Source organism: Oncorhynchus clarkii, chromosome 26, assembly GCF_045791955.1.
Source record: "Oncorhynchus clarkii lewisi isolate Uvic-CL-2024 chromosome 26, UVic_Ocla_1.0, whole genome shotgun sequence".
Classification (NCBI taxonomy): domain Eukaryota; kingdom Metazoa; phylum Chordata; class Actinopteri; order Salmoniformes; family Salmonidae; genus Oncorhynchus; species Oncorhynchus clarkii.
Genome location: NC_092172.1, coordinates 43,599,297 through 43,671,385, shown reverse-complemented (window position 1 = coordinate 43,671,385; position 72,089 = coordinate 43,599,297). Strand labels below are relative to the sequence as shown.

General features: G+C 46.7%; 2 protein-coding genes and 1 long non-coding RNA gene across 5 annotated transcripts in view; all 3 read right to left on the bottom strand.

Annotated features, from left to right (window-relative positions):
• LOC139384444 (aminopeptidase N-like) overlaps window positions 1-30,300 on the bottom strand; it is a 77,708-nt gene extending 47,408 nt beyond the window's left edge. Inside the window, exons 1-5 of one of the 3 annotated variants that reach the window (XM_071129210.1) lie at window positions 29,952-30,176; window positions 7,170-7,367; window positions 3,477-4,211; window positions 1,013-1,155; window positions 117-259 (exon numbers count right to left, since the gene is read on the bottom strand). In XM_071129210.1, coding sequence (XP_070985311.1) covers window positions 117-259; window positions 1,013-1,155; window positions 3,477-4,087 — 897 coding nt within the window. In that variant the 5' untranslated portion in view covers window positions 4,088-4,211; window positions 7,170-7,367; window positions 29,952-30,176. Of the gene's footprint in view, window positions 1-116; window positions 260-1,012; window positions 1,156-3,476; window positions 4,212-7,169; window positions 7,368-29,951 lie in introns of all 3 variants that reach the window. The other 2 variants (XM_071129209.1, XM_071129208.1) reach the window with 2 other exon arrangements.
• Window positions 30,301-30,559: 259 nt separating this feature from the next.
• LOC139384443 (uncharacterized) lies at window positions 30,560-31,358 on the bottom strand. Its single transcript, XR_011628859.1, has 2 exons — window positions 31,041-31,358; window positions 30,560-30,809 (listed from the first exon to the last, which is right to left on the bottom strand). It is a non-coding gene; the product is annotated as an uncharacterized lncRNA (long non-coding RNA).
• A 4,311-nt stretch (window positions 31,359-35,669) lies between these two features.
• Window positions 35,670-60,578, bottom strand: LOC139384703 (adaptor related protein complex 3 subunit sigma 2). The gene is made up of 6 exons (XM_071129533.1): window positions 60,445-60,578; window positions 59,822-59,913; window positions 59,313-59,424; window positions 55,812-55,883; window positions 38,676-38,783; window positions 35,670-36,582 (listed from the first exon to the last, which is right to left on the bottom strand). Exons 1-6 carry the CDS (start codon window positions 60,511-60,513, stop codon window positions 36,457-36,459), a joined length of 579 nt encoding a protein of 192 aa, XP_070985634.1. The 5' UTR covers window positions 60,514-60,578; the 3' UTR covers window positions 35,670-36,456.
• Window positions 60,579-72,089: the final 11,511 nt, after the last annotated feature.

Sequence of the window (72,089 nt, the reverse complement as noted above, 5' to 3'; positions counted from 1 at the left end):
TACTATATAGGGAATAACCAGAGTCCTCTGTGGTGTACTATATAGGGAATAACCAGAGTCCTCTGTGGTGTACTTTATAGGGAATAACCAGGGCACTCTGTGGTGGATTGAATTACCAAAACATTGTTGTTCTCTATCGATCCAGTGATATGATCAAAGTCACTGACGATAAATGCCAGGAGGTATGTTGACATTCTTTTAGTGGGCTCAAATCTGGTCATGGTGACTTCAGTGCCGTCTATGGTGCTGTTGACGGTCTCTAAAACATTGGAGAGAGAGAAGAGAAGGAAGGAAAAGAGAGAGGGAGAGGGAAGAGCAGAGACAGAGAAAGAGAGAGAGAGGGAGAGGGAGAGAGAGAGAGAGAGAGAGAGAGAGAGAGATAAAGAGAGAGGGAAGAGCAGAGACAGAGAGAGAGAGAGAGAGAGAGAGAGAGAGAGCGAGAGAGAGAGAGAGAGAGAGAGGGAGAGTGTTATGTTACCAGACATGAACCATTAACAGCATTCTGTAGTTGATTTTCTCATTACATGTTGTCAAGCGTACTCATTCCTTCTGAGATGTCTTCAACTCCACAGTCCATGTATAGTAGGGCTGTACATATCAATAACAAGGCTACAGCCATGTTCTCCACCCTTCTGCCAAAGCCTGCACTTGCAAGTCCAGGACTGAAAAGCTTTGAGATTGAAATAAGCATTGGCTGGAGGTATTTCCACCATTGGCTGGAGGTATTCCCACTATTGGCTGGAGGTATTCCCACCATTGGCTGGAGGTATTTCCACCATTGGCTGGAGGTATTTCCACCATTGGCTGGAGGTATTTCCACCATTGGCTGGAGGTATTTCCACCATTGGCTGGAGGTATTCCCACCATTGGGTGGAGGTATTCCCACCATTGGCTGGAGGTATTCCCACCATTGTTAAATCCAAGATAGGAAGCGTATCAGTGAACACTTTTGGGAAAGGGTGGAGAACGGTGAGGTAGCCCAAAGAGGGTAGTGTATAGGCTGTGAACTAACCAACGTCCCGGCCGTTGGACAGAGCTACAGTTCCTCGTTGGTGGATGAGCGTTATGTGGAAGACGGCCTTCATGGCAGGTTCATCAAAACAGGGGAAGGCTTTCCTGGCGAACGTAGCCTGCATCTGAGACGTGGCTACAACTCTGGAAACAGATCAGATTCAATATCATGTTACAGGATGAAAATAACTGTTCAGGCTGTCTACTGAGAGGATTCATACAAACCAGGGGTCTACTGTATGTATCAAATCAAATGTATTTAAATAGCCCGTCTTACATCAGCTGATATCTCAAAGTGCTGTACAGAAACCCAGCCTAAAACCCCAAACAGCAAGCAATGCAGGTGTAGAAGCACGGTGGCTAGGAAAAACTCCCTAGAAAGGTCAGAACCTAGGAAGAAACCTAGAGAGGAACCAGGCTATGAGGGGTGTGCCGTGCAGAGATTATAACAGAACATGGCCAAGATGTTCAAATGTTCATAAATGACCAGCAGGGTCAAATAATAAAAATCACAGTAGTTGTCGAGGGTGCAACAAGTCAGCACCTCAGCAGTAAATGTCAGTTGGCTTTTCATAGCCGATCATTAAGAGTATCTCTACCGCTAATGCTGTCTCTAGAGAGTTGAAAACAGCAGGTCTGGGACAGGTAGCACATTCGGGGAACAGGTCAGGATTCCATAGCCACAGGCAGAAGTATTGAAACTGGAGCAGCAGCACGGCCAGGTGAACTGGGGACAGCAAGGAGTCATCACCTGGTCATGCTGCTGCTCCAGTTTCAACTGTTCTGCCTGCGGCTATAGAACCCTGACCTGTTCACCGGACGTGCTACCTGTCCCAGACCTGCTGTTTGTAGTCTGGAGTCTGGGGGGATCAGACTAGTATCAGAGAGGTAGGGCTGAGAGGATTCATACCGTCCAGAGGTCTACTGTATCTAGTATCATCCAGGGGTCTACTGTATCTAGTATCATCCAGGGGTCTACTGTATCTAGTATCATCCAGGGTCTACTGAATCTAGTATCATCCAGGGGTCTACTGTATCTAGTATCATCCAGGGGTCTACTGTATCTAGTATCAGAGAGGAAGGACCAGGGGTCTACTGTATCTAGTATCAGAGAGGGGTCTACTGTATCTAGTATCATCCAGGGGTCTACTGTATCTAGTATCATCCAGGGGTCTACTGCATCTAGTATCAGAGAGGAAGGGCTGAGAGGAGTCATACCGTCCAGAGGTCTACTGTATCTAGTATCATCCAGGGGTCTACTGTATCTAGTATCATCCAGGGGTCTACTGTATCTAGTATCATCCAGGGTCTACTGAATCTAGTATCATCCAGGGGTCTACTGTATCTAGTATCATCCAGGGGTCTACTGTATCTAGTATCAGAGAGGAAGGACCAGGGGTCTACTGTATCTAGTATCAGAGAGGGGTCTACTGTATCTAGTATCATCCAGGGGTCTACTATATCTAGTATCATCCAGGGGTCTACTGTATCTAGTATCATCCAGGGGTCTACTGTATCTAGTATCATCCAGAGGTCTACTGTATCTAGTATCAGAGAGGAAGGACCAGGGGTCTACTGTATCTAGTATCATCCAGGGGTCTACTGTATCTAATATCATCCAGGGGTCTACTGTATCTAGTATCATCCAGAGGTCTACTGTATCTAGTATCAGAGAGGAAGGACCAGGGGTCTACTGTATCTAGTATCACCCAGGGGTCTACTGTATCTAGTATCAGAGAGGAAGGACCAGGGGTCTACTGTATCTAGTATCAGAGAGGAAGGACCAGGGGTCTACTGTATCTAGTATCAGAGAGGAAGGACCAGGGGTCTACTGTATCTAGTATCATCCAGAGGTCTACTGTATCTAGTACCATCCAGGGGTCTACTGTATCTAGTATCATCCAGGGGTCTACTGTATCTAGTATCATCCAAGGGTCTACTGTATCTAGTATCATCCATGAGTCTACTGTATCTAGTATCATCCAGGGGTCTACTGTATCTAGTATCATCCATGGGTCTACTGTATCTAGTATCATCCAGGAGTCTACTGTATCTAGTATCATCCAAGGGTCTACTGTATCTAGTATCATCCATGGTTCTACTGTATCTAGTATCAGTTGGTACTTACTTTTTACCACCATCAGACTAGTATCAGAGAGGTAGGGCTGAGAGGATTCATACCGTCCAGAGGTCTACTGTATCTAGTATCATCCAGGGGTCTACTGTATCTAGTATCATCCATGGGTCTACTGTATCTAGTATTATCCAGGGGTCTACTGTATCTAGTATCATCCAGGGGTCTACTGTATCTAGTATCATCCAGGGGTCTACTGTATCTAGTATCATCCAGGGGTCTACTGTATCTAGTACCATCCAGGGGTCTACTGTATCTAGTATCATCCAGGGGTCTACTGTATCTAGTATCATCCAGGGGTCTACTGTATCTAGTATCAGTTGGTACTTACTTTTTACCACCATCTTCTGTATATTCACTCCTATAGAATCCTTTCAGGTCATCAGCCAGCTCTCCCTGGAAGTCTGTGGAAAGTCTATAGGACTTCCCAGCAGTTAGCTTCCCATTCAGCTGAATGACCAGGTACTCCGTCTTCACCTGCAGCCAGCTAGTCTTTACGGTGGGAGCAGTCGCTCCATCCAGGCCAGTCAGTCTAGCATGGTGGCCGTTGAGCAGAGTCAGGTTCAGCTTGTTACAGTGGATGACGATCAGATCTGTGTCCTTCTTACACTGGAACACCACAGCTGACTGTCCTGTGAAGATGTAGAGGCCAGTAGAGGCATTGACAACCAGTCGAGGCCAGAGGGTGATGTTGTAGGAGACAGGAGACAGGGAGTCAGGCAGTCTGTAGTGTTCCCAGGGGTCTTTAGGAGTGGAGAGGGTGGAGGAGGTGGTTGGAGAGGCAGTGGTCAACATGGCCACACCATCCACAGGTTTATTCTGGTTCTTGGTCTTTTCTTTATCGTAGACTGCTGCCAGGGCTATGATGATGACCACTGCTACAGTCCCCATCAGAAGACCTGCTAGCCCCATGTTCTTACTGATGTAGAAGCCTTTAGCCATGGATGATGCCTTGCTGGAGGTGGTAACAGGGAGATGGCAGAGCAACCTGTGGTCTCCGGGACTCGGCTACGCTCTGTCTTTTCACTCCTCAGTTAAAGGATCAACTATTAGCCTGTCTGTGGACCTGTGGTGTTAGTTTAGAGAGACAGAGAGAGAGAGAGAGAGACAGAGAGAGAGAGAGACAGGGAGAGAGAGAGAAAGAGAGGGAGAGAGGAAGATGATCAAATACAAATCTTAAAATTAACTATTAAAGACTACCAGAACCCACTGGATTCTCCTATTACATTGAATGAACTACAGGACAAAATACAAAGTCTCCATCTCAAAACGGCCTGTGGTGTTGATGGTATCCTAAATGAAATGATAAAACAACAGATCACAAATTCCACTTAAACTGTTTAACATCATCCTCAGCTCTGGCCTCTTCCCTAATATTTGGAAGTAAGGACTGATCACCCCAATCCACAAAAGTGGAGACAAACTTGACCCCATTAACTACTGTGGGATATGCGTCAACAGCAACCTTGGGAAAATCCTCTGCGTAATCATTAACAGCAGACTCATACATTTCCTCAGCGAAAAAGTGAAAACAATGTACTGAGCAAATGTAAAATTGGCTTTTTACCAAATTACCAAATGACAGACCACGTATTCACCCTGCACACCCTAAGTAACAAACAAATTAAAACAAAGGCAAAGACTTATCATGCTTTGTTGATTTCAATAAAGCTTTTGACTCAATTTGGAATAAGGTCCTGCCATACAATTTGATGGAAAGTGTTGTTGGGGGAAAAACATACAACATTATAAAATGAATGTACACAACAACAAGTGTTCGGTTAAAATTGGCAAAAAAAACACATTTCTTTCCACAGGGCCGTGGGGTGAGACAGGGATGCAGCTTGAGCCCCACCCTCTTCAACAAATATATCAATGAATTGGCGCGGGCACTAGAAAAGTCGGCAGCACCCGGCCTCACCCTACTAGAATCTCAAGTCAAATGTCTACTGTTTGCTGATGATCTGGTGCTTCAGTCACCAACCAAGGAGGGCCTACAGCAGCACCTAGATCTTCTGCACAGATTCTGTCAGACCTGGGCCCTGACAGTAAATCTCAGTAAGATAACAAATAATTGTGTTCCAAAAAAGGTCCAGTCGCCAGGAACACAAATACAAATTCCATCTAGACACCATTGCCCTAGAGCACACAAAAAAACAATATATACCCTGGCCTAAACAGCGCCACAGGTAACTTCCAAAAAGCTGTGAGCGATCTGAGACACAAAGCAAGAAGGGTCTTCAATGCCATTAAAAGGAACATTAAATGTGACATACCAATTAGGATCTGGCTAAAAATAATTGAATGAGTTAAATAACTGTCCTTTATGAGGTGTGGGGTCTGGGGTCCGCTCACCAACCAAGAATTCACTAAATGTGACAAACACCAAATTGAGAGACTGCATGCAGAATTCTACAAAAATATCCTGTATTATAAATGTACAACATAAAACATCAAATAATGCATGCTGAGCAGAATTAGGCCGATACCCGCTAATTATGAAAATCCAGAAAAAAGCTGTTAATTCTACAACCACCTAAAAGGAAACGATTCCCAAACCTTCCGTAACAAAGCCATCACCTACAGAGAGATGAACCTGGAGAAGAGTCCCCTAAGCAAGCTGGTTCTGGGGCTCAGTTCACAAACACAAACAGACCCCACAGAGCCCCAGGACAGCAACACAATTAGACCCAACCAAATCATGAGAAAACAAAAAGATTATTACTTGACACATTACAAAGAATTTACAAAACAAACAGAGCAAACAAGAATGCTATTTGGCCCTAAACAGAGTACACAGACCCACAAACACTGGCATTTGAAATGTCTTTATTCTTTTGGAACTTTTGTGAGTATAATGTTCACTGATAATTTTGTATTGTTTATTTAACTTGTTGTTTATCTATTTCACTTGCTTTGGCAATGTTAACATATGATTCCCATGTTAATAAAGCCCCTTGAATTGAAATTGAATTGAGAGAGAGAACAGAGAGAGATCACACCAATCAATAAAAATGTAGACAAATTTGACCCAAATAATTAGAGGGATTTGCGTTAACAGCAACTTGGGGAAAATTCTCTGCAATATCATAAATAGCAGACTACATAATTGTCTTAATGAACACAACGTCCTACGCAGACGCCAGATTGGATTTGTAAAATCCGATGGTACAACAGACCACATTTCCACCCTCCACACTAACTGAACCAGATTGGATTTGTAAAAACCGATGGTACAACAGACCACATTTCCACCCTCCACACTAACTGAACCAGATTGGATTTGTAAAAACCGATGGTAAAACAGACCACATTTCCACCCTCCACACTAACTGAACCAGATTGGATTTGTAAAAACCGATGGTACAACAGACCACATTTCCACCCTCCACACTAACTGAACCAGATTGGATTTGTAAAAACCGATGGTACAACAGACCACATTTCCACCCTTCACACTAACTGAACCAGATTGGATTTGTAAAAACCGATGGTACAACAGACCACATTTCCACCCTCCACACTAACTGACAAACAAGCAAACCAAAACAAAGGCACAATCTACACGTGTTCTGTAGACTTTGAATCCTTTGACTTTGAAGAATTTGATTCAATTTGGCACAAGGCTCTTTTTATAAACTAACAGAGAGTGGTATTGGACGGAAAACATATGTTATTAAATCAATGTACACTAAAAACACATGTGTGGTTCAAATTGGCAACAAGCAAACAGACTTCTTCCCTCAGGGACGTGGAGTGAAACAGGGCTGCGCAATATGTCCAACACTATTTAAGATCGACATTTTGAGGCGGCAGGGTAGTTTAGTGATTATAGTGTTGGGCCAGTAACCAAAAGGTTGCTAGATCAAATCCCCGAGCTGACAAAGTAAAAATCTGTCGTTCTGCCCCTGAAAAAGGCAGTTAACTGTTCCTAGGCCGTCATTGAAAATAATCATTTGATCTTAAAACCTAGTTAAATAAAGGTTAAAAATAAAATAAAAATTGCGAAACAGAAGACTGTCACCTGGTATCACCCTACACAACCCTGAAATCAAGTGTCCGCTGTAGACAGATGACCTGGTGCTGCTGTCTCCCACTAAGGAGGAGGGTCTGTCAGACCTGGTGCTGCTGTCTCCCACTAAGGAGGAGGGTCTGTCAGACCTGGTGCTGCTGTCTCCCACTAAGGAGGAGGGTCTGTCAGACCTGGTGCTGCTGTCTCCCACTAAGGAGGAGGGTCTGTCAGACCTGGGCTCTGACCGTTAATCTAAAAAAAAAAAAAAAGGTCCAGAAATCAGGATTAGAAATATAAATTATATTTGGACACAGTTCTATCAGAACACACCAAAAACGACACGTATCTAGGACTAAATATCAGCAACACAGGTAGCTTTCACATGGCTGTGAACGAGCTGAGAGACAGCAAGAAGAGCATAATCTGTCTGTGTCTGCATGGAGAGTCTCCTCAATGAACGGGGAACAGCTGCATTTTCCTATTAAGGAAAACAAGAGCAAAGAGAGAGAATTCGGCAGACAGAGTGGGAGGGGCGTCACAGAGTGGGAGGGGCGTCACAGAGTGGGAGGGTCGTCACAGAGTGGGAGGGGCGTCACAGAGTGGGAGGGTCATCACAGAGTGGGAGGGTCGTCACAGAGTGGGAGGGTCGTCACAGAGTGGGAGGATCGTCACAGAGTGGGAGGGGCGTCACAGAGTGGGAGGATCTTCACAGAGTGGGAGGGTCGTCACAGAGTGGGAGGGGCGTCACAGAGTGGGAGGATCTTCACAGAGTGGGAGGATCGTCACAGAGTGGGAGGATCTTCACAGAGTGGGAGGGGCGTCACAAAGTGGGAGGGGCGTCACAGAGTGGGAGGGGCGTCACATAGTGGGAGGATCGTCACAGAGTGGGAGGATCGTCACAGAGTGGGAGGGGCGTCACAGAGTGGGAGGATCGTCACAGAGTGGGAGGATCGTCACAGAGTGGGAGGATCGTCACAGAGTGGGAGGATCTTCACAGAGTGGGAGGATCGTCACAGAGTGGGAGGATCTTCACAGAGTGGGAGGGGCGTCACAGAGTGGGAGGGTCATCACAGAGTGGGAGGGTCATCACAGAGTGGGAGGGTCGTCACAGAGTGGGAGGATCTTCACAGAGTGGGAGGGGCATCACATAACGAATTTACCAAATGGGACAAACATCCAATCGAAATACTGCATGCAGAGTTTTGCAAGACTGAATTGCATGTGCAAAGAAAAACTCAACATTACTCATGTAGAGCAGAACTGGGCCCTCCTCATTCAAATAGAAAAAAGAGACATTAATTTGTAGAACCATCTAAAAACAAGTGACCCCAAAACATCCATCACACAGCTCTACAATGTCAAGAGATGAAACCAGAGAAGAGTCCCCTCAGCCAGCTGGCTCTGAGGCTCAGTTCACAAACCCAAACCAACCCCATAGAGCCTCAGGACAGAACTCAGCCAGCTGGTTCTGAGGCCCAGTTCACAAACCCAAACCAACCCCATAGAGCAAAATGAAAAATATATAATTTTGGAAAGACACCACAAAAAATCGAAGTAAACTTCAATGCTATTTGTCTCTAAACAGACGGTACATGGTGTCAGGCTATCTGACCACTGTGACTGATAGAAAACACTGACTAGGTACAGACTCAGTGAGCACAGTCTGACTATAGAGACCAGTCGTCACAGACAAACCTGGCTGCCCGGAGAGGACAGTCTGGCTATAGAGACCAGTCGTCACAGACAAACCTGGCTGCCCAGAGAGGACAGTCTGCCTATAGAGACCGGTCGTCACAGACAAACCTGGCTGCCCGGAGAGGACAGTCTGGCTATAGAGACCAGTCGTCACAGACAAACCTGGCTGCCCAGAGAGGACAGTCTGGCTATAGAGACCGGTCATCACAGGCAAACCTGGCTGCCCAGAGAGGACAGTCTGCCTATAGAGACCGGTCGTCACAGACAAACCTGGCTGCCCAGAGAGGACAGTCTGGCTATAGAGACCGGTCATCACAGGCAAACCTGGCTGCCCAGAGAGGACAGGCTGTGCTCACTCTGCTCCAGGGGAGAGGTTGAGACAGAGCTGCATTTCCTATTACACTATGACAAATACTCAGACCTAAGATAATATTTCTTTCCCAAATTCTTTCCCAGAATTTGAAACTAAAATCCAATATTTATTGGGTGAAAAACCAAAATGTGCAGTTTTGACAGCCAAATATATGTCCTCCTGCCACAACCTGAGGGACAGCCAGTGAAAAGTGCCAATGTCAATCATTTTTCCCATTTAGTTTTGTTTTGTCTTTCATACCATGTCATGTGTCTTCTCAGTCATGTTGACACTGATCTACTACCAGGTCATGTGTCTTCTCAGTCATGTTGTCACTGGTCCACTACCAGGTCATGTGTCTTCTCAGTCATGTTGACACTGGTCTACTACCATGTCATGTGTCTTCTCAGTCATGTTGACACTGGTCTACTACCAGGTCATGTGTCTTCTCAGTCATGTTGACACTGGTCTACTACCATGTCATGTGTCTTCTCAGTCATGTTGACACTGGTCTACTACCAGGTCATGTGTCTTCTCAGTCATGTTGACACTGGTCTACTACCAGGTCATGTGTCTTCTCAGTCATGTTGACACTGGTCTACTACCAGGTCATGTGTCTTCTCAGTCATGTTGACACTGGTCTACTACCAGGTCATGTGTCTTCTCAGTCATGTTGACACTGGTCTACTACCAGGTCATGTGTCTTCTCAGTCATGTTGACACTGGTCTACTACCAGGTCATGTGCCTTCTCAGTCATGTTGACACTGGTCTACTACCAGGTCATGTGTCTTCTCAGTCATGTTGACACTGGTGTACTACCAGGTCATGTGCCTTCTCAGTCATGTTGACACTGGTCCACTACCAGGTCATGTGTCTTCTCAGTCATGTTGACACTGGTCTACTACCAGGTCATGTGTCTTCTCAGTCATGTTGACACTGGTCTACTACCAGGTCATGTGTCTTCTCAGTCATGTTGACACTGGTCTACTACCATGTCATGTGTCTTCTCAGTCATGTTGACACTGGTCTACTACCAGGTCATGTGTCTTCTCAGTCATGTTGACACTGGTATAATACCAGGTCATGTGTCTTCTCAGTCATGTTGACACTGGTCTACTACCATTGCTTTAATGTAATGTTGTTCTCATTAATATTGTTGTTGTTGTTGTTAATGGTAATCACATCTCCACTACTACTATTGTTATTGCTGTTGGTCCCACCATTGCTGTTATATGTATACTTTGACAATGTAAGTCATTTAACTTGCCATGTCAATAAAGTCTACTGAATTGAATTGAAATGGAGAGAGAAAGCAGAGTCAGTATAGAGGAAAGGTATTTTGTGCATCTCAACTAGAAGAAAACAGTGTGCTAGAAATTGAGACAGAGACAGACAGAGAGAGAGAGAGAGACAGAGAGAGAAATACAGAGAGAGAGAGGAGGAGAAAGAAACAGAGACAGAGAGAGACAGAAAGACAGAGAGAGAGAGGAGAGGAGAGAGAAACAGACAGAGAGAGACAGAAAGACAGAGAGAGAGAGAGAGAGAGAGAGAGAGAGAGAGAGAGAGAGAGAGAGAGAGAGAGAGAGAGAGACAGAAAGACAGAGAGAGAGAGGAGAGGAGAGAGAAACAGAGACAGAGAGAGACAGAAAGACAGAGAGAGAGAGGAGAGGAGAGAGAAACAGAGACAGAGAAAGACAGAAAGACAGAGAGAGACAGAGAGAGAGAGAGAGAGAGAGGAGAGAGAAACAGAGAGAGAGAAAGACAGAGAGAGAGAGACAGACAGACAGAGAGAGAGGCAAGAGAGAGAAACAGAGAGAGAAACAGAGCTCTTATTGGTAGACAGAGTAATATCAGCCTCTTATTGGTAGACAGCGTAATATCAGCCTCTTATTGGTAGACAGCGTAATATCAGGCTCTTATTGGTAGACAGAGTAAAATCAGCCTCTTATTGGTAGACAGAGTAATATCAGCCTCTTATTGGTAGACAGCGTAATATCAGGCTCTTATTGGTAGACAGCGTAATATCAGGCTCTTATTGGTAGACAGAGTAATATCAGGCTCTTATTAGTAGACAGGGTAATATCAGCCTCTTATTGGTGGACAGAGTAATATCAGGGTCTTATTGGTAGACAGAGTAATATCAGGCCACATTACCTTGTTGATACACCTGGCAACAGCGTAGCAGCTTGATGGGTCTCTGATTGAAGACTAAACAGCTCTGCTGATAGTTGTCTGTCTGCTAGCTGATCTGAGCCACAGCCAGTCTTTCATTACATGAGACAAACACACAACACAAGGTAATGACAAACACACTGCATCCAAACCAAGCAGCAGGTCATGTCTACGTCCCAAATGGCACCCTATAAAGTGCACTACTTCACGATTGGCCCTGGTCAGAAATAGTGCACTACTTAGGGAATAGGGCTTCATTTGGGACAGACAACATGGACTACTGGTTTGGATACAGTGTGTTGCTCATTAACTTGTGTTGTGAACGTATCTAACGTAGTGTCATTTAGGATGCTCCCCATGGGCCGGTAGGTTCTGTCTTTACGATCATTAACTTGTGGTGTGAACGTATCTAACGTAGTGTCATTTAGGATGCTTCCCATGGGCCGATAGATTCTGTCTTTACGATCATTAACTTGTGGTGTGAACGTCTCTAACGTAGTGTCATTTAGGATGCTTCCCATGGACCCGTCGTCTGGTCGTCGTCCAGACTGGAAGATCTGGGCAGTAACTTAGGCAGATGTTAACAACGCACGCACACTCATGAAATATATATACAGTGCCTTGCGAAAGTATTCGGCCCCCTTGCACTTTGCGACCTTTTGCCACATTTCAGGCTTCAAACATAAAGATATAAAACTGTATTTTTTTGTGAAGAATCAACAACAAGTGGGACACAATCATGAAGTGGAACGACATTTCTTGGATATTTCAAACTTTTTTAACAAATCAAAAACTGAAAAATTGGGCGTGCAAAATTATTCAGCCCCTTTACTTTCAGTGCAGCAAACTCTCTCCAGAAGTTCAGTGAGGATCTCTGAATGATCCAATGTTGACCTAAATGACTAATGATGATAAATACAATCCACCTGTGTGTAATCAAGTCTCCGTATAAATGCACCTGCACTGTGATAGTCTCAGAGGTCCGTTAAAAGCGCAGAGAGCATCATGAAGAACAAGGAACACACCAGGCAGGTCCGAGATACTGTTGTGAAGAAGTTTAAAGCCGGATTTGGATACAAAAAGATTTCCCAAGCTTTAAACATCCCACGGAGCACTGTGCAAGCGATAATATTGAAATGGAAGGAGTATCAGACCACTGCAAATCTACCAAGACCTGGCCGTCCCTCTAAACTTTCAGCTCATACAAGGAGAAGACTGATCAGAGATGCAGCCAAGAGGCCCATGATCACTCTGGATGAACTGCAGAGATCTACAGCTGAGGTGGGAGACTCTGTCCATAGGACAACAATCAGTCGTATATTGCACAAATCTGGCCTTTATGGAAGAGTGGCAAGAAGAAAGCCATTTCTTAAAGATATCCATAAAAAGTGTTGTTTAAAGTTTGCCACAAGCCACCTGGGAGACACACCAAACATGTGGAAGAAGGTGCTCTGGTCAGATGAAACCAAATTGAACTTGAAATATCCAATAAATGTCGTTCCACTTCATGATTGTGTCCCACTTGTTGTGGATTCTTCACAAAAAAATACAGTTTTATATCTTTATGTTTGAAGCCTGAAATGTGGCAAAAGGTCGCAAAGTTCAAGGGGGCCGAATACTTTCGCAAGGCACTGTAATTACATTCCTTCCCCAATGAGCGGCGTTGTGGCACTAAGTGATGGTTGTATGGGGACTTTGTTTATGGCTCTATCACTTCCTAAGTGTCAAAGGAACTGAACCGAAAAGGAATGAAAGCATAAACAAAAGATATACAAAATATAGTTCTCACACAAAAATCATCTCACTGGACTGTATTCTATATACTGTACGTCCAATGTTCTGGCAAAATGACATTGTCTCTCATATCTGGGGTTTTCCTACTTGGTGTGTTGCTTAGGCACTAACCTAAGTTGATAACTATATGATACGTTTACAGCTGTAAGGCACTAGTTCTGGGCAGTCTACAGGGATGACCTATGGACTTCTGGGAAGAAAACTGGTGAGTGCTGTAGAGTCAAAGGCCTAGAAGTAAATGTTCAACTTTATTTACTAAGGCTGGTATTTTGCTTGGACCCTTCAGTGATCCTAGCATAAATCCTAATTGGATGTTCCGTTGCGCATGTGTGTTTATGCTTACACAAGCGCGCATGTCAAGGGAAGAAAACCAAGTATCCTGGCAGATTACAACTTCTCCAGAATGAGTCTGATGTAGTCAGGTAATTTTCAGGTCAATGTCTGGAGGTCAGTCAGAATTGGTGTCGAGGGAGTCTGTAGTGGTTTTACTAGCAGTCACTGTCTTCCACTATCGTAGTGGCGGGAGGTATGAAGAAGTATACTTCATAGCTATGTTATCCACGGAGGAGCTAACCTCACGACGGAAGTACTCTAAGTATTAGACCAGTCGTACGTGGTGTGATCGTGGTTAATGATTCTAATAATTTTCCTCCTGAATGGAGGATTCTATTTATTAGTGACGTGTGTTAACCATTGGAAGAGTGCACTGGAGATTCCCTTCCATGTGTTGCACTCTGAGTGACTCCTATGTCGCTGTCGTCAAGGGTAATTTGATTGGTTAGGTCTCTAACCTTCTTTCTGATTGTAGCTAGACTGACTGTCGCTGGTATTGGTACTGGTGCTCAAAGGGACCAGTTATCCTACTGATTGTAGCTAGACTGACTGACTGTCGCTGGTATTGGTACTGGTGCTCAAAGGGACCAGTTATCCTACTGATTGTAGCTAGACTGACTGACTGTCGCTGGTATTGGTACTGGTGCTCAAAGGGACCAGTTATCCTACTGATTGTAGCTGGACTGACTGTCGCTGGTATTGGTACTGGTGCTCAAAGGGACCAGTTATCCTACTGATTGTAGCTGGACTGACTGTCGCTGGTATTGGTACTGGTGCTCAAAGGGACCAGTTATCCTACTGATTGTAGCTGGACTGACTGACTGTCGCTGGTATTGGTACTGGTGCTCAAAGGGACCAGTTATCCTACCGATTTATTCTGAAATATTATACTACCGGAACACACGATTGGAGCATTTTACTAGTTGTATTGTAGTTGAACCTACACATGGCAAGGAATGATTATTGTTGCCATTTGTTTGAAGGTGTACAAGTCCACTAGACTTCCTTTACGACCAGTGTGGTCCACCTCAGTACTATCTTAGATGTGTTCTAAGATAATCCCCATCTAGGGGCCTGTCTGCTCCTCACTGTTCTCATAGGGGAGTTTACAACTAGATTTAATTTATGCTCTGGCGGCCTCGTACGGTGTTTTCCGTAGCTTCAACCCCCCCACCGGCCTCGATGAGGCTCATCATGAGTATGGGCTACTATTCCCCCCCTTTATGTCTCCGGACCCCTCCACCAGCGGGTGGTGTTGGTGTTTGAGGTACAAACGAAAAGGTCGGACTCTATGTACGAGTTGTCAGCGGCCACGTTATGAGAATGGCTGTAACCTTCCAACCAAATCTCCTGGTGTTTGTGCTTCAACACCCTCAGTGGCTGTAGAGGCATGTCAGTCACCACCGCGTCCGCGTGTGGCAACCTCTTCAGTACCTGCCAACTGAGACGAGGATATCGCTCTGTGATATCGCAAAGTGTTTCACCAGTGGGAGTCATCGGGTCAGTTGCTGGACTGACGCCATTAGTGTCATTGTAAGGGGTGACAAGGGGTCCCCAACAACGCGGAAGGTGTATCATCGGAAGCAGAGTATACTCTGCGCATCAATGTTTTTCTTGCTGAGACGGCTGCAGTGCTTGCGGAAGTGTCCGAAGGGCAAGAGGAGTTCATCTCAACTACCTTATTGCATTACTGCAAGGAGGAGGGAAGTTGCTTGTTCACAGAGACAGCTGAATCGAAATCATGAAAAGAATGGTCAATCAGGCTGGCTGATGGAATGTGACGAGATATCGTAATATCTCCTTGGATCGGATTCTGCCCCAAGAGGTTTCTAAACGTCTTTTTCCCAGGGGGTTCTTTCAACAGATACCCCTCGTGAATGACTGCGTTGCAGCTAGCGTTAGGGGAAGACAGTATGGTCAGTGGAGAAGGCACGGTGGCCTGTGACCATACCTGGTTGGTTTTCCAATCCATCAATGGGAGTAACTGATCCATCAAGTGCTCCAAGTAGCAGGGTTACAGTTTCGAGACTGGTAACATACACAGGGTAGACGAGCGATACGTCCTTGAAGTGTAGTTTCAGCATGACTCTCAATGTGAGAGGCGAGGTAGTCTGAGTGACCTCTCGAAGTGTAGTGTCGCATCGTACCATTTTTAACCAACGTTTAGTTGGCTTCAAAGCCCTTTTAAGATCATCAAACAATGTTTGAGAGATAAGGGATATTGTCGAACCCGAATCAATTAGCGCATCACAAGTTAAGCAGTCTTCCAGGACTGTTTCCAGGAATGGCCGTTTAGATTCGTGGTAAGTGGACATATTCCCCACAAAGTGGAGTGGTCGCTCGCAACGACGTGATGTGTCAATTCTGTTCAAGGTGGAAGCAGATTGACTTTTCCGATGTTGAGTGGGCGTGGCTTTAACGAAGCGTTTGACCTTTTTCTTCCCAACCTTTGTATCAGAGTCTATAGACAAAGCCTGTGGTCTATATGTATCAGTCTATAGAGTCTATAGTCTATAGACAACGCCCGGGGGCTTGTTTCTTGATCAAGCGGACCCTGGATAGGGTCTCGAGTGAGAGCGGGAGAGATTTGAATTTTAACGTCCCTGTGATGGGTGTTAATTCCTGCTCATTAAAATACTTCACATTTCTCATTTCTCTTAGGTTTGTCTTAATCTTAGTATTTCTAACAGCAACAACAGCAAACAATGGTCACTTAAATCATTACAGAAAACACCAACAACAGAATACTTATGTGGAATATTTGTCAATATGATATCAATCAGGGTAGATTTATCTGGGCGAGTGGGTGAGTTAATCAACTGGGTAAGATTCATAGATTCATATATTTTACCTTTATTTTACTAGGCAAGTCAGTTAAGAACAAATTCTTATTTTCAATGATGGCCTAGGAACAGAAGGTTCCTGTTCAGGGGCAGAACGACAGATTTTGTACCTTGTCAGCTCGGGGATTTGAACTTGCAACCTTTCGGTTACTAGTCCAACTAGTCCAATCCTCTAACCACTAGGCTACCCTGCCGCCCCCGCTCATCTGACAACGGCTTTAACCAACACCAGTTCAGATGTTGACCAATCAAGATCATTTCACTGTAAAGAAGTTTAGACATAAGGTGCATCAGAGAAGAAAATGAGCAGAGGGGGGTCTATAACAGCCAATCACAGATACAGAGAGCAGAAGGGGATCTATAACAGCCAATCACAGATAGAGAGCAGAAGGGGATCTATAACAGCCAATCACAGATACAGAGAGCAGAGGGGGGTCTGTAACAGCCAATCACGGATACAGAGAGCAGAGGGGGGTCTATCACAGCCAATCACAGATACAGAGCGCAGAAGGGGATCTATAACAGCCAATCACAGATACAGAGAGCAGAGGGGGGTCTATAACAGCCAATCACAGATACAGAGAGCAGAGGGGGGTCTATAACAGCCAATCACACATACAGAGAGCAGAGGGGGGTCTATAACAGCCAATCACAGATACAGAGAGCAGAGGGGGGTCTATAACAGCCAATCACAGATACAGAGATGTGACGACCCTTCCACTGTCTGCCAAAATATTTCTCCTTACTCTTGTTTTCCTTAATAGGATATCGGTGGGTGGAGCCGTGAGGGTCGTCAGGGAAATGGGACACACGTGGGCTCGGTGTTCCTGACAGAGAGCAGAGGCGGGTCTATAACAGCCAATCACAGATACAGAACGGTCTATAACAGCCAATCACAGTTAGAGACCCTTTGAAACCTCAAGATTCAAAGCAAGAAATTCCAACTGTTTCCAAATAGTTTCAGACTTACAGGGAATCTAGTCTTGACATATATAGCCACGCCCCCACCTTAACTCAATCAGTGTGATACATATTGTAACCATTTAAACAAATACCCTTATCAATAACAGACTTGCTGAGCCTAGTTTTAGAAAACACAATTACATCAGCATTAGTTGACTTAGCCCAAATCCTAACCAATCAATTTTGGACAACAGGCTGCATATATTTAAATGAAAAATACCAAAACTAGATCTTGATTTAAAATCAAAGGGGGTATGGAGACATATCAGGGTTAGGTTGCAGGGGGTATGGAGACATATCAGGGTTAGGTTGCAGGGGGTTTGGAGACATATCAGGGTTAGGTTGCAGGGGGTATGGAGACATATCAGGGTTAGGTTGTAGGGGGTATGGAGACATATCAGGGTTAGGTTGCAGGGGGTTTGGAGACATATCAGGGTTAGGTTGCAGGGGGTTTGGAGACATATCAGGGTTAGGTTGCAGGGGGTATGGAGACATATCAGGGTTAGGTTGCAGGGGGTTTGGAGACATATCAGGGTTAGGTTGCAGGGGGTATGGAGATATATCAGGGTTAGGTTGCAGGGGGTATGGAGACATATCAGGGTTAGGTTGTAGGGGGTATGGAGACATAGGGTTAGGTTGCAGGGGGTATGGAGACATATCAGGGTTAGGTTGTAGGGGGTTTGGAGACATATCAGGGTTAGGTTGTAGGGGGTATGGAGACATATCAGGGTTAGGTTGCAGGGGGTTTGGAGACATATCAGGGTTAGGTTGCAGGGGGTATGGAGACATATCAGGGTTAGGTTGTAGGGGGTATGGAGACATAGGGTTAGGTTGCAGGGGGTATGGAGACATATCAGGGTTAGGTTGTAGGGGGTTTGGAGACATATCAGGGTTAGGTTGTAGGGGGTATGGAGACATATCAGGGTTAGGTTGCAGGGGGTTTGGAGACATATCAGGGTTAGGTTGCAGGGGGTTTGGAGACATATCAGGGTTAGGTTGCAGGGGGTATGGAGACATATCAGGGTTAGGTTGCAGGGGTTTGGAGACATATCAGGGTTAGGTTGCAGGGGGTTTGGAGACATATCAGGGTTAGGTTGCAGGGGGTTTGGAGACATATCAGGGTTAGGTTGCAGGGGGTATGGAGACATATCAGGGTTAGGTTGTAGGGGGTATGGAGACATATCAGGGTTAGGTTGCAGGGGGTTTGGAGACATATCAGGGTTAGGTTGCAGGGGGTTTGGAGACATATCAGGGTTAGGTTGCAGGGGGTATGGAGACATATCAGGGTTAGGTTGCAGGGGGTTTGGAGACATATCAGGGTTAGGTTGCAGGGGGTTTGGAGACATTTCAGGGTTAGGTTGCAGGGGGTATGGAGACATATCAGGGTTAGGTTGTAGGGGGTATGGAGACATATCAGGGTTAGGTTGCAGGGGGTTTGGAGACATATCAGGGTTAGGTTGCAGGGGGTTTGGAGACATAGGGTTAGGTTGCAGGGGGTATGGAGACATATCAGGGTTAGGTTGCAGGGGGTTTGGAGACATATCAGGGTTAGGTTGCAGGGGGTTTGGAGACATATCAGGGTTAGGTTGCAGGGGGTATGGAGACATATCAGGGTTAGGTTGCAGGGGGTTTGGAGACATAGGGTTAGGTTGCAGGGGGTATGGAGATATATCAGGGTTAGGTTGCAGGGGGTTTGGAGACATAGGGTTAGGTTGCAGGGGGTTTGGAGACATATCAGGGTTAGGTTGCAGGGGGTATGGAGACATATCAGGGTTAGGTTGCAGGGGGTATGGAGACATATCAGGGTTAGGTTGCAGGGGGTTTGGAGACATATCAGGGTTAGGTTGCAGGGGGTTTGGAGACATATCAGGGTTAGGTTGCAGGGGGTATGGAGACATATCAGGGTTAGGTTGCAGGGGGTATGGAGACATATCAGGGTTAGGTTGCAGGGGGTTTGGAGACATATCAGGGTTAGGTTGCAGGGGGTATGGAGATATATCAGGGTTAGGTTGCAGGGGGTTTGGAGACATATCAGGGTTAGGTTGCAGGGGGTTTGGAGACATATCAGGGTTAGGTTGCAGGGGGTTTGGAGACATATCAGGGTTAGGTTGCAGGGGGTTTGGAGACATATCAGGGTTAGGTTGCAGGGGGTATGGAGACATATCAGGGTTAGGTTGCAGGGGGTTTGGAGATATAGGGTTAGGTTGTAGGGGGTATGGAGACATATCAGGGTTAGGTTGCAGGGGGTATGGAGATATATCAGGGTTAGGTTGCAGGGGGTATGGAGACATATCAGGGTTAGGTTGTAGGGGGTTTGGAGACATAGGGTTAGGTTGCAGGGGGTATGGAGACATATCAGGGTTAGGTTGCAAGGGGTTTGGAGACATATCAGGGTTAGGTTGCAGGGGGTTTGGAGACATATCAGGGTTAGGTTGCAGGGGGTATGGAGACATATCAGGGTTAGGTTGCAGGGGGTATGGAGATATATCAGGGTTAGGTTGCAGGGGGTTTGGAGACATATCAGGGTTAGGTTGCAGGGGGTTTGGAGATATATCAGGGTTAGGTTGCAGGGGGTATGGAGACATATCAGGGTTAGGTTGCAGGGGGTTTGGAGACATAGGGTTAGGTTGCAGGGGGTATGGAGACATATCAGGGTTAGGTTGCAGGGGGTTTGGAGACATAGGGTTAGGTTGCAGGGGGTATGGAGATATATCAGGGTTAGGTTGCAGGGGGTTTGGAGACATATCAGGGTTAGGTTGCAGGGGGTTTGGAGACATATCAGGGTTAGGTTGCAGGGGGTTTGGAGACATATCAGGGTTAGGTTGCAAGGGGTTTGGAGACATATCAGGGTTAGGTTGCAGGGGGTTTGGAGAAATATCAGGGTTAGGTTGCAGGGGGTTTGGAGACATATCAGGGTTAGGTTGCAGGGGGTTTGGAGACATTTCAGGGTTAGGTTGCAGGGGGTATGGAGACATATCAGGGTTAGGTTGTAGGGGGTATGGAGACATATCAGGGTTAGGTTGCAGGGGGTTTGGAGACATATCAGGGTTAGGTTGCAGGGGGTTTGGAGACATAGGGTTAGGTTGCAGGGAGTATGGAGACATATCAGGGTTAGGTTGCAGGGGGTTTGGAGACATATCAGGGTTAGGTTGCAGGGTGTTTGGAGACATATCAGGGTTAGGTTGCAGGGGGTATGGAGACATATCAGGGTTAGGTTGTAGGGGGTATGGAGACATATCAGGGTTAGGTTGCAGGGGGTTTGGAGATATATCATGGTTAGGTTGCAGGGGGTTTGGAGACATATCAGGGTTAGGTTGCAGGGGGTTTGGAGACATATCAGGGTTAGGTTGCAGGGGGTTTGGAGACATATCAGGGTTAGGTTGCAGGGGGTTTGGAGACATATCAGGGTTAGGTTGCAGGGGGTATGGAGACATATCAGGGTTAGGTTGCAGGGGGTTTGGAGACATATCAGGGTTAGGTTGCAGGGGGTATGGAGACATATCAGGGTTAGGTTGCAGGGGGTTTGGAGACATATCAGGGTTAGGTTGCAGGGGGTATGGAGACATATCAGGGTTAGGTTGCAGGGGGTATGGAGACATATCAGGGTTAGGTTGCAGGGGGTTTGGAGACATATCAGGGTTAGGTTGCAGGGGGTTTGGAGACATATCAGGGTTAGGTTGCAGGGGGTATGGAGACATATCAGGGTTAGGTTGCAGGGGGTATGGAGACATATCAGGGTTAGGTTGCAGGGGGTTTGGAGACATATCAGGGTTAGGTTGCAGGGGGTATGGAGATATATCAGGGTTAAGTTGCAGGGGGTTTGGAGACATATCAGGGTTAGGTTGCAGGGGGTTTGGAGACATATCAGGGTTAGGTTGCAGGGGGTTTGGAGACATATCAGGGTTAGGTTACAGGGGGTTTGGAGACATATCAGGGTTAGGTTGCAGGGGGTATGGAGACATATCAGGGTTAGGTTGCAGGGGGTTTGGAGACATATCAGGGTTAGGTTGCAGGGGGTTTGGAGATATAGGGTTAGGTTGTAGGGGGTATGGAGACATATCAGGGTTTGGTTGCAGGGGGTATGGAGATATATCAGGGTTAGGTTGCAGGGGGTATGGAGACATATCAGGGTTAGGTTGTAGGGGGTTTGGAGACATAGGGTTAGGTTGCAGGGGGTATGGAGACATATCAGGGTTAGGTTGCAAGGGGTTTGGAGACATATCAGGGTTAGGTTGCAGGGGGTTTGGAGACATATCAGGGTTAGGTTGCAGGGGGTATGGAGACATATCAGGGTTAGGTTGCAGGGGGTATGGAGATATATCAGGGTTAGGTTGCAGGGGGTTTGGAGACATATCAGGGTTAGGTTGCAGGGGGTTTGGAGATATATCAGGGTTAGGTTGCAGGGGGTATGGAGACATATCAGGGTTAGGTTGCAGGGGGTTTGGAGACATAGGGTTAGGTTGCAGGGGGTATGGATACATATCAGGGTTAGGTTGCAGGGGGTTTGGAGACATAGGGTTAGGTTGCAGGGGGTATGGAGATATATCAGGGTTAGGTTGCAGGGGGTTTGGAGACATATCAGGGTTAGGTTGCAGGGGGTTTGGAGACATATCAGGGTTAGGTTGCAGGGGGTTTGGAGACATATCAGGGTTAGGTTGCAGGGGGTTTGGAGACATATCAGGGTTAGGTTGCAGGGGGTTTGGAGACATATCAGGGTTAGGTTGTAGGGGGTATGGAGACATATCAGGGTTAGGTTGCAGGGGGTTTGGAGACATATCAGGGTTAGGTTGCAGGGGGTTTGGAGACATATCAGGGCCAGGTTGCACATTACCTGATATCAACAACAGAAGAATAACTAGGCACCTCTGTTTAATAACCTTGAACGGCTTCTCTTTTTTAAGAGACCTACTGCAAGCGAATTTCATTGTCTAATGGAGGGGAGAGCACATTGTCTAATGGAGGGGAGAGCACATTGTCTAATGGAGGGGAGAGCACATTGTCAGATGTACGGGATAGCACATTGTCAGATGGAGGGGAGAGCACATTGTCAGATGGAGAGGAGAGCACATTGTCAGATGTACGGGAGAGCACATCGTCAGATGTACGGGAGAGCACATCGTCATATGTACAGGAGAGCACATTGTCAGACGTACGGGAGAGCACATTGTCAGACGTACAGGAGAGCACATTGTCAGATGTACAGGAGAGCACATTGTCAGATGTACAGGAGAGCACATTGTCAGACGTACAGGAGAGCACATTGTCAGACGTACAGGAGAGCACATTGTCAGACGTACAGGAGAGCACATTGTCAGACGTACAGGAGAGCACATTGTCAGACGTACGTTTGGAGACATATCAGGGTTAGGTTGTAGGGGGTATGGAGACATATCAGGGTTAGGTTGCAGGGGGTTTGGAGACATATCAGGGTTAGGTTGCAGGGGGTTTGGAGACATATCAGGGCCAGGTTGCACATTACCTGATATCAACAACAGAAGAATAACTAGGCACCTCTGTTTAATAACCTTGAACGGCTTCTCTTTTTTAAGAGACCTACTGCAAGCGAATTTCATTGTCTAATGGAGGGGAGAGCACATTGTCTAATGGAGGGGAGAGCACATTGTCTAATGGAGGGGAGAGCACATTGTCAGATGTACGGGATAGCACATTGTCAGATGGAGGGGAGAGCACATTGTCAGATGGAGAGGAGAGCACATTGTCAGATGTACGGGAGAGCACATCGTCAGTTGTACGGGAGAGCACATCGTCATATGTACAGGAGAGCACATTGTCAGACGTACGGGAGAGCACATTGTCAGACGTACAGGAGAGCACATTGTCAGACGTACAGGAGAGCACATTGTCAGATGTACAGGAGAGCACATTGTCAGACGTACAGGAGAGCACATTGTCAGACGTACAGGAGAGCACATTGTCAGACGTACAGGAGAGCACATTGTCAGACGTACAGGAGAGCACATTGTCAGACGTACAGGAGAGCACATTGTCAGACGTACAGGAGAGCACATTGTCAGACGTACAGGAGAGCACATTGTCAGACGTACAGGAGAGCACATTGTCAGATGTACAGGAGAGCACATTGTCAGATGTACAGGAGAGCACATTGTCAGACGTACAGGAGAGCACATTGTCAGACGTACAGGAGAGCACATTGTCAGACGTACAGGAGAGCACATTGTCAGACGTACAGGAGAGCACATTGTCAGATGTACTCAACCAGCGGCAATGTTCGTTTTCTCCAGAGTTCAGTAAAGTCAGTGCATAAAGAAATACCACGAGAATTGTCATTTTCTCTGAGAGATGTAGGAAATAGAGGCCACGGTAAGGGGAGAGAGGAACTGTGTGTCTGTATGTGAGTGTGTGAGTAGATCAGGTGTGGGGGTGGATTCAGAGAACGGGTTGGGGAGCTGCCGCTGACAGCCAGGCGGGAGAGGGTAGAGGAGCAGCTTGGACGAGACACTCTGCAGAGGGAAAGCTGAGGACAGAACTCAGGTCAGAGGTCAGCCAGAGAGACGGTTACTTTGGTCAAGTTCAAGTAAAAGAAGTGCCAATAGCAAGAAAACTACACAACAAGGAAGTAGATGTTTGGATCATTGAGGGAGAAAACTACACAACAAGGAAGTAGATGTTTGGATCATTGAGGGAGAAAACTACACAACAAGGAAGTAGATGTTTGGATCATTGAGGGAGAAAACTACACAACAAGGAAGTAGATGTTTGGATCATTGAGGGAGAAAACTACACAACAAGGAAGTAGATGTTTGGATCATTGAGGGAGAAAACTACACAACAAGGAAGTAGATGTTTGGATCATTGAGGGAGAAAACTACACAACAAGGAAGTAGATGTTTGGATCGTTGAGGGAGAAAACTACACAACAAGGAAGTAGATGTTTGGATCATTGAGGGAGAAAACTACACAACAAGGAAGTAGATGTTTGGATCATTGAGGGAGAAAACTACACAACAAGGAAGTAGATGTTTGGATCATTGAGGGAGAAAACTACACAACAAGGAAGTAGATGTTTGGATCATTGAGGGAGAAAACTACACAACAAGGAAGTAGATGTTTGGATCATTGAGGGAGAAAACTACACAACAAGGAAGTAGATGTTTGGATCATTGAGGGAGAAAACTACACAACAAGGAAGTAGATGTTTGGATCATTGAGGGAGAAAACTACACAACAAGGAAGTAGATGTTTGGATCGTTGAGGGAGAAAACTACACAACAAGGAAGTAGATGTTTGGATCATTGAGGGAGAAAACTACACAACAAGGAAGTAGATGTTTGGATCATTGAGGGAGAAAACTACACAACAAGGAAGTAGATGTTTGGATCATTGAGGGAGAAAACTACACAACAAGGAAGTAGATGTTTGGATCATTGAGGGAGAAAACTACACAACAAGGAAGTAGATGTTTGGATCATTGAGGGAGAAAACTACACAACAAGGAAGTAGATGTTTGGATCATTGAGGGAGAAAACTACACAACAAGGAAGTAGATGTTTGGATCATTGAGGGAGAAAACTACACAACAAGGAAGTAGATGTTTGGATCATTGAGGGAGAAAACTACACAACAAGGAAGTAGATGTTTGGATCATTGAGGGAGAAAACTACACAACAAGGAAGTAGATGTTTGGATCATTGAGGGAGAAAACTACACAACAAGGAAGTAGATGTTTGGATCATTGAGGGAGAAAACTACAGGGAATAGGGTGATACTATAGGTCAACCCCATACCCTTGACTGACCATAAATGACCCCCTGTTGACCTGTGACCCTGGTAGTGTACTATACAGGGAATAGGGTGATACTATAGGTCAACCCCCTACCACTGTGATTAGGTATCAACACTTTACCACTACACTGTGATTAGGTATCAACACTTTACCATTACACTGTGATTAGGTATCAACACTTTACCATTACACTGTGATTAGGTATCAACACTTTACCACTACACTGTGATTAGGTATCAACACTTTACCATTACACTGTGATTAGGTATCAACACTTTACCATTACACTGTGATTAGGTATCAACACTTTACCATTACACTGTGATTAGGTATCAACACTTTACCATTACACTGTGATTAGGTATCAATACTTTACCACTACACTGTGATTTAGTAACATCTGTTATGGGCTACAGACAATGAGGTCCTTAGCCTGTTTGTGCTATCATGCCAACTCTAACCTACTGATGTGAAGCAACATACCGGTAGAACCATAATATGAATGTATATGACAGCTGTTTAACATACCATAATATTAATGTATATGACATGTGTGTAACATACCGGTAGTACCCTGGGTTGGTAACTGTCATGGTCAAAACATTGATACAACAGTAGTTAAGACGGGGTGAAGTCTGTCCATAATAAATCGCTGCTCTGCCTTCTAAACAACACTATCAACAAGGCAGGTCCTACAGGCCCTAGTTTCTACCTTCTTAACAACACTATCAACAAGGCAGGTCCTACAGGCCCTAGTTTCTACCTTCTTAACAACACTATCAACAAGGCAGGTCCTACAGGCCCTAGTTTCTACCTTCTTAACAACACTATCAACAAGGCAGGTCCTACAGGCCCTAGTTTCTACCTTCTTAACAACACTATCAACAAGGCAGGTCCTACAGGCCCTAGTTTCTACCTTCTTAACAACACTATCAACAAGGCAGGTCCTACAGGCCCTAGTTTCTACCTTCTTAACAACACTATCAACAAGGCAGGTCCTACAGGCCCTAGTTTCTACCTTCTTAACAACACTATCAACAAGGCAGGTCCTAAAGGCCCTAGTTTCTACCTTCTTAACAACACTATCAACAAGGCAGGTCCTACAGGCCCTAGTTTCTACCTTCTTAACAACACTATCAACAAGGCAGGCACTACAGGCCCTAGTTTCTACCTTCATAACAACACTATCAACAAGGCAGGTCCTACAGACCCTAGTTTCTACCTTCTTAACAACACTATCAACAAAGCAGGTCCTACAGGCCCTAGTTTCTTCCGTCTTAACAGCACTATCAACAAGGCAGGTCCTACAGGCCCTAGTTTCTACCTTCTAAACAACATTATCAACAAGGCAGGTCCTACAGGCCCTAGTTTTGTCACACCTTGACTACTGTTCAGTCATGTGGTCAGGTGCTACAAAGAGGGCCTTAGGAACATTGCATTTGGTTCAGAACAGAGCAGCACGGCTGGCCCTTGGATGGACACAGAGAGCTAATATTAATAATATGCATTTCAATCTCTCCTGGCTCAAAGTGGAGGGGAGATTGACTTCATCCCGAATTGTATTTATGAGAGTTATCGACATGTTGAATGCACCGAGCTGTCTGTCTAAACTACTGGCACACAGCTCAGACACCCATGACTACCTCACAAGACATGCCACCAGAGGTCTCTTCACAGTCCCCAAGTCCAGATCAGACTATGGGAGGCACAAAGTACTACATAGATCCATGACTACATGGAACTCTATTCCACAGTACTGCATAGAGACATGACTACATGGAACTCTATTCCACATCAGGAAACTGATGCAGCATAATAAACCCCACGAAGAGTAGATGCTGCCTTGGCAGGAACTAATGGGGATACATACTGAACCCCAGGAAGAGTAGCTGCTGCCTTGGCAGGAACTAATGGGGATCCATAATAAACCCCAGGAAGAGTAGCTGCTGCCTTGGCAGAAACTAATGGGGAACCATAACAAACCCCAGGAAGAGTAGCTGCTGCCTTGGCAGGAACTAATGGGGATCCATAATAAACTCCAGGAAGAGTAGCTGCTGCCTTGGCAGGAACTAATGGGGATACATACTGAACCCCAGGAAGAGTAGCTGCTGCCTTGGCAGGAACTAATGGGGATCCATAATAAACCCCAGGAAGAGTAGCTGCTGCCTTGGCAGAAACTAATGGGGAACCATAACAAACCCCAGGAAGAGTATCTGCTGCCTTGGCATGAACTAATGGGGATACATACTAAACCCCAGGAAGAGTAGCTGCTGCCTTGGCAGGAACTAATGCTGATCCATAATAAACCCCATGAAGAGTAGCTGCTGCCTTGGCAGGAACTAATGGGGATACATACTAAACCCCAGGAAGAGTAGCTGCTGCCTTGGCAGGAACTAATGGGGATCCATAATAAACCCCAGGAAGAGTAGCTGCTGCCTTGGCAGGAACTAATGGGGATCCATAATAAACCCCAGGAAGAGTAGCTGCTGCCTTGGCAGGAACTAATGGGGATCCATAATAAACCCCAGGAAGAGTAGCTGCTGCCTTGGCAAGAACTAATGGAGATCCATAATAAACCCCAGGAAGAGTAGCTGCTGCCTTGACAGGAACTAATGGAGATCCATAATAAACCCCAGGAAGAGTAGCTGCTGCCTTGGTAGGAACTAATGGGGATCCATAATAAACCCCAGGAAGAGTAGCTGCTGCCTTGGCAGGAACTAATGGGGATACATAATAAACCCCAGGAAGAGTAGCTGCTGCCTTGGCAGGAACTAATGCTGAACCATAATAAACCCCAGGAAGAGTAGCTGCTGCCTTGGCAGGAACTAATGGGGATACATACTAAACCCCAGGAAGAGTATCTGCTGCCTTGGCAGGAACTAATGGGGATCCATAATACACCCCAGGAAGAGTAGCTGCTGCCTTGGCAGGAACTAATGGGGATCCATAATAAACCCCAGGAAGAGTAGCTGCTGCCTTGGCAGGAACTAATGGGGATCCATAATAAACCCCAGGAAGAGTAGCTGCTTCCTTGGCATGAACTAATGGGGATCCATAATAAACCCCAGGAAGAGTAGCTGCTGCCTTGGCAGGAACTAATGGGGATCCATAATAAACCCCAGGAAGAGTAGCTGCTGCCTTGACAGGAACTAATGGGGATCCATAATAAACCCCAGGAAGAGTAGCTGCTGCCTTGGCAGGAACTAATGGGGATACATAATAAACCCCAGGAAGAGTAGCTGCTGCCTTGGCAGGAACTAATGGGGATCCATAATAAACCCCAGGAAGAGTAGCTGCTGCCTTGGCAGGAACTAATGGGGATCCATAATAAACCCCAGGAAGAGTAGCTGCTGCCTTGGCAGGAACTAATGGGGATCCATAATAAACCCCAGGAAGAGTAGCTGGAGCCTTGGCAGGAACTAATGGGGATCCATAATAAACCCCAGGAAGAGTAGCTGCTGCCTTGACAGGAACTAATGGGGATCCATAATAAACCCCAGGAAGAGTAGCTGCTGCCTTGGCATGAACTAATGGGGATCCATAATAAACCCCAGGAAGAGTAGCTTCTGCCTTGGCAGGAACTAATGGGGATCCATAATAAACCCCAGGAAGAGTAGCTTCTGCCTTGGCAGGAACTAATGGGGATCCATAATAAACCCCAGGAAGAGTAGCTTCTGCCTTGGCAGAAACTAATGGGTATCCATAATAAACCCCAGGAAGAGTAGCTTCTGCCTTGGCAGAAACTAATGGGGATCCATAATAAACCCCAGGAAGAGTAGCTGCTGCCTTGACAGGAACTAATGGAGATCCATAATAAACCCCAGGAAGAGTAGCTGCTGCCTTGACAGGAACTAATGGGGATCCATAATAAACCCCAGGAAGAGTAGCTGCTGCCTTGACAGGAACTAATGGGGATCCATAATAAACCCCAGGAAGAGGAGCTGCTGCCTTGGCAGGAACTAATGGGGATCCATAATAAACCCCAGGAAGAGTAGCTGCTGCCTTGGCAGGAACTAATGAGGATCCTTAATAAACCCCAGGAAGAGTAGCTGCTGCCTTGGCATGAACTAATGGGGATCCATAATAAACCCCAGGAAGAGTAGCTGCTGCCTTGGCAGGAATTAATGGGGATCCATAATAAACCCCAGGAAGAGTAGCTGCTGCCTTGGCAGGAACTAATGGGGATCCATAATAAACCCCAGGAAGAGTAGCTGCTGCCTTGGCAGGAACTAATGCTGAACCATAATAATAATAAGACCTAATAAACTGGCCAGGGTGGCAGACCTAATAAACTGGCCAGGGTGGCATACCTAATAAACTGGCCAGGGTGGCATAACTAATAAACTGGCCAGGGTAGCATACCTAATAAACTGTGGTATATGGCAGATGTAAGGCATGGTGGATGTGTTAGTCCTCCATCCGTCAGAGCGAGCGAGCGAGAGAGAGAGAGAGAGGTTGAAGACCTGTGTGTGACTGATGGTGGTTTCCAGGGATCAGGTTTCCAGGAAGCCTGTTCAGGGTCTTTCAGTTCAGGGTGACTCCTCTGTAACTACTAACACCTGGTGTTTCAATGAAGCAGCAGCAACAATACACAGCTACAACCACATTAACTCTTCACATATCACTCTGAATGAACCACAGAGACATGTTGCAAAAAGCTAAATTAATCTCTCACCCGTATACTTTAAACAACCCCCAGAACAAGCCTCGTCAACAGAGGACCATATGTGGAATAAATCCTGGCTGAGACAGCCTGACACATTGATATGAACTCTGCTTCTGATCAAACACGACACGCAAATCCAGAGGCATAACTAGCTGTACCTTCATGCTGTTTTACTGTCACACTAGAAGACTAAAAGACAAAACACAGTACATACCAGGTAGGAACTGATGTCCAGACTGAGTGACCAGACGATCCCAAACAGACTGCTGTGAAGCAACACACACGGACGGACTCATTCAGATCCCATGTGTTAGTGTAGAGGTGGGAGATACCTCAGGTTTTCCTGTTCCAACTGCACTAGATGGAAAAACGGCTGTCGGAGGGAAGGGAACGACCCACCCTGAATCCTACAGGACGGGGTTGGAATGCGTGTCTGTCAGAGTGGATGTGAAAGAAACTTGGAACTCACTGTGGTGTTCTTTGGACCTGATGGCAGGAAAGGAAACCACGGCAGTAGAGAACATGATCAGTACTGACCACAGGATCACTCCCAAACGGCACCCTATTCCCTATATAGTGCACTACTTTTGATCAGAGCTCTATGAGCCCTATGGGCTAAAGTAGTGCACGAAATAGGGAGCCATTTAGGATGCAGCCCACAGACTTGTGACTGTGACTAACATTCTGAGGTCGGCTGGTAAGACATGACTGTAGTCTTCTGAGAAAAGACACACAAAACGAGGTGTTGACAAAAGTTTGTTGTTGTTACTGTACAAACAGTATACTTGGAAAAGGCACAAAATAAACAGTCCAGAACACAAGTTTCCCCTGCCATTTTATTGTTCTAAGGGAATGTAGCAGCAACACTTATAACATGGATATATCTTCACCATTACAATGTTCTGGATAGAAGTGGTCTTGGAAAACGCTTTGAGAAGGTTGCAGACAGACAACAGAATCAGGTTCATTCAATATTTAGGCCTGTTTACTCCTCTGATTCCTGCCGACTCTGACTGACTGTATTGTCGGCCTTCTTGATGGCAGCTCTTGGTATACACCAGAAACCACCTATTAAATATGACAGGACATGATACCAAACCAATCAATTAAATATGACTGGACATGATACCAAACCAATCAATTAAATATGACAGGACATGATACCAAACCAATCAATTAAATATGACATGATACCAAACCAATCAATTAAATATGACAGGACATGATACCAAACCAATCAATTAAATATGACATGATACCAAACCAATCAATTAAATATGACAGGACATGATACCAAACCAATTAAATATGACAGGACATGATACCAAACCAATCAATTAAATATGACATGATACCAAACCAATCAATTAAATATGACAGGACATGATACCAAACCAATCAATTAAATATGACTGGACATGATACCAAACCAATCAATTAAATATGACTGGACATGATACCAAACCAATCAATTAAATATGACATGATACCAAACCAATCAATTAAATATGACAGGACATGATACCAAACCAATCAATTAAATATGACTGGACATGATACCAAACCAATCAATTAAATATGACAGGACATGATACCAAACCAATCAATTAAATATGACTAGACATGATACCAAACCAATCAATTAAATATGACATGATACCAAACCAATCAATTAAATATGATATGACATGATACCAAATCAATCAATTAAATATGACAGGACATGATACCAAACCAATTAAATATGACTAGACATGATACCATGGGGCAGCAGGGTAGCCTAGTGGTTAGAGCGTTGGACTAGTAACTGGAAGGTTGCAAGTTCAAATCCCTGAGCTGACAAGGTACAAATCTGTCATTCTGCCCCTGAACACACTGTTCCTAGGTCTTCATTGAAAATAAGAATTTGTTCTTAACTGACTAGTTAAATAAAGGTAAAATAAAAATAAATACCCAATCAATTAAATATGACTGGACATGATACCAAACCTTCTGATTACAAATAAGCAGTCCAAACTTAAAGACTACATTTATTTCACCCGCCAAAAGCCCAGAACTTGACCAAGTTCAGTGCACACACTTTGGACCCATGCAAACAATGATCTCACACACACACACCAACTCTACACACACAGGACCTTTGGCCAGGGCCGTGTCATTTAGGACGTAGACTGGGTTTTTCATTACAGACCAACGGACAAACTAACACTGACGTTCAAAACAGAACGCAGCTACAATAACATGTCATTATTAACGCCCATTGGGATCAACAGCAACATCGTAGTCATTATATTGTGCAAATCACAAAACTGGAGAACTGTGTAATTTCCCCACGCACACAGGAAAAGGTAAATAAGCTGTGCCTTGTGCTACACGTCCCCCACGTGGAGAAATCAAATCACATCCTATTGGTCACCTGCTTGGTAAACAACAGGTGGAGACTAACAGGGAAATGTTTTCAACAAAGACAGAATAAAGGAAAAGATGTCCTGACAGAAGGTCAGATGGATAATGTCCTGACAGAAGGTCAGATGGATAATGTCCCGACAGAAGGTCAGATGGATAATGTCCCGACAAGGTTAGATGGATAATGTCCTGACAGAAGGTCAGAGGAATAATGTCCTGACAGAAGGTCAGATGGATAATGTCATGACAGAAGGTTAAAGGGATAATGTCCTGACAGAAGGATGGAGGGGTAATGTCCTGACAGAAGGATGGAGGGATAATGTCCTGACAGAAGGTTGGAGGGATAATGTCCTGACAGAAGGTCAGAGGGATAATGTCCTGACAGAAGGTCAGAGGGATAATGTCCTGACAGAAGGTCAGAGGGATAATGTCCTGACAGAAGGTCAGAGGGATAATGTCCTGACAGGTCAGAAGGATAATGTCCTGACCGAAAGTTAGAGGGATACTGTCCTGACAGAAGGTTAGAGGGATACTGTCCTGACAGAAGGTCAGGGGGATAATGTCCTGACAGAAGGTTAGAGGGATGATGTCCTGATAGAAGTTTAGAGGGATAATGTCCTGACAGAGGGTTAGAGGGATAATGTCCTGACAGAAGGATGGAGGGGTAATGTCCTGACAGAAGGTTGGAGGGATAATGTCCTGACAGAAGGTTGGAGGGATAATGTCCCGACAGAAGGATGGAGGAATAATATCCCGACAGAAGCATGGAGGGATAATGTCCCGACAGGACATTATCCCCCATCCTTCTAACAGAGGGTTATAGGGCTAATGTCCTGACAGAAGGATGGAGGGATAATGTCCTGACAGAAGGATGGAGGGATAATGTCCCGACAGAATGATGGAGGGATAATGTCCCGACAGAATGATGGAGGGATAATGTCCCGACAGAAAGATTGGGGGATAATGTGCCGACAGAAGGATGGGGGGATAATGTCCTAACAGAGGGTTATAGGGTGAATGTCCTAACAGAGGGTTATAGGGTGAATGTCCTGACAGAAGCATGGAGGGATAATGTCCCGACAGAAGGAAGGGGGGATAATGTCCTGACAGAAGGATGGGGGGGGATAATGTCCTGACAGAATGATGGGGGGATAATGTCCTGACAGAATGATGGGGGGATCATGTCTTGACAGAAGGATAGATGGATAATGTCCCGACAGAAGGATGGGGGGATAATGTCCCGACAGAAGAATGGAGGGATAATGTCCCGACAGAAGGATGGAGGGATAATGTCCCGACAGAAGGATGGAGGGATAATGTCCCGACAGAAGGATGAGGGGATAATGTCCTGACAGAAGGATGAGGGGATAATGTCCTGACAGAAGAATGGATGGATAATGTCCTGACAGAGGGTTATAGGGCTAATGTCCTGACAGAAGGATGGCGGGATAATGTCCTGACAGAGGGTTATAGGGCTAATGTCCTGACAGAAGCATGGGGGATAATGTCCTGACAGAAGGATGGAGGGATAATGTCCTGACAGAGGGTTATAGGGATGATGTCCTGATAGAAGTTTAGAGGGATAATGTCCTGACAGAGGGTTAGAGGGATAATGTCCTGACAGAAGGATGGAGGGATAATGTCCTGACAGAAGGTTGGAGGGATAATGTCCCGACAGAAGGATGGAGGAATAATATCCCGACAGAAGCATGGAGGGATAATGTCCCGACAGGACATTATCCCCCATCCTTCTAACAGAGGGTTATAGGGCTAATGTCCTGACAGAAGGATGGAGGGATAATGTCCTGACAGAAGGATGGAGGGATAATGTCCCGACAGAATGATAGAGGGATAATGTCCCGACAGAATGATGGAGGGATAATGTCCCGACAGAAAGATTGGGGGATAATGTGCCGACAGAAGGATGGGGGGATAATGTCCTAACAGAGGGTTATAGGGTGAATGTCCTGACAGAAGCATGGAGGGATAATGTCCCGACAGAAGGATGGAGGGATAATGTCCCGACAGAAGGATGGAGGGATAATGTCCCGACAGAAGGATGAGGGGATAATGTCCTGACAGAAGGATGAGGGGATAATGTCCTGACAGAAGAATGGATGGATAATGTCCTGACAGAGGGTTATAGGGCTAATGTCCTGACAGAAGGATGGCGGGATAATGTCCTGACAGAGGGTTATAGGGCTAATGTCCTGACAGAAGCATGGGGGATAATGTCCTGACAGAAGGATGGAGGGATAATGTCCTGACAGAGGGTTATAGGGATGATGTCCTGATAGAAGTTTAGAGGGATAATGTCCTGACAGAGGGTTAGAGGGATAATGTCCTGACAGAAGGATGGAGGGGTAATGTCCTGACAGAAGGTTGGAGGGATAATGTCCTGACAGAAGGTTGGAGGGATAATGTCCCGACAGAAGGATGGAGGAATAATATCCCGGCAGAAGCATGGCGGGATAATGTCCTGACAGGACATTATCCCCCATCCTTCTAACAGAGGGTTATAGGGCTAATGTCCTGACAGAAGGATGGAGGGATAATGTCCTGACAGAAGGATGGAGGGATAATGTCCCGACAGAATGATGGAGGGATAATGTCCCGACAGAATGATGGAGGGATAATGTCCCGACAGAAAGATTGGGGGATAATGTGCCGACAGAAGGATGGGGGGATAATGTCCTAACAGAGGGTTATAGGGTGAATGTCCTAACAGAGGGTTATAGGGTGAATGTCCTGACAGAAACATGGAGGGATAATGTCCCGACAGAAGGAAGGGGGGATAATGTCCTGACAGAAGGATGGGGGGGGATAATGTCCTGACAGAATGATGGGGGGATAATGTCCTGACAGAATGATGGGGGGATCATGTCTTGACAGAAGGATAGATGGATAATGTCCCGACAGAAGGATGGGGGGATAATGTCCCGACAGAAGAATGGAGGGATAATGTCCCGACAGAAGGATGGAGGGATAATGTCCCGACAGAAGGATGGAGGGATAATGTCCCGACAGAAGGATGAGGGGATAATGTCCTGACAGAAGGATGAGGGGATAATGTCCTGACAGAAGAATGGATGGATAATGTCCTGACAGAGGGTTATAGGGCTAATGTCCTGACAGAAGGATGGCGGGATAATGTCCTGACAGAGGGTTATAGGGCTAATGTCCTGACAGAAGCATGGGGGATAATGTCCTGACAGAAGGATGGAGGGATAATGTCCTGACAGAGGGTTATAGGGCTAATGTCCTGACAGAAGGATGGAGGGATAATGTCCTCACAGAATGATGGAGGGATAATGTCCTGACAGAGGAAGGAGGGATAATGTCCCGACAGAAGGATGGGGGGATAATGTCCTGACAGAAGGATAGATGGATAATGTCCTGACAGAAGGATGGAGGGATAATGTCCTGACAGAGGATGGAGCGATAATGTCCTGACAGAGGAAAAAGCTGGTTGTGATTTCATTAATAGAAAAGCAGTGGTGTATTATTTAGTTGTATCATCAATAACACAGCACAGTAACAATTAACCTGTCCAACATACAGTCAGCCTCCTCCCTCGCTGTTCTGCACTGCCTATACACCATATATAGTGCACTACCTATACACCCTATTCCATATATAGTGCACTACCTATACACCCTATTCCCTATATAGTGCACTACCTATACACCCTATTCCATACATAGTGCACTACCTATACACCCTATTCCCTATATAGTGCACTACCTATAGACCCTATATAGTGCACTACCTATACACCCTATTCCATACATAGTGCACTACCTATACACCCTATTCCCTATATAGTGCACTAACTATAGACCCTATATAGTGCACTACCTATAGACCCTATTCCATACATAGTGCACTACCTATACACCCTATTCCCTATATAGTGCACTACCTATAGACCCTATTCCATATATAGTGCACTACCTATACACCCTATTCCCTATATAGTGCACTATTTTTGACCAGGGCCCATAGGAAGACATACTATATAGGTCATATAGTGTGTCTCACATCTTATAGTGCACTGATATATAGTGTAGTGCACTACTTTAGACCAGAAGGGCAGAAGCCCCCATAGGGCTCTGGTTAAAAGTAGTGCACTATATAGGGAATAGGGTGACATAGGGCTCTGGTCTAAAGTAGTGCACTATATAGGGTGCCATAGGGCTCTGGTCTAAAGTAGTGCACTATATAGGGTGCCATAGGGCTCTAGTCTAAAGTAGTGTACTATATGGGGAATAGGGTGCCGTTTGGGCCTAGCACCTGCTCCGCTCCCTGGTCAGAAGGGAGAGAGGCTGGGCACTTTGATATTGATGTCTCCGATGTTGATGTTGCGAGGCATTTCTGGGAGGTTGATGTTCTTGACGGCGGAGACAGCCCGCGCCGGCGCTGCAGAGAAGCCCCCCTGAAACAGACACAACTCTGCTTTGAGGATTTTCTACACCAGCTGTGGAGATGATGAAATACACAGCAATGAAATTAACTCATCAGGTGTAATAGAGAGAGGAGACTAAAGGGTCTGGTTATGGACATCACGCATGAATCTACAGTAGGCTTCATCTCTGTCTGGGAGACCAGGGGTCGTATTCACTAGGAACAGAAAGGAACTCATCAGGTGTAATAGAGAGAGGAGACTAAAGGGTCTGGTTATGGACATCGTGCATGAATCTACAGTAGGCTTCATCTCTGTCTGGGAACCTAGGAACGTTCATCTCTGTGTGGGAGACCAGGGGTCGTATTCACTAGGAACAGAAAGGAACTTATCAGGTGTAATAGAGAGAGGACATTAAGGGGTCTGGTTATGGACATCATGTTGAATCTACAGTAGGCTTCATCTCTGTCTGGGAGACCAGGGGTCTTATTCACTAGGAACCGAGGAACGTTCATCTCTGTCTGGGAGACCAGGGGTCTTATTCACTAGGAACAGAAAGGAACTCATCAGGTGTAATAGAGAGAGGACATTAGGGGGTCTGGTTATGGACATCATGTTGAATCTACAGTAGGCTTCATCTCTGTCTGGGAGACCAGGGGTCTTATTCACTAGGAACCGAGGAACGTTCATCTCTGTCTGGGAGACCAGGGGTCGTTTTCACTAGGAACAGAAAGGAACTCATCAGGTGTAATAGAGAGAGGACATTAGGGGGTCTGGTTATGGACATCATGTTGAATCTACAGTAGGCTTCATCTCTGTCTGGGAGACCAGGGGTCTTATTCACTAGGAACCGAGGAACGTTCATCTCTGTCTGGGAGACCAGGGTCGTATTCACTAGGAACAGAAAGGTCTAGAGTCTAGACTAACAGCCCTAAAGGTCTAGAGTCTAGACTAACAGCCCTAAAGGTCTAGAGTCTAGACTAACAGCCCTAAAGGTCTAGAGTCTAGACTAACAGCCCTAAAGGTCTAGAGTCTAGACTAACAACCCTAAAGGTCTAGAGTCTAGACTAACAGCCCTAAAGGTCTAGAGTCTAGAATAACAGCCCTAAAGGTCTAGAGTCTAGAATAACAGCCCTAAAGGACTAACTACAGGGCCAGTCACCAGACTAACAGAGGACTAACAACAGGGCCAGTCACCAGACTAACAGAGGACTAACAACAGGACCAGTCACCAGACGAACAGAGGACTCTAACTACAGGACCAGTCACCAGACTAACAGAGGACTAACTACAGGGCCAGTCACCAGACTAACAGAGGACTAACAACAGGACCAGTCACCAGACTAACAGAGGACTAACTACAGGGCCAGTCACCAGACTAACAGAGGACTAACAACAGGGCCAGTCACCAGACTAACAGAGGACTAACAACAGGGCCAGTCACCAGACTAACAGAGGACTAACAACAGGACCAGTCACCAGACTAACAGAGGAATAACAACAGGACCAGTCACCAGACGAACAGAGGACTAACTACAGGACCAGTCACCAGACTAACAGAGGACTAACAACAGGGCCAGTCACCAGACTAACAGAGGACTAACAACAGGGCCAGTCACCAGACAAACAGAGGACAGACTAACTACAGAACCAGTCACCAGACTAACAGAGGACTAACTACAGGACCAGTCACCAGACTAACAGAGGACTAACTACAGGACCAGTGAACAGACTAACAGAGGACTAACAACAGGACCAGTCACCAGACTAACAGAGGACTAACTACAGGACCAGTGAACAGACTAACAGAGGACTAACTACAGGGCCAGTCACCAGACTAAGAGAGGACTAACAACAGGGCCAGTCACCAGACTAACAGAGGACTAACTACAGGACCAGTCACCAGACTAACAGAGGACTAACTACAGGACCAGTCACCAGACTAACAGAGGACTAACTACAGGACCAGTCACCAGACTAACAGAGGACTAACTACAGGGCCAGTCACCAGTCTAACAGAGGACTAACTACAGGACCAGTCACCAGACTAACAGAGGACTAACTACAGGACCAGTCACCAGACTAACAAAGGACTAACTACAGGACCAATAAGTGAACTGACTAACCTCTGATTTCTCCATGCGGTTCTGCAGCTCTACCTGGCCCACGATCTCATTCATGTTGGTCTCCAGCACCATCCCCCCCATCACCACCTCCTGAAGGATGAAGTGGACCTGCAAAGGATAGGTATATAACAAGGTAATGTAGCAGACCTGTAAATGATAGGTATATAACAAGGTAATGTAGGGGACCTGTAAATGATAGTTATATAACAAGATAATGTATCAGGGTTGTAAATGATAGTTATATAACAAGGTAATGTAGTGGACCTGTAAATGATAGGTATATAACAAGGTAATGTAGTGGACCTGTAAATGATAGGTATATAACAAGGTAATGTAGCAGACCTGTAAAGGATAGGTATATAACAAGGTAATGTAGTGGACCTGTAAATGATAGGTATATAACAAGGTAATGTAGTGGACCTGTAAATGATAGGTATATAACAAGGTAATGTAGTGGACCTGTAAATGATAGGTATATAACAAGGTAATGTAGCAGACCTGTAAAGGATAGGTATATAACAAGGTAATGTAGTGGACCTGTAAATGATAGTTATATAACAAGGTAATGTAGTGGACCTGTAAATGATAGGTATATAACAAGGTAATGTAGTGGACCTGTAAATGATAGGTATATAACAAGGTAATGTAGTGGACCTGTAAATGATAGGTATATAACAAGGTAATGTAGTGGACCTGTAAATGATAGGTATATAACAAGGTAATGTAGTGGACCTGTAAATGATAGGTATATAACAAGGTAATGTAGCAGACCTGTAAAGGATAGGTATATAACAAGGTAATGTAGTGGACCTGTAAATGATAGGTATATAACAAGGTAATGTAGCAGACCTGTAAAGGATAGGTATATAACAAGGTAATGTAGTGGACCTGTAAATGATAGTTATATAACAAGGTAATGTAGTGTACCTGTAAATGATAGGTATATAACAAGGTAATGTAGTGGACCTGTATATAGCCTCCACATTGACTCTGTACCGGTACCCCCTGTATATAGCCTCCACATTGACTCTGTACCGGTACCCCCTGTATATAGCCTCCACATTGACTCTGTACCGGTACCCCCTGTATATAGCCTCCACATTGACTCTGTACCGGTACCCCCTGTATATAGCCTCCACATTGACTCTGTACCGGTACCCCCTGTATATAGCCTCCACATTGACTCTGTACCGGTACCCCCTGTATATAGCCTCCATATTGACTCTGTACCAGTACCCCCTGTATATAGCCTCCACATTGACTCTGTACTGGTACCCCCTGTATATAGCCTCCACATTGACTCTGTACCGGTACCCCCTGTATATAGCCTCCACATTGACTCTGTACCGGTACCACCTGTATATAGCCTCCACATTGACTCTGTACAGGTACCCCCTGTATATAGCCTCCACATTGACTCTGTACTGGTACCACCTGTATATAGCCTCCACATTGACTCTGTACCGTAACACCCTGTATATAGCCTCCACATTGACTCTGTACCGGTACCCCCTGTATATAGCCTCCACATTGACTCTGTACCGGTACCCCCTGTATATAGCCTCCACATTGACTTTGTACCGTAACACCCTGTATATAGCCTCCATATTGACTTTGTACCGTAACACCCTGTATATAGCCTCCATATTGACTTTGTACCAGTACCCCCTGTATATAGCTTCCACATTGACTCTGTACCGGTACCCCCTGTATATAGCCTCCATATTGACTCTGTACCGTAACACCCTGTATTTAGCCTCCACATTGACTCTGTACCGTAACACCCTGAAAATAGTCTACACATTGACTCTGTACCGATACCCCCTGTATATAGCCTCCACACTGACTCTGTACCGGTACCCCTGTATATAGCCTCCACATTGACTCTGTACCGGTACCCCCTGTATATAGCTTCCACATTGACTCTGTACGGGTACCCCCTGTATATAGCCTCCATATTGACTCTGTACCGTAACACCCTGTATATAGCCTCCACATTGACTCTGTACCGTAACACCCTGTATATAGCCTCCACATTGACTCTGTACCAGTACCCCCTGTATATAGCCTCCACACTGACTCTGTACCAGTACCCCCTGTATATAGCCTCCACATTGACTCTGTACCGGTACCCCCTGTATATAGCCTCCACATTGACTCTGTACTGGTACCACCTGTATTTAGCCTCCACATTGACTCTGTACCGGTACCCCCTGTATATAGCCTCCACATTGACTCTGTACCGGTACCACCTGTATATAGCCTCCACATTGACTCTGTACCGGTACCCCCTGTATATAGCTTCCACATTGACTCTGTACCGGTACCCCCTGTATATAGCCTCCATATTGACTCTGTACCGTAACACCCTGAAAATAGTCTCCACATTGACTCTGTACCGATACCCCCTGTATATAGCCTCCACACTGACTCTGTACCGGTACCCCTGTATATAGCCTCCACATTGACTCTGTACCGGTACCCCCTGTATATAGCTTCCACATTGACTCTGTACCGGTACCCCCTGTATATAGCCTCCATATTGACTCTGTACCGTAACACCCTGTATATAGCCTCCACATTGACTCTGTACCGTAACACCCTGAAAATAGTCTCCACACTGACTCTGTACCGATACCCCCTGTATATAGCCTCCACATTGACTCTGTACCGGTACCACCTGTATATAGCCTCCACATTGACTCTGTATCGGTACCCCCTGTATATACCCTCCACATTGACTTTGTACCGGTACCCCCTGTATATAGCCTCCACATTGACTCTGCACCGGTATCCCCTGTATATAGCCTCCACATTGACTCTGTACCGGTACCCCCTGTATATAGCCTCCACATTGACTCTGCACCGGTACCCCCTGTATATAGCCTCCACATTGACTTTGTACCAGTACCCCCTGTATATAGCCTCCACATTGACTCTGCACCGGTATCCCCTGTATATAGCCTCCACATTGACTCTGTATCGGTACCCCCTGTATATAGCCTCCACATTGACTTTGTACCAGTACCCCCTGTATATAGCCTCCACATTGACTCTGCACCGGTATCCCCTGTATATAGCCTCCACATTGACTCTGTACCGGTACCCCCTGTATATAGCCTCCACATTGACTCTGTACCGGTTCCCCCCTGTATATAGCCTCCACATTGACTCTGTACCGGTACCACCTGTATATAGCCTCCACATTGACTCTGTACCGGTACCCCCTGTATATAGCTTCCACATTGACTCTGTACCGGTACCCCCTGTATATAGCCTCCATATTGACTCTGTACCGTAACACCCTGTATTTAGCCTCCACATTGACTCTGTACCGTAACACCCTGAAAATAGTCTCCACATTGACTCTGTACCGATACCCCCTGTATATAGCCTCCACACTGACTCTGTACCGGTACCCCTGTATATAGCCTCCACATTGACTCTGTACCGGTACCCCCTGTATATAGCCTCCACATTGACTCTGTACCGGTACCCCCTGTATATAGCCTCCATATTGACTCTGTACCGTAACACCCTGTATATAGCCTCCACATTGACTCTGTACCGGTACCTCCTGTAAATAGCCTCCACATTGACTCTGTACCGGTACCTCCTGTATATAGCCTCCACATTGACTCTGTACCGGTACCCCCTGTATATAGCCTCCACATTGACTCTGTACCGGTACCCCCTGTATATAGCCTCCATATTGACTCTGTACCGTAACACCCTGAATATAGCCTCCACATTGACTCTGTACCGGTACCTCCTGTATATAGCCTCCACATTGACTCTGTACCGGTACCTCCTGTATATAGCCTCCACATTGACTCTGTACCGGTATCCCCTGTATATAGCCTCCACATTGACTCTGTACCGGTACCCCCTGTATATAGCCTCCACACTGACTCTGTACCAGTACCCCCTGTATATAGCCTCCACATTGACTCTGTACCGGTACCCCCTGTATATAGCCTCCACATTGACTCTGTACTGGTACCACCTGTATATAGCCTCCACATTGACTCTGTACCGGTACCCCCTGCATATAGCCTCCACATTGACTCTGTACCGGTACCCCCTGTATATAGCTTCCACATTGACTCTGTACCGGTACCCCCTGTATATAGCCTCCATATTGACTCTGTACCGTAACACCCTGTATATAGCCTCCACATTGACTCTGTACCGTAACACCCTGAAAATAGTCTCCACATTGACTCTGTACCGATACCCCCTGTATATAGCCTCCACACTGACTCTGTACCGGTACCCCTGTATATAGCCTCCACATTGACTCTGTACCGGTACCCCCTGTATATAGCCTCCATATTGACTCTGTACCGTAACACCCTGAAAATAGTCTCCACATTGACTCTGTACCGATACCCCCTGTATATAGCCTCCACACTGACTCTGTACCGGTACCCCTGTATATAGCCTCCACATTGACTCTGTACCGGTACCCCCTGTATATAGCTTCCACATTGACTCTGTACCGGTACCCCCTGTATATAGCCTCCATATTGACTCTGTACCGTAACACCCTGTATATAGCCTCCACATTGACTCTGTACCGTAACACCCTGAAAATAGTCTCCACATTGACTCTGTACCGATACCCCCTGTATATAGCCTCCACATTGACTCTGTACCGGTACCACCTGTATATAGCCTCCACATTGACTCTGTATCGGTACCCCCTGTATATACCCTCCACATTGACTTTGTACCGGTACCCCCTGTATATAGCCTCCACATTGACTCTGCACCGGTATCCCCTGTATATAGCCTCCACATTGACTCTGTACCGGTACCCCCTGTATATAGCCTCCACATTGACTCTGCACCGGTACCCCCTGTATATAGCCTCCACATTGACTTTGTACCAGTACCCCCTGTATATAGCCTCCACATTGACTCTGCACCGGTATCCCCTGTATATAGCCTCCACATTGACTCTGTATCGGTACCCCCTGTATATAGCCTCCACATTGACTTTGTACCAGTACCCCCTGTATATAGCCTCCACATTGACTCTGCACCGGTATCCCCTGTATATAGCCTCCACATTGACTCTGTACCGGTACCCCCTGTATATAGCCTCCACATTGACTCTGTACCGGTTCCCCCCTGTATATAGCCTCCACATTGACTCTGTACCGGTACCACCTGTATATAGCCTCCACATTGACTCTGTACCGGTACCCCCTGTATATAGCTTCCACATTGACTCTGTACCGGTACCCCCTGTATATAGCCTCCATATTGACTCTGTACCGTAACACCCTGTATTTAGCCTCCACATTGACTCTGTACCGTAACACCCTGAAAATAGTCTCCACATTGACTCTGTACCGATACCCCCTGTATATAGCCTCCACACTGACTCTGTACCGGTACCCCTGTATATAGCCTCCACATTGACTCTGTACCGGTACCCCCTGTATATAGCCTCCACATTGACTCTGTACTGGTACCCCCTGTATATAGCCTCCATATTGACTCTGTACCGTAACACCCTGTATATAGCCTCCACATTGACTCTGTACCGGTACCTCCTGTATATAGCCTCCACATTGACTCTGTACCGGTACCTCCTGTATATAGCCTCCACATTGACTCTGTACCGGTACCCCCTGTATATAGCCTCCACATTGACTCTGTACCGGTACCCCCTGTATATAGCCTCCATATTGACTCTGTACCGTAACACCCTGTATATAGCCTCCACATTGACTCTGTACCGGTACCTCCTGTATATAGCCTCCACATTGACTCTGTACCGGTACCTCCTGTATATAGCCTCCACATTGACTCTGTACCGGTATCCCCTGTATATAGCCTCCACATTGACTCTGTACCGGTACCCCCTGTATATAGCCTCCACACTGACTCTGTACCAGTACCCCCTGTATATAGCCTCCACATTGACTCTGTACCGGTACCCCCTGTATATAGCCTCCACATTGACTCTGTACTGGTACCACCTGTATATAGCCTCCACATTGACTCTGTACCGGTACCCCCTGCATATAGCCTCCACATTGACTCTGTACCGGTACCCCCTGTATATAGCTTCCACATTGACTCTGTACCGGTACCCCCTGTATATAGCCTCCATATTGACTCTGTACCGTAACACCCTGTATATAGCCTCCACATTGACTCTGTACCGTAACACCCTGAAAATAGTCTCCACATTGACTCTGTACCGATACCCCCTGTATATAGCCTCCACACTGACTCTGTACCGGTACCCCTGTATATAGCCTCCACATTGACTCTGTACCGGTACCCCCTGTATATAGCTTCCACATTGACTCTGTACCGGTACCCCCTGTATATAGCCTCCATATTGACTCTGTACCGTAACACCCTGTATATAGCCTCCACATTGACTCTGTACCGTAACACCCTGAAAATAGTCTCCACATTGACTCTGTACCGATACCCCCTGTATATAGCCTCCACACTGACTCTGTACCGGTACCCCTGTATATAGCCTCCACATTGACTCTGTACCGGTACCCCCTGTATATAGCTTCCACATTGACTCTGTACCGGTACCCCCTGTATATAGCCTCCATATTGACTCTGTACCGTAACACCCTGTATATAGCCTCCACATTGACTCTGTACCGTAACACCCTGAAAATAGTCTCCACATTGACTCTGTACCGATACCCCCTGTATATAGCCTCCACACTGACTCTGTACCGGTACCCCTGTATATAGCCTCGACATTGACTCTGTACCGGTACCCCCTGTATATAGCCTCCACATTGACTCTGTACCAGTACCACCCTGTATATAGCCTCCACATTGACTCTGTACCGGTACCCCCTGTATATAGCCTCCACATTGACTTTGTACCAGTACCCCCTGTATATAGCCTCCACATTGACTCTGTACCGGTACCACCTGTATATAGCCTCCACATTGACTCTGTACCGGTACCCCCTGTATATAGCTTCCACATTGACTCTGTACCGGTACCCCCTGTATATAGCCTCCACATTGACTCTGTACCGTAACACCCTGTATTTAGCCTCCACATTGACTCTGTACCGTAACACCCTGAAAATAGTCTCCACATTGACTCTGTACCGGTACCACCTGTATATAGCCTCCACATTGACTCTGTACCGGTACCACCTGTATATAGCCTCCACATTGACTCTGTACCGGTACCCCCTGTATATAGCCTCCACATTGACTCTGTACTGGTACCACCTGTATATAGCCTCCACATTGACTCTGTACCGGTACCCCCTGTATATAGCCTCCACATTGACTCTGTACCGGTACCCCCTGTATATAGCCTCCATATTGACTCTGTACCAGTACCCCCTGTATATAGCCTCCACATTGACTCTGTACTGGTACCCCCTGTATATAGCCTCCACATTGACTCTGTACCGGTACCCCCTGTATATAGCCTCCATATTGACTCTGTACCGTAACACCCTGTATATAGCCTCAACATTGACTCTGTACCGTAACACCCTGAAAATAGTCTCCACATTGACTCTGTACCGATACCCCCTGTATATAGCCTCCACATTGACTCTGTACCGGTACCCCCTGTTTATAGCCTCCACATTGACTCTGTACCGGTACCCCCTGTATATAGCCTCCACACTGACTCTGTACCGGTACCCCTGTATATAGCCTCCACATTGACTCTGTACCGGTACCCCTGTATATAGCCTCCACATTGACTCTGTACCGGTACCCCTGTATATAGTCTCCACATTGACTCTGTACCGGTACCCCCTGTTTATAGCCTCCACATTGACTCTGTACCGGTACCCCCTGTATATAGCCTCCACACTGACTCTGTACCGGTACCCCTGTATATAGCCTCCACATTGACTCTGTACCGGTACCCCCTGTATATAGCTTCCACATTGACTCTGTACCGGTACCCCCTGTATATAGCCTCCATATTGACTCTGTACCGTAACACCCTGTATATAGCCTCCACATTGACTCTGTACCGTAACACCCTGAAAATAGTCTCCACATTGACTCTGTACCGATACCCCCTGTATATAGCCTCCACATTGACTCTGTACCGGTACCACCTGTATATAGCCTCCACATTGACTCTGTACCGGTACCCCCTGTATATAGCCTCCACATTGACTCTGTACCAGTACCCCCTGTATATAGCCTCCACATTGACTCTGTACCGGTACCCCCTGTATATAGCCTCCACATTGACTCTGTACCGGTACCCCCTGTATATAGCCTCCACATTGACTCTGTACCAGTACCCCCTGTATATAGCCTCCACATTGACTCTGTACCGGTACCCCCTGTATATAGCCTCCACATTGACTCTGTACCGGTACCCCCTGTATATAGCCTCCACATTGACTCTGTACCAGTACCCCCTGTATATAGCCTCCACATTGACTCTGTACCAGTACCCCCTGTATATAGCCTCCACATTGACTCTGTACCGTAATACCCTGTATATAGCCTCCACATTGACTCTGTACCGTAACACCCTGTATATAGCCTCCACATTGACTCTGTACCGTAATACCCTGTATTTTTGCTTGTTATTGTTATTTACTGCTTCTCTTTAATTATTTGTTATTCTTATCTCTTACTTTTTGTTGTTGGTTAGGGGCTTGTAAGTCAGCATTTCACTGTGAGGTCTACACCTGTTGGTTAGGGGCTTGTAAGTCAGCATTTCACTGTGAGGTCTACACCTGTTGTATTCGGCGCATGTGACAAATAACGTGTCCAAATGTGTCCAAAACAAGGCCAATACGTTTCTATGGGTTTTTTTGGACCTACGCTTGTCACCTGCCTTCCTGCCTTTGGGACAACAACTCCCTTTGTTAGGGCAGAGACGTGCATCTCTCCATTACACACAGATCTCTGGTGTAAACGGGGAGGTGCACAGAGGAGGGAAGGAGACCTAAAAGACAACATGAGAACAAGCGGAAATAAACGCTCATAAAATTGAAAAATAACAAGACTCGATTCTGCGATACAGGCATTTGGAATATTGCGCAAAAACATCTAGAGCAGGGTTAGGGTTAGTTAGATCACCTGAGCTGAGCCAGAGGGCAGACTGACCATCTACTACCTGAGCTGAGCCAGAGGGCAGACTGAGCTGAGCCAGAGGGCAGACTGAGCATCTACCACCTGAGCTGAGCCAGAGGGCAGACTGAGCATCTACCACCTGAGCGGAGCCATAGGGTAGACTGAGCATCTACCACCTGAGCTGAGTCGGAGGGCAGACTGATCATCTTCCACCTGAGCTGAGCCGGAGGGCAGACTGAGCTGAGCCAGAGGGCATACTGATAATCTACTACCTGAGCTGAGCCAGAGGGCAGACTGATCATCTACTACCTGAGCTGAGCCATAGGGCAGACTGAGCTGAACTGAGCCAGAGGGCAGACTGAGCATATACCACCTGAGCTGAGCCAGAGGGCAGACTGATCATCTACCACCTGAGCTGAGCCAGAGGGCAGACTGATAATCTACCACCTGAGCTGAGCCAGAGGGCAGACTGATCATCTACCACCTGAGCTGAGCCAGAGGGCAGACTGATAATCTACCACCTGAGCTGAGCCAGAGGGCAGACTGATCATCTACCACCTGAGCTAATCCATAGGGCAGACTGAGCATCTACCACCTGAGCTGAGCCATAGGGCAGACTGAACATCTACCATCTGAGCTGAGCCATAGGACAGACTGACATCTACCATCTGAGCTGAGCCATAGGACAGACTGATCATCTATCACTTGAGCTGAGCCATATGGCTGACTGAGCATCTACCATCTGAGCTGAGCCATAGGACAGACTGATCATCTACCACCTGAGCTGAGCCATAGGACAGACTGATCATCTATCACTTGAGCTGAGCCATGTCAAAATATTGTCAGTGAGTATAACAGAACTGATATTGCAGGCGAAATCCTGAGGAAAATCCAATCAGGAAGTGCCTCTTATTTTGAAACCGTTGTGTTCCTATGCACCCCCATTGGCCATTGAAAGGGATATCAACCAGATTCCTTTTTCTACGTATTCCCTAAGGTGTCTACAGCATTTAGACGTAGTTTCACGCCTTTATGTTGAAGAATGAGCGTAAACGACTACATTGCGTGAGTGGCCAGCTGAGGGCTCTCAGAGTGAATCTTGCGTAAAATACAGAGGTAGTCATTTTTCCTCTCGCTCCTACTGAAAAGTCAATTGTCCCGGTTGATATATTATCGAATAGATATTTGAAAAACACCTTGAGGATTGATTGTAAAAAACGTTTGCCATGTTTCTGTTGATATTATGGATATAATTTGGATTTATTTTGGGGCGTTGTCGTTACCGCTATTTCCGGTGGATTTCTGAACATAACGTGACAAACAAACGGAGGTATTTTGGGTATAAAATAATCTTTATGGAACAAAATGAACATTTGCTGTCTAACTGGGAGTCTCGTCAGTGAAAACATCCGAAGATCATCAAAGGTAAACGGTTAATTTGATTGATTTTCTGATTTTCGTGACCAAGCTTCCTGCTGCTAGCTGGACATAATGCTATGCTAGGCTATCGATAAACTTACACAAACGCTTGTCTTGATTTGGCTGTAAAGCATAATTTATAAATCTGAGATGACAGGGTGATTAACAAAAGGCTAAGCTGTGTTTCACTATATTTCAGTTGTGGGTAGTTCCGCGGTGGACCATCCTGGTCTATATCCTGTCTACTGATCAGAACAGCCTGTTAACACGGTGGACCATCCTGGTCTATATCCTGTCTACTGATCAGAACAGCCTGTTAACACGGTGGACCATCCTGGTCTATACCCTGTCTACTGATCAGAACAGCCTGTTAACACGGTGGACCATCCTGGTCTATATCCTGTCTATTGATCAGAACAACCTGTTATTTTTCTGCTGTTGAAAGTGAATAAACACATCAGACTGCAATGACAGGTGGTTGTCATAATAAATTCTAGTCAGTTACTTACATTTGGTAAACAAGGTTATAATGAAGGTTTAAATCCTGGCATGTTATTGTTTTACATGTTGCTCAAGCTTTGAAAGGTGTTCCTGTGAGAGGAAAACAGATGGTGGAAGTTAGAGGGTGTTAGCTAAACATACTGGAAGGTGTTCCTGTGAGAGGAAAACAGATGCTGACTGTTAGCTAAACATACTCAGATAAGTCTAGAGTAGCAGCGGAGCAGTCAGATAGTAGAAAGTACTAAAAACTATTGGTTTTAATTCCATCAGCAGCTTTCTCCAACACTGCCATCACTGGACACAACTAGAATCTCATTCTGTGACATGAAAGGTGGAAGAGTTAGAACTGCACCTAGCTTCTCAACTCCGCCTAGCCTAGCTTCTCAACTCCGCCTAGCCTAGCTTCTCAACTCCGCCTAGCCTAGCTTCTCAACTCCGCCTAGCCTAGCTTCTCAACTCCGCCTAGCCTAGCTTCTCAACTCCGCCTAGCCTAGCCTCTCAACTCCGCCTAGCCTAGCCTCTCAACTCCGCCTAGCCTAGCTTCTCAACTCCGCCTAGCCTAGCTTCTCAACTCCGCCTAGCCTAGCTTCTCAACTCCGCCTAGCCTAGCTTCTCAACTCCGCCTAGCCTAGCTTCTCAACTCCGCCTAGCCTAGCTTCTCAACTCCGCCTAGCCTAGCTTCTCAACTCCGCCTAGCCTAGCTTCTCAACTCCGCCTAGCCTAGCTTCTCAACTCCGCCTAGCCTAGCTTCTCAACTCCGCCTAGCCTAGCTTCTCAACTCCGCCTAGCCTAGCTTCTCAACTCCGCCTAGCCTCTCAACTCCGCCTAGCCTCTCAACTCCGCCTAGCCTCTCAACTCCGCCTAGCCTCTCAACTCCGCTTGGCGGAATGTGTTGTGGTCAATTCCATTTAAATTCCAGTCAATTTAGGAAGTACACTGAAATTCCAATTCTCTTCAATGCTTTTTAATCGGGTGTACTCTCTGAATTAACTGGAATTGAGCTCAACTCTGGTTGTGGTATGTGATGGTTGGGGTGAAAATGTACCAGAGAATAGATGGTTGGTGACCTCTGCCCCAACACACAGTACAAATGGGTTTTAAATAGTCCTCCAGTCAAATCCCAGATAGACCCAGAGCCCCTACCAATCGACAGTTCCTCCAGTCAATCCCAGATAGATCCTGAGCCCCTCCAGTCAATCACAGATAGACCTAGAGCCCCTCCAGTCAATCACAGATAGACCCAGAGGCCCTACCCATTGACAGTTCCTCCAGTCAATCACAGATAGACCCAGAGCCCCTACCAATCGACAGTTCCTCTAGTCAATCCCAGATAGATCCTGAGCCCCTCCAGTCAATCACAGATAGACCTAGAGCCCCTCCAGTCAATCACAGATAGACCCAGAGCCCCTACCCATTGACAGTTCCTCCAGTCAATCACAGATAGACCCAGAGCCCCTACCCATTGACAGTTCCTACTAATTGGTTATAGGGAATGGTTCAACCACCACACTCTCTGTAGAAACTAATATAGAACGTTGCTCCCCATAGCAGAACAATCGTGGGTCTACATATTCCTCTGTATCAGTACATGTTGCAGGTAAACTTTGCATGATAAAAAATGTGTCACACAGGCTGCATTTCTGCCTGCTCAGATACACACGAAAACATTAAGTGAACCCGGGAATTGATCGAAAATCGCTCAGAAACGCACAAACAAGACCAACAATGCAATATAATATGACTTACATTTTCAGTTACTAGGCCTAAATGAAACCAAGATGGCTCTGACCACGCTGGTATGCTCTGCCCATCTGATACCTCCAACAGACCTAGGTCAGCCCCTCTGATACCTCCAACAGACCAAGGTCAGGCCCTCTGATACCTCCAACAGACCTAGGTCAGCCCCTCTGAAACCTCCAACAGACCTAGGTCAGCCATCTGACCTCCAACAGACCTAGGTCAGCCATCTGACCTCCAACAGACCTAGGTCAGCACCTCAGACATCCAACAGACCTAGGTCAGCCCCTCAGACCTACAACAGACCTAGGTGAGCCCCTCTGATACCTTCAACAGATCTAGGTCAGCCACTCAGACCTCCAACAGACCTAAGTCAGCCCCTCAGACCTCCAACAAACCCAGGTAAGCCCATCAGATACCTCCAACATACCTAGGTCAGCCCCTCTGAGACCTCCAACAGACCTTGGTCAGCCCCTCTGATACCTTCAACAGACCTAGGTCAGCCCCTCAGACCTCCAACAGACCTCCAACAGATCTAGGTCAGCCCCTCAGACCTCCAACAGACCTCCAACAGACCTAGGTGAGCCCCTCTGATACCTTCAACAGACCTAGGTCAGCCCCTCAGACCTCCAACAGACCTCCAACAGATCTAGGTCAGCCCCTCAGACCTCCAACAGACCTCCAACAGACCTAGGTCAGCCCCTCAGACCTCCAACAGACCTCCAACAGACCTAGGTCAGCCCATCAGACCCCAGACCTCCAACAGACCTAGGTCAGCCCCTCAGAGACCTCCAACAGACCTAGGTCAGCCCCTCAGACCTCCAACAGACCTCCAACAGACCTAGGTCAGCCCATCAGACCCCAGACCTCCAACAGACCTAGGTCAGCCCCTCAGAGACCTCAAACAGACCTAGGTCAGCCCCTCTGATACCTCCAACAGACCAAGGTGAGGCCCTCTGATACCTCCAACAGACCTAGGTAAGCCCCTCTGATACCTCCAACAGACCTAGGTAAGCCCCTCTGATACTTCCAACAGACCTAGGTCAGCCCCTCTGAAACCTCCAACAGACCTAGGTCAGCCATCTGACCTCCAACAGACCTAGGTCAGCCATCTGACCTCCAACAGACCTAGGTCAGACCTCGGCCCTCCAACAGACCTAGGTCAGCCCCTCAGACATCCAACAGACCTAGGTCAGCCCCTCAGACCTACAACAGACCTAGGTGAGCCCCTCAGACCTCCAACAAACCTAGGTCAGCCCCTCTGAAACCTCCAACAGACCTAGGTCAGCCATCTGACCTCCAACAGACCTAGGTCAGCCATCTGACCTCCAACAGACCTAGGTCAGACCTCGGCCCTCCAACAGACCTAGGTCAGCCCCTCAGACCTCCAACAGACCTCCAACAGACCTAGGTCAGCCCATCAGACCCCAGACCTCCAACAGACCTAGGTCAGCCCCTCTGATACCTCCAACAGACCAAGGTAAGCCCCTCTGATACTTCCAACAGACCTAGGTCAGCCCCTCTGATACTTCCAACAGACCTAGGTCAGCCCCTCTGAAACCTCCAACAGACCTAGGTCAGCCATCTGACCTCCAACAGACCTAGGTCAGACCTCGGCCCTCCAACAGACCTAGGTCAGCCCCTCAGACCTACAACAGACCTAGGTCAGCCCCTCAGACCTACAACAGACCTAGGTGAGCCCCTCAGACCTCCAACAGACCTAGGTCAGCGCCTCTGAAACCTCCAACAGACCTAGGTCAGCCATCTGACCTCCAACAGACCTAGGTCAGCCATCTGACCTCCAACAGACCTAGGTCAGACCTCGGCCCTCCAACAGACCTAGGTCAGCCCCTCAGACCTCCAACAGACCTCCAACAGACCTAGGTCAGCCCATCAGACCCCAGACCTCCAACAGACCTAGGTCAGCCCCTCAGAGACCTCAAACAGACCTAGGTCAGCCCCTCTGATACCTCCAACAGACCAAGGTGAGGCCCTCTGATACCTCCAACAGACCTAGGTAAGCCCCTCTGATACCTCCAACAGACCTAGGTAAGCCCCTCTGATACTTCCAACAGACCTAGGTCAGCCCCTCTGAAACCTCCAACAGACCTAGGTCAGCCATCTGACCTCCAACAGACCTAGGTCAGCCATCTGACCTCCAACAGACCTAGGTCAGCCCCTCAGACATCCAACAGACCTAGGTCAGCCCCTCAGACCTACAACAGACCTAGGTGAGCCCCTCAGACCTCCAACAGACCTAGGTCAGCCCCTCTGAAACCTCCAACAGACCTAGGTCAGCCATCTGACCTCCAACAGACCTAGGTCAGCCATCTGACCTCCAACAGACCTAGGTCAGACCTCGGCCCTCCAACAGACCTAGGTCAGCCCCTCAGACATCCAACAGACCTAGGTCAGCCCCTCAGACCTACAACAGACCTAGGTGAGCCCCTCAGACCTACAACAGACCTAGGTGAGCCCCTCTGATACCTTCAACAGATCTAGGTCAGCCCCTCAGACCTCCAACAGACCTCCAACAGACCTAGGTCAGCCCCTCTGATACCTTCAACAGACCTAGGTCAGCCGCTCTGATACCTCCAACAGACCTAGGTCAGCCCATCAGACCTCCAACAGACCTAGGTCAGGCCCTCAGACCTCCAACAGACCTAGGTCAGCCCCTCAGACCTCCAACAGACCTAAGTCAGCCCCTCAGACCTCCAACAAACCCAGGTAAGCCCATCAGATACCTCCAACAGACCTAGGTCAGCCCCTCAGACCTCCAACAGACCTCCAACAGACCTAGGTCAGCCCCTCAGACCTCCAACAGACCTCCAACAGACCTAGGTCAGCCCATCAGACCCCAGACCTCCAACAGACCTAGGTCAGCCCCTCAGAGACCTCCAACAGACCTAGGTCAGCCCCTCAGATACCTACAACAGACCTAGGTCAGCCCCTCAGACACCTACAACAGACCTAGGTCAGCCCCTCAGACCTCCAACAGACCTAGGTCAGCCCCTCAGACCTCCAACAGACCTAGGTCAGCCCCTCAGACCTCCAACAGACCTAGGTCAGCCCCTCAGACCTCCAACAGACCTAGGTCAGCCCATCAGACCTCCAAAAGACCTAGGTCAGCCCATCAGACCTCCAAAAGACCTAGGTCAGCCCCTCAGACCTCCAACAGACCTAGGTCAGCCCCTCAGACCTCCAACATACCTAGGTCAGCCCATCAGACCTCAGACCTCCAACAGACCTAGGTCAGCCCCTCAGACCTCCAACAGACCTAGGTCAGCCCCTCAGACACCTACAACAGACCTAGGTCAGCCCCTCAGACCTCCAACAGACCTAGGTCAGCCCCTCAGACCTCCAACAGACCTAGGTCAGCCCCTCAGACCTCCAACATACCTAGGTCAGCCCATCAGACCTCAGACCTCCAACAGACCTAGGTCAGCCCCTCAGATACCTCCAACAGACCTAGGTCAGCCCCTCAGAGACCTCCAACAGATCAAGGTCAGGCCCTCTGATACCTCCAACAGATCAAGGTCAGGCCCTCTGATACCTCCAACAGACCTAGGTCAGCCCATCAGATACCTCCAACAGACCTAGGTCAGCCCATCAGATACCTCCAACAGACCTAGGTCAGCCCCTCAGACCTCCAACAGACCTAGGTCAGCCCCTCAGACCTCCAACAGACCTAGGTCAGCCCCTCAGACCTCCAACAGACCTAGGTCAGCCCCTCAGACCTCCAACAGACCTAGGTCAGCACCTCAGACCTCCAACAGACCTAGGTCAGCCCCTCAGATACCTCCAACAGACCTAGGTCAGCCCCTCAGAGACCTCCAACAGATCAAGGTCAGCCCCTCAGACCTCCAACAGACCTAGGTCAGCCCCTCAGACCTCCAACCGACCTAGGTCAGCCCATCAGACCTCCAACCGACCTAGGTCAGCCCATCAGACCTCCAACAGACCTAGGTCAGCCCCTCAGACCTCCAACAGACCTAGGTCAGCCCCTCAGACCTCCAACAGACCTAGGTCAGCCCCTCAGACCTCCAACAGACCTAGGTCAGCCCCTCAGACCTCCAACAGACCTAGGTCAGCCCCTCAGACCTCCAACAGACCTAGGTCAGCCCCTCAGACCTCCAACAGACCTAGGCCTGTACTACCTGTTTCATCTAGGCTGCCTCAGCAAGGCTTCCCCTGCTACTACCTAGCTCCACACAGCAGGGTTTCAGCTAGGCTGCCTCAGCAAGGCTTCCCCTGCTAGTCAATCCCTCCTGAAGGCTTTCCTCATGTTGAATGCATATTGTGTCTATAAACCAGCTGCCATGTTATACACAGAAGTGTATTTATTACTCTAATGCATCAAAGAGTGTCACAAGCTGACCTTGTAAATGATGTCCATGGACTTGAACTCACCTTATCCATGTGGAAAATGAGGTCCAGTTCACAGACGTTCTCAAAGCATTTGTCCAGAGTTTCCACGAACACCTACAGAGGAGATATTGTCAAGTCATCCATCTTATGTTAAGTATACAGTCCCAGTCAAAGGTTTGGACACCTACTCATTCCAGGGTTTTTCTTTATTTTCAGTATTTACTACATTGTAGAATAATAGTGAAGTCATCAAAACTATGCAATAACACATATCACATATCATATCATATCAGGTAGTAACCAAAAAAATGTTTTTAAAGTGTTGAACAAATCAAAATATATTTTAAATTCTTCAAAGTAGCCACCCTTTGCCTTGACAGCTTTGCATTATCTTGACATTCTCTCAACCAGCTTCACCTGGAATGCTTTTCCAACAGTCTTGAAGGAGTTCCCACATATGCTGAGCACTTTTTGGCTGCTTTCCCTTCACTCTGCGGTCCAACACATCCCAAACCATCTCAATTGGGTTGAGGTCGGGTGATTGTGGAGGCCAGGTCATAGTTTTGATCTCTTCACTATTATTTTACAATGTAGAAAATAGTAAAAAAAATAAAGAAAAACCCTGGAATGAGTAGGTGTTCTAGAACCCTGGAATGAGTAGGTGTTCTAGAACCCTGGAATGAGTAGGTGTTCTAGAACCCTGGAATGAGTAGGTGTGTCTGGTAATGGTAATGTATGTAAGAATGATCTTTGATGTAATACACAACCTACAGTGCATTCGTTAAGACCTCTTCTCTTGTTACCCATGTTGTTACATTACAGCCTTATTGTAAAATGGATTAAATCTACAAACTACACACCATAACGACAAAGACAAAACAGGATATTAGAAATAAAAAAACTGAAATATCAGATTTACATTTACAAGTATTCAGAATCTCTGCTATGAGACTAACTCGAGCTCAGGTGCATCCTGTTTCCATTGATCATGCTTGATGATGTTTCTACAACTTGGCTATATACAGGGTGTTACGGTACAGAATCAATGTGGAGACTATATACAGGGGTACCGGTACAGAGTCAATGTGGAGGCTATATACAGGGGTACCGGTACAGAGTCAATGTGGAGAATATATACAGGGGGTACCGGTACAGAGTCAATGTGGAGGCTATATACAGGGGGTACCGGTACAGAGTCAATATGGAGAATATATACAGGGGGTACTGGTACAGAGTCAATGTGGATGCTATATACAGGGGGTACTGGTACAGAGTCAATGTGGAGGCTATATACAGGGTGTTACGGTACAGAATCAATGTGGAGGCTATATACAGGGGTACCGGTACAGAGTCAATGTGGAGGCTATATACAGGGGTACCGGTACAGAGTCAATGTGGAGAATATATACAGGGGGTACCGGTACAGAGTCAATGTGGAGGCAATATACAGGGGGTACCGGTACAGAGTCAATATGGAGAATATATACAGGGGGTACTGGTACAGAGTCAATGTGGATGCTATATACAGGGGGTACTGGTACAGAGTCAATGTGGAGGCTATATACAGGGGTACCGGTACAGAGTCAATGTGGAGGCTATATACAGGGTGTTAGGGTACAGAGTAAATGTGGAGAATATATACAGGGGGTACCGGTACAGAGTCAATGTGGAGGCTATATACAGGGGTACCGGTACAGAGTCAATGTGGAGGCTATATACAGGGTGTTACGGTACAGAATCAATGTGGAGGCTATATACAGGGGTACCGGTACAGAGTCAATGTGGAGGCTATATACAGGGTGTTAGGGTACAGAGTCAATGTGGAGGCTATATACAGGGGGTACCGGTACAGAGTCAATGTGGAGGCTATATACAGGGGGTACCGGTACAGAGTCAATGTGGAGGCTATATACAGGGGGTACCGGTACAGAGTCAATGTGGAGGCTATATACAGGGGGTACTGGTACAGAGTAAATGTGGAGAATATATACAGGGGGTACCGGTACAGAGTAAATGTGGAGAATATATACAGGGTGTTACGGTACAGAGTAAATGTGGAGAATATATACAGGGGGTACCGGTACAGAGTCAATATGGAGAATATATACAGGGGGTACTGGTACAGAGTCAATATGGAGAATATATACAGGGGGTACCGGTACAGAGTCAATGTGGAGAATATATACAGGGGGTACCGGTACAGAGTCAATGTGCCAGTTCGTCGAGGTAATACCTACATGTCGGTAGAGTTAAAGTTACTTTGCATAGATAATAAACAAAGTCTGCCCAGCAGCTGGGTTGGGTTTTTACGCTCAACAGTTTCCCGTGTGTATCAAGATTGGTCCACCACCCCATGGGCATCCAGCCAATTTGACGCAACTGTGGGAAGCATTGGAGTCAACATGGGCCAGCATCCCTGTGGAACGCTTTCAACACCTTGTAGTCCACGCCTGGAGGAGTTGAGGCTGTTCTGAGGGCTAAAGGGGGAGGTGCTCCTCAATATTAGGAAGGTGTTCTTAATGTTTTGTACACTCAGTGTATATTTGCTCAATACACACCCATCAGTAGGCTTTACAATGTCATGTATCGTGAGTTCAAGGGTCATTAGTGGTCACCGAAGATCAAGACAAGAAGCGTATCTAAAGCATATCCCGACTTGTCATAACCTTGAACAGCAACTCCACCACCACACAATCAAAAACAATACAGGTTTGAAAGCGTTGTCTTCTGTCTATTTAATGATATGTTTGCATTGAAAGTGGATACAGGTCATCAACTTGAACCCACCCCAACTACCACCACCATAAAAACATTCAAGTGTTTGAAAGCACTGCATCTCAGTGCTAGAGGCGTCACTACAGACCCTGGTTCAATTCCAGGCTGTATCACTACCGGCTGTGATTGCGAGTCCTATAGGGCTGACTGTCTGGGAAAGGAGAGGTGAGTGGACAGTACAGCTGACTGTCTGTATAGATGGTAACACAACCCTACTGTTCTACAGAGTTATAGATGGTAACACAACCCTACTGTTCTACAGAGTTATAGATGGTAACACAACCCTGCTGTTCTACAGAGTTATAGATGGTAACACAACCCTACTGTTCTACAGAGTTATAGATGGTAACACAACCCTACTGTTCTACAGAGTTATAGATGGTAACACAACCCTGCTGTTCTACAGAGTTATAGATGGTAACACAACCCTACTGTTCTACAGAGTTATAGATGGTAACACAACCCTGCTGTTCTACAGAGTTATAGATGGTAACACAACCCTACTGTTCTACAGAGTTATAGATGGTAACACAACCCTACTGTTCTACAGAGTTATAGATGGTAACACAACCCTGCTGTTCTACAGAGTTATAGATGGTAACACAACCCTACTGTTCTACAGAGTTATAGATGGTAACACAACCCTGCTGTTCTACAGAGTTATAGATGGTAACACAACCCTGCTGTTCTACAGAGTTATAGATGGTAACACAACCCTACTGTTCTACAGAGTTATAGATGGTAACATAGCAACAGTTGCCAACCCACCTGTATTAGATCCAGAATACCGAGCTCACTCTCAGAGGAGTCCACACAGAACACAAAGTACAGTGTTGCGTAGTGCCGGTAGATCAACTTGTAGTCCGAGCCACCGATCAGACTGCAAATAGAGAAATTATATTATTAGTCTATTCTGCCATGTCTGATTCGGTCCAACTTAACTCATCTGCCACGGAATTGATGATGGATTGCCGGTCATATGAGCTGAACACTTCGGTCAAACAATACTTCTCATTTAACAACCCAGGATAAATCTTTAGTCACAATGACCAACTGAGCTTGCCCAGTTGGTCTATAGGCTACAGTCTAGGTAGGTCTACATCATATAGTCACCACAGAAGCACAATACCCCAATACAAGCCATAGATACCTATATAGCTGCCTCCTGGGTGGTTCATTGAATCATTAACGCATCTTTTTTATTTCGCTGATTGTTTCATCAAGAATGTATATTTTGGTTAATTTAACCAGCTAGTAATGCTAACGATAGCTGTTACCTTCCCCCCTCCAAGAAGTTGCAGACGTTGTCGTCCCTCTTCGACACCAGATGGAAAGTCTCTCGAATGATCTGCTGCTGCACATCTTCAGCCTGAGAAGAAATATGTCTTTGTAAATGGAGTTCATAGCCAATTTATCAATCTAAATGAAAGAGCTAACTTCAGCTAGCGGTCAGGCAGCAGTAAACCAGCCCCCCTGGAGGTTGGCCATCTTTTTATTTTATTTTACCTTTATTTAACTAGGCAAGTCAGTTAAGAACAAATTCTTATTTTCAATGACGGCCTAGGAACAGTAGGTTAACTGCCTGTTCAGGGGCAGAACGACAGATTTGTACCTTGTCAGCTCGGGGATTTGAACTTGCAACCTTTCGGTTTCTAGTCCAACGCTCTAACCACTAGGTTACCCTGCTGTTGGGTACATTGATATTCGTAGCTGTCAACAAATATATAAGCAACTTAGCTAGTTAGGTATATAAATGTCAATAAATCACATCTCATGATGATGACAATATAGATTATTGATTAGTTAGCCTCCAGCTAGCATACCATAAGTGCACTAAAAGCTGGCAAATAAGACAGACATAGCTAACAAACTGTAGCAGTTCATAGATTTGGTTACTTACAAAATATTCATAAAATCTGATGAGTCGTGGTTTCCCATGGTTGTTAAATATTAAAATAGCTTTAATCATATTTAGCTGTAAATGTCTCAAATGACTTAATAACAGACTTGCAGTCAGCTGTCCACCTGGCGGATGTGTTGATACGTAGATTTTGCCGGTTCTTCTTCTTCGCTGTGGTTTATTGACAGACTCCACTCATAAACTGTATTGCTGCCACCTACTGTACGGAGTAGTACAAATACACACAATAACAAAAACAAATGTAGAGGAACAAACCTTTAACAAAAACTAAAAGTGTACTATTCAGATCCCTACACAGGCTCTGGAATCTGGGAGGGGGGGAACCTCTTTATTCAGTCCCTGTAACATATCAGCTGCAAAGTCCTGGAGATCCAGAAATCTCTTTGCTGCCTTCACAATGATGCTTTATTGGTTTGTCCAGTGCAGTTTATCACTTGCACTATAAACTCCTTCTCCTGCATGGCATTCACTGCAGACTGTGGGACATCCACTACCATCTCCTCTCTACTCACTCCAGCTATTTTCACTGCCTCCACATAGGAGACCTGCTAGATGGCCCTGACCTCCTTCATCCATACAGGGCACTCCGGAACGTGATTCCCATCACAACAACATGCTTAATCTGACTCTTCAACTACTACATAGTTATTCCTTTGACCAACACGTGCCACGTGTCCAAACTTTTTACAATTGTAACAATTCTGTACATACGGTCTCACCTCATATCTCACATACCCAAGTTTAACATGTCAGGAGAACCACTTCACCAAACAACATTAAAACCTTCTGTACATACTGTCTCACCTCATATCTCACATACCCAAGTTTAACATGTCAGGAGAACCACTTCACCAAACAACATTAAAACCTTCTGTACATACTGTCTCACCTCATATCTCACATACCCAAGTTTTACATGTCAGGAGAACCACTTCACCAAACAACAGTAAAACCTTGTGTACATACTGTCTCACCTCATATCTCACATACCCAAGTTTTACATGTCAGGAGAACCGTTCTCGCTGCTGGTGATTCTCTGATCCACCTCTACACAGACGACACCATTCTGTATACTTCTGGCCCTTCTTTGGACACTGTGTTAACAACCCTCCAGGCAAGCTTCAATGCCATTCAACTCTCTTTCCATGGCCTCCAATTGCTCTTAAATACAAGTAAAACTAAATGCATGCTCTTCAACCGATCTCTACCTGCACCTGCCCGCCTGTCCAACATCACTACTCTGGACGGTTCTGACTTAGAATATGTGGACTACTACAAATACCTAGGTGTCTGGTTAGACTGTAAACTCTCCTTCCAGAATCACATCAAACATCTCCAATCCAATTAAATCTAGAATCAGCTTCCTATTTCGCAACAAAGCATCCTTCACTCATGCTGCTAAACACACCCTCGTAAAACTGACCATCCTACCGATCCTCGACTTTGGCGATGTCATTTACAAAATAGCCTCCAACACTCTACTCAACAAACTGGATGCAGTCTATCACAGTGCCATCCGTTATGTCACCAAAGCCCCATATGCTACCCACCACTGCGACCTGTACGCTCTCGTTGGCTGGCCCTCGCTTCATACTCGTCGCCAAATCCACTGGCTCCAAGTCATCTATAAGTCTGTGCTAGGTAAAGCCCCGCCTTATCTCAGCTCACTGGTCACCATAGCAGCACCCACCCGTAGCACGCACTCCAGCAGGTATATCTCACTGGTCACCCCCAAAGCCAATTCTTCCTTTGGCCGCCTCTCCTTCCAGTTCTCTGCTGCCAATGACTGGAACGAACTGCAAAAATCACTGAAGCTGGAGACTCTTACCTCCCTCACTAGCTTAAAGCACCAGCTGTCAGAGCAGGTCACAGATCCTTGCACCTGTACATAACTCATCTGTAAATAACCCATCCAATCTACCTCATCCCCATACTGTATTTATTTATTTATCTTGCTCCTTTGCACGCCAGTATCTCTACTTGCACATTAATCTTCTGCACATCATGGGGCGGCAGGGTAGCCCAGTGGTTAGAGCATTGGCCTAGTAACCGAAAGGTTGCAAGTTCAAATCCCCGAGCTGACAAGGTACAAAATCTGTCGTTCTGCCCCTGAACAGGCAGTTAACCCACTGTTCCCAGGCCGTCATTGAAAATAAGAATTTGTTCTTAACTGACTTGCCTAGTAAAATAAAGGTATGTTTCAACCCTGTTACACATAGCAACCTGAACACAATACCATTACAGTGTTTAATTGGTATATTGTGTTTTTCCTCAAAGGGATGTCTGTTTCAACTGTTACACATAGCAACCTGAACCATGGCCTATATATTGCCTTAACTACACATAGCAACCTGTACACACCAGTACATATAGAAGGTGTTTTTCCTCACTGTTTCACACACATAGTACAACCTACACATACAGTACAACTACAATGTTTTTCCTCAAAGGGATGTCTGTTTCAACCCTGTTACACATAGCAACCTGAAGACACCTCCAATAGAAGGTGTTTTTCCTCAAAGGGATGTCTGTTTCAACCCTGTTACACATAGCAACCTGAACACACCTCCAGTAGAAGGTGTTTTTCCTCAAAGGGATGTCTGTTTCAACCCTGTTACACATAGCAACCTGAACACACCTCCAGTAGAAGGTGTTTTTCCTCAAAGGGATGTCTGTTTCAACCCTGTTACACATAGCAACCTGAACACACCTCCAGTAGAAGGTGTTTTTCCTCAAAGGGATGTCTGTTTCAACCCTGTTACACATAGCAACCTGAACACACCTCCAATAGAAGGTGTTTTTCCTCAAAGGGATGTCTGTTTCAACCCTGTTACACATAGCAACCTGAACACACCTCCAATAGAAGGTGTTTTTCCTCAAAGGGATGTCTGTTTCAACCCTGTTACACATAGCAACCTGAACACACCTCCAGTAGAAGGTGTTTTTCCTTCTGTTTCAACCCTGTTACACATAGCAACCTGAACACACCTCCAATAGAAGGTGTTTTTCCTCAAAGGGATGTCTGTTTCAACCCTGTTACACATAGCAACCTGAACACACCTCCAATAGAAGGTGTTTTTCCTCAAAGGGATGTCTGTTTCAACCCTGTTACACATAGCAACCTGAACACACCTCCAATAGAAGGTGTTTTTCCTCAAAGGGATGTCTGTTTCAACCCTGTTACACATAGCAACCTGAACACACCTCCAGTAGAAGGTGTTTTTCCTCAAAGGGATGTCTGTTTCAACCCTGTTACACATAGCATCCTGAACACACCTCCAATAGAAGGTGTTTTTCCTCAAAGGGATGTCTGTTTCAACCCTGTTACACATAGCAACCTGAAGACACCTCCAGTAGAAGGTGTTTTTCCTCAAAGGGATGTCTGTTTCAACCCTGTTACACATAGCAACCTGAAGACACCTCCAGTAGAAGGTGTTTTTCCTCAAAGGGATGTCACGTGTCCTACTTACAGCACCAGTCAACAGTTTGGACTCATTCCAGGGTTTGTCTTTATGTTTACTATTTTCTACATTGTAGAATAATAGTGAAGACATCAAAACTATGAAAAAAACACATATGGAATCATGTAGTGACCAAAAAAGTGTTAAACTAATCAACATATATTTTATATTCTTCAAAGTAGCCGCCCTTTGCCTTGATGACAGCTTGGCATTATCTTGGCGTTCTCTCAACCAGCTTCACCTGGGGAAAAGAACAGATGAAAATCCAGTGTTTCTACGTAATGCACTGACCAGCTGGCAAGTGTCTTCACTGACAATTTCAACCTTGTTGTCAAGAGACTGGACATTGGCAAGTAGCATTCCAGAGGGACATCAGAGACTGTAACGTTCTTTGCTTCACGGAAACGTGGCTTACTGGAGAGACGCAATCCGAAGCGGTGCAGCCAACAGGTTTCTCCACGCATCGCGCAGACAGGAAAAAACATCTTTCTGGTAAAAAGAGGGGCGGGGGCGTATGCCTTATGACTAACGTGACATGGTGCGATGAAAGAAACATACAGGAACTCAAATCCTTCTGTTCACCTGATTTAGAATTCCTCACAATCAAATGTAGACCGCATTATCTACCAAGAGAATTCTCTTCGATTATAATCACAGCCGTATATATCCCCCCCCAAGCAGACACATCGATGGCTCTGAACGAACTTTATTTAACTCTCTGCAAACTGGAAACAATTTATCCGGAGGCTGCATTCATTGTAGCTGGGGATTTTAACAAGGCTAATCTGAAAACAAGACTCCCCAAATTTTATCAGCATATCGATTGCGCAACCAGGGGAGGAAAGACCTTGGACCATTGTTACTCTAACTTCCGCGACGCATATAAGGCCCTGCCCCGCCCCCCTTTCGGAAAAGCTGACCACGACTCCATTTTGTTGATCCCTGCCTACAGACAGAAACTAAAACAAGAGGCTCCCACGCTGAGGTCTGTCCAACGCTGGTCCGACCAAGCTGACTCCACACTCCAAGACTGCTTCCATCACGTGGACTGGGAGATGTTTCGTATTGCGTCAGATAACAACATTGACGAATACGCTGATTCGGTGTGCGAGTTCATTAGAACGTGCGTTGAAGATGTCGTTCCCATAGCAACGATTAAAACATTCCCTAACCAGAAACCGTGGATTGATGGCAGCATTCGTGTGAAACTGAAAGCGCGAACCACTGCTTTTAATCAGGGCAAGGTGTCTGGTAACATGACCGAATACAAACAGTGCAGCTATTCCCTCCGCAAGGCTATCAAACAAGCTAAGCGCCAGTACAGAGACAAAGTAGAATCTCAATTCAACGGCTCAGACACAAGAGGCATGTGGCAGGGTCTACAGTCAATCACGGACTACAGGAAGAAACCCAGCCCAGTCACGGACCAGGATGTCTTGCTCCCAGGCAGACTAAATAACTTTTTTGCCCGCTTTGAGGACAATACAGTGCCACTGACACGGCCTGCAACGAAAACATGCGGTCTCTCCTTCACTGCAGCCGAGGTGAGTAAGACATTTAAACGTGTTAACCCTCGCAAGGCTGCAGGCCCAGATGGCATCCCCAGCCGCGCCCTCAGAGCATGCGCAGACCAGCTGGCCGGTGTGTTTACGGACATATTCAATCAATCCCTATACCAGTCTGCTGTTCCCACATGCTTCAAGAGGGCCACCATTGTTCCTGTTCCCAAGAAAGCTAAGGTAACTGAGCTAAATGACTACCGCCCCGTAGCACTCACATCCGTCATCATGAAGTGCTTTGAGAGACTAGTCAAGGACCATATCACCTCCACCCTACCTGACACCCTAGACCCACTCCAATTTGCTTACCGCCCAAATAGGTCCACAGACGATGCAATCTCAACCACACTGCACACTGCCCTAACCCATCTGGACAAGAGGAATACCTATGTGAGAATGCTGTTCATCGACTACAGCTCGGCATTCAACACCATAGTACCCTCCAAGCTCGTCATCAAGCTCGAGACCCTGGGTCTCGACCCCGCCCTGTGCAACTGGGTACTGGACTTCCTGACGGGCCGCCCCCAGGTGGTGAGGGTAGGCAACAACATCTCCTCCCCGCTGATCCTCAACACTGGGGCCCCACAAGGTTGCGTTCTGAGCCCTCTCCTGTACTCCCTGTTCACCCACGACTGCGTGGCCACGCACGCCTCCAACTCAATCATCAAGTTTGCGGACGACACAACAGTGGTAGGCTTGATTACCAACAACGATGAGACGGCCTACAGGGAGGAGGTGAGGGCCCTCGGAGTGTGGTGTCAGGAAAACAACCTCACACTCAACGTCAACAAAACTAAGGAGATGATTGTGGACTTCAGGAAACAGCAGAGGGAACACCCCCCTATCCACATCGATGGAACAGTAGTGGAGAGGGTAGCAAGTTTTAAGTTCCTCGGCATACACATCACAGACAAACTGAATTGGTCCACTCACACAGACAGCATCGTGAAGAAGGCGCAGCAGCGCCTCTTCAACCTCAGGAGGCTGAAGAAATTCGGCTTGTCACCAAAAGCACTCACAAACTTCTACAGATGCACAATCGAGAGCATCCTGGCGGGCTGTATCACCGCCTGGTATGGCAACTGCACCGCCCTCAACCGTAAGGCTCTCCAGAGGGTAGTGAGGTCTGCACAACGCATCACCGGGGGCAAACTACCTGCCCTCCAGGACACCTACACCACCCGATGTCACAGGAAGGCCATAAAGATCATCAAGGACATCAACCACCCGAGCCACTGCCTGTTCACCCCGCTATCATCCAGAAGGCGAGGTCAGTACAGGTGCATCAAAGCTGGGACCGAGAGACTGAAAAACAGCTTCTATCTCAAGGCCATCAGACTGTTAAACAGCCACCACTAACACTGAGTGGCTGCTGCCAACACACTGACACTGACTCAACTCCAGCCACTTTAATAATGGGAATTGATGGGAAATGATGTAAATATATCACTAGCCACTTTAAACAATGCTACCTTATATAAATGTTACTTACCCTACATTATTCATCTCATACGCATACGTATATACTGTACTCTATATCATCGACGGTATCCTTATGTAATACATGTATCACTAGCCACTTTATACTATACTATGCCACTTTGTTTACATACTCATCTCATTTGTACATACTGTACCCGATACCATCTACTGTATCTTGCCTATGCTGCTCTGTACCATCACTCATTCATATATCCTTATGTACATATTCTTTATCCCCTTACACTGTGTACAAGACAGTAGTTTTGGAATTGTTAGTTAGATTACTTGTTATTACTGCATTGTCGGAACTAGAAGCACAAGCATTTCGCTACACTCGCATTAACATCTGCTAACCATGTGTATGTGACAAATAAAATTTGATTTGATTTGATTTTGATTTGATTTGATTTGATTTGATTTATCCCTGACCTGGTCTGTCATACCAAAGTGTTTCAAGCTCACCACCATAGTCCTCGTGCCCAAGAACGCCAAGGTAAGCTGCCTAAATGACTATCGCCCGGTAGAACTCACATGTATAGCCATGAAATACTTAGCAAGGCAGGTCATGGCTAACATCAACAACATCATCCCAGAGCACCCAGAACACCCTGGACCCAATCCAATTCGCATACCATCCCAACAAATCCACAGATGACAAATCTCTATTACACCCCACACTGCCCTCACCCACCTGGACGAAAGGAACACCTATGTGAGAATGCTGTTCATTTACTACAGTTCAGCGTTCAACACCATAGTGCCCCACAAGCGTGAGGGTACGCAACAGCACATCCGCCATGCTGACCATCAACACGGGGGCCCACCAGGGGTGCCGAGGACACCCAAACCACACAACTATAAAGCCCGAGAGCCTGACCCTCTCTGGAGGTTGCTGTAGCCCTGCCTGGGATCTTCAGCCTATAGTGACTGTTGGCTGAGACGCCGGGCCCGTTAGGGTAGGCTGTGTCAGGGTGAGACGCCAGGCCCGTTAGGGTAGGCTGTGTCAGGGTGGGCTGTGTTAGGGTAGGCTATGTTAGGGTGGGCTGTGTCAGGGTGGGCTGTGTTAGGTCAGGGTGGGCTGCATTAGGGTAGGCTATGTTAGGGTAGGCTGTGTCAGGGTGGGCTGTGTTAGGGTAGGCTGTGTTAGGGTTGGCTGTGTCAGGGTGGGACGCCAGGCCCGTTAGGGTAGGCTGTGTCAGGGTGGGCTGTGTTAGGGTGGGCTGTGTTAGGGTAGGCTGTGTCAGGGTTGGCTGTGTCAGGGTGGGACACCGGGCCCGTTAGGGTAGGCTGTGTCAGGGTAGGCTGTGTTAGGGTTGGCTGTGTCAGAGTTGGCTGTGTCAGGGTTGGCTGTGTCAGGGTGGGACGCCGGGCCCGTTAGGGTAGGCTGTGCAGGGTAGGCTGTGTCAGGGTAGGCTGTGTCAGGGTGGGACGCCAGGCCCGTTAGGGTAGGCTGTGTCAGGGTGGGCTGTGTTAGGGTAGGCTGTGTTAGGGTAGGCTGTGTCAGGGTTGGCTGTGTCAGGGTGGGACACCGGGCCCGTTAGGGTAGGCTGTGTCAGGGTAGGCTGTGTTAGGGTTGGCTGTGTCAGAGTTGGCTGTGTCAGGGTTGGCTGTGTCAGGGTGGGACGCCGGGCCCGTTAGGGTAGGCTGTGCAGGGTAGGCTGTGTCAGGGTGGGCTGTGTCAGGGTAGGCTGTGTCAGGGTGGGCTGTGTCAGGGTAGGCTGTGTCAGGGTGGGCTGTGTCAGGGTAGGCTGTGTCAGGGTAGGCTGTGTTAGGGTAGGCTGTGTTAGGGTAGGCTGTGTCAGGGTAGGCTGTGTCAGGGTGGGCTGTGTCAGGGTAGGCTGTGTTAGGGTAGGCTGTGTCAGGGTAGACTGTGTCAGGGTAGGCTGTGTCAGGGTGGGCTGTGTTAGGGTAGACTATGTCAGGGTAGGCTGTGTCAGGGTAGGGTGTGTCAGGGTGGGCTGTGTCAGGGTAGGCTGTGTCAGGGTAGGCTGTGTTAGGGTAGGCTGTGTCAGGGTGGGCTGTGTCAGGGTAGGCTGTGTCAGGGTAGGCTGTGTCAGGGTAGGCTGTGTCAGGGTGGGCTGTGTCAGGGTAGGCTGTGTCAGGGTGGGCTGTGTCAGGGTAGGCTGTGTCAGGGTGGGCTGTGTCAGGGTAGGCTGTGTCAGGGTAGGCTGTGTTAGGGTAGGCTGTGTCAGGGTGGGCTGTGTTAGGGTAGGCTGTGTGAGGGTAGGCTGTGTCAGGGTGGGCTGTGTTAGGGTAGGCTGTGTCAGGCTGGGACGCCTGAATACACCAACATATAGGAATATAACGTTACTGTCCTGAAGACACCAACACCAACATATAAGAATATAACGTTACTGTCCTGAATACACCAATATATAGGAATATAACGTTACTGTCCTGAATACACCAACTGCAAGTCAGATCGGTTGTAGGTCTGTAGCCGTGGTTACAGCACTGCAAGTCAGATCTGTGGTAGGTCTGTAGCCGTGGTTACAGCACTGCAAGTCAGATCTGTGGTAGGTCTGTAGCCGTGGTTACAGCACTGCAAGTCAGATCTGTGGTAGGTCTGTAGCCGTGGTTACAGCACTGCAAGTCAGATCTGTGGTAGGTCTGTAGCCGTGGTTACACCACTGCAAGTCAGATCGGTTGTAGGTCTGTAGCCGTGGTTACAGCACTGCAAGTCAGATCTGTGGTAGGTCTGTAGCCGTGGTTACACCACTGCAAGTCAGATCTGTGGTTGGTCTGTAGCCGTGGTTACAGCACTGCAAATTTAGAGTCTATCATTAGTGCTTTAGAAGCCCCAGCCCTTCCTGTTTTCAACATTTAGAGTCCATCATTAGCGCTTTAGAAACACCAGCGCTTTCTGTTTTCAACATTTAGAGTCCATCATTAGTGATTTAGAAGCTCCAGCTCTTCCTGTTTTCAACATTTAGAGTCCATCATTAGCGCATTTGAAGCCACAGCTCTTCCTGTTTTCAACATTTAGAGTCCATCATTAGCGCTTTAGAAGCTCCAGCTCTTCCTGTTTTCAACATTTAGAGTCCATCATTAGTGATTTAGAAGCTCCAGCTCTTCCTGTTTTCAACATTTAGAGTCCATCATTAGCGCCTTTGAAGCCACAGCTCTTCCTGTTTTCAACATTTAGAGTCCATCATTAGCGCATTTGAAGCCACAGCTCTTCCTGTTTTCAACATTTAGAGTCCATCATTAGCGCTTTAGAAGCTCCAGCTCTTCCTGTTTTCAACATTTAGAGTCCATCATTAGTGATTTAGAAGCTCCAGCTCTTCCTGTTTTCAACATTTAGAGTCCATCATTAGCGCCTTTGAAGCCACAGCTCTTCCTGTTTTCAACATTTAGAGTCCATCATTAGCGCATTTGAAGCCACAGCTCTTCCTGTTTTCAACATTTAGAGTCCATCATTAGCGCTTTAGAAGCTCCAGCTCTTCCTGTTTTCAACATTTATCCTGAGTCCATCATTAGAGCTTTAGAAGTCCCAGACCTTCTTACACATCATGATCCATTACTTCCTCTCAAAATGCCCTTCCTCCTGAATGGGCACATAGTTAACAACAAACAGATGCTCATTACCATGTGTGACCTGCTGGTAGTAATCAGGGACTGCATTCCAAACTTCATCCTATTCCCTAGATAGCCCTATAGGCTCTGGTCTAAAGTAGTGCACTATATAAGGAATATAGTGCCATAGGGCTCTGGTCTAAAGTAGTGCACTAAATAGGGAATAGGGTGCCATAGGGCTCTGGTCTAAAGTAGTGCACTATATAGGGAATAGGGTGCCATAGGGCTCTGGTCTAAAGTAGTGCACTATATAGGGAATAGGGTTCCATTTGGAACACAAATAGGGTTACTTCAACATGAGTGGCCCAGGAGAAGGAGAGCATCAGAGACGGTCAAGGTAGGTGGGCCTGGCCAACCGGCTGCCTTTATGGACACGCTTTATGAGGATTTAACAAATGCAAGTTGACAGGCATGACATTCAGTGGACAGAGGGGGTCATGCTGGTACAGACGCTTAGTGACTCACTATGCTGGTTAGTGGGTGGTCACTGTCTCTCTGATAGTCAGCTGAAGAAACCTGCAGTTCTAACAACAACAAACCAGCTTATACAAATGGGCGTATTTAACAGTCAGCTCATCTAAACATAAGAACTTCTACATGTTATGCAGCGTAAACAGCCTAACATATCCAGTGAAACAAGCTTCTATTTTAGGTTCTGATGGTGAACAACAGTTGAATTAAACTCATGAGGCATTAGTAAGTTCTACTCTTCAAGAATCAATGGCTAAATATCATGAATTTAAAAGTTCGCAAACATGTATATACCAATGCCTCATGCGGGTACAGACTGTACTCTGTTGAAGGATTGTTGGTGACACACGGTACAGGGTAGTCTTGGGTGGTCAGTGGGAGTGTTTTAGGGTGTGTTCCAATGGAACCCTGTACCCTTTATAGTGCACTCCTTTTGACAGGAGCCCTGTGGGCCCTGGGGGTGCTGTTTGGGACACACCCTTAATGTTTGTTTGTTTCTGTGGTGATTGTAGGAATGTGAGCTGTGCTTGCCAGAGTTGAGGTAATGTTCAGGTCTTTGTGTTCCTCTCTCTCTGGGCTGATGAAAGAGAGTTACATTGATGGGGGTAATTCCAACTGTCAGGGACTCTTCTACAGTCCACTGGCACTGTGCCCCTAATGGGACCCCATTCTCTATGTGTTGCACTACGTTTACCACTGCCCCCTGGTAGTGCACTATGTAGGGAATAGGGTGGCATTTGGGACGCATGCTGGGTTTCATCTGACTGGCTTCCTCTTTCACAGTGTTCTAGAACAGACCATATCAACAGACCCTGACCCTGTCCTCCTCTCCTCTCTTCCTCTTTCACAGTGTTCTAGAACAGACCATGTCAACAGACCATCAACAGACCATCAGCAGACCCTGACCCTGACCCTGTCCTCATCTCCTCTCTTCCTCTTTCACAGTGTTCTAGAACAGACCATATCAACAGACCCTGACCCTGTCCTCCTCTCCTCTCTTCCTCTTTCACAGTGTTCTAGAACAGACCATATCAACAGACCATCAACAGACCATCAGCAGACCCTGACCCTGACC

Bases quoted from the DNA above. Each gene is read 5' to 3' on its own strand.
- LOC139384703 (XM_071129533.1), bottom strand. From the start codon at position 60,513: ATGATTAAAGCTATTTTAATATTTAACAACCATGGGAAACCACGACTC. The intron at 38,784-55,811 runs GTGAGTTCAAGT...TATCCTTTGCAG, and splicing joins TCATTTTCCACATGGATAAG to GTCCACTTCATCCTTCAGGA. The intron at 36,583-38,675 runs GTTAGTCAGTTC...TGTCTGTTTCAG, and splicing joins ACCGCATGGAGAAATCAGAG to GGGGGCTTCTCTGCAGCGCC.